Here is a 69858-nt window from a genome sequence, read left to right as displayed (position 1 = left end):
GCAGAATTCTGGGGGACTCAGACTCTCCATCACCACAGAGAGAGAAGTCCATGGGATGTCTTAGGACTTCAGCAAGTCTCCAAGCCCTTTTTCTTCAGAAATAGAGGTGGGTAGAAGCCTCCGTTCACAGGAGAGCTTCTCCACCCACCAAGCTTCTCCGGGCACTCACAAATCAGTGCAGGTTCTGCCCCTGGGAGCCTCACCAGGTTCTCCCCCTGCCTCTGCCGGAGCATCCTCTCAAGCCTTCCCACCTCCAGTCCTGAGCTCAGAACCCGACACCTGCCTTTGGGTGTCTTCTGCAGACCCCCAGGCTCAGGGGTCTGAAGGAAAGAAGCAGCCCCCTTCAGGAGCCCCTCCTGAAAACCAGGTGCCATTTATTTCCTTTGTTTCCTTTAGGCAACATGAATAAGCCATGAACAGAAAATGAAAATGAGAATTTTACCCAAATGCAATTAGAAGAAGGAACAGCGGGGCCGGAGGGGTTTCAGATGAGAAGGGGAAATGAAAATCTTCATGGAAAAAGAAAATGACTGAGAGATGAGAGATTTGGAGGGTGAACAACTCCAGAGGCGATTTAGGTACCAAACACAGTAATACAGAGGATCTTGAAAGGGGCATATTCAAAAGGATTTGGTGAAATGGCTCAGAGGCCGAAAGCACCTGCTTGCAAGCTTAAGGATGGGAGTGTGAACCCCACAACACCCACATGTTCTCCCAGAGTGGCCCAGGGACTCTGCAGTTCCTTCTGGCATCCCCAGAAGCACAACACAGTGCGTGATCTGCAGAACACAACCAGCTGTGTGTGGGCATGTGTGTGAGCACCACTGTAACCTCCAGTGAGCACAACAACCAGTGCAACTGTGAACCCCTGCATGCGCTGACACAACGGGGGAAGGTGCCACCCACCACTGCGTAGGTTAAACCTCCCTCCACCCCCCTCCATACCAGGGAAGGGGAATAAATAAATTGGAGAATTAAAGAACAAAAGAAATCATCACATTAAATTTATTGAAATTACAGCCACCAGAGTGTATATACGTCACTTATGCCTTTATGTGATGAAAACATACATGTCAGAGAGCTGGAGAGCACGGGGCAAGAGCACAGGCACTTGTCTTGCATGCAGCCAACCTCCTGTTTGATCGCTGGCAACTCCCGTGAGCTCCTGAGCCCCAGTAGGAATGACCCCTGAGCACAGAGGGAGAAATAAACCCTGAGCACTGCCAAGTGTGGCAGTGGATCACCACCATCACACCCAACCCCCCAAGAAAAACAAATAAAAAGACAATTATATATATGTGTGTGTGTGTGTGTGTGTGTGTGTGTGTGTGTGTGTGTGTGTGTGTGTGTGTAAATCACAGTGCACAGAAAAAAGTTCAGCTAGCATGCCTGAGACAGCCTGGGGTCCGCAGCTGTTCCAGCATCCTTTTCATCTAGTCTCATTATGCCCATGTCCTAATTTCAGCTCAAAAAGCAGCATTTACAATATTTCTGTCAGATTTATTATTTCGAGAAGGGGGAGTTGCACTGTGTCCGCAGTGCGTGGGGTTACTCCTGGCTCAGTGCTGAGACAGCCATGTGATACTCGGCTGGACCCAGGCTTAGCAGGCAAGCAGAAATCCCCAGAAGGAAACGCGAAGCTATGAAAACAAAGTGAGCAGACATTCTAGAGTTAAAAGAAACCAACCTTAAAAAAAAAAAAAAAAAAAAAAGGAGTCACTGAAGGCCTGGAATGTGCTTCTGTGACAGGGCGCTTGCCTTGCAATGTGTCAGCTCTGGGTTTAGTCCCCAGCAGCGAAAACACTTGAGTCACCGGGGTTAACTCGAGCACAGAATGGAGACGATCAAAGGACCAAGAAATTCAAAGATGAATAGAAATGATATAATAGTAGGTTTAAACACACACACACACACACACACACACACACACACACACAAAATGATGAGAGCCTTGGAAGCCTTTTGAACAGTATGTTAAAAGACTAACTTTGAAGCCATTGGAATCGAGAATTAAAAGAGATACTGGTGAGCTCACTTCACCAATGATCCAAAATGGGGGGAAAAAATCACAATATAATAAAAATAGCTGTAGCTTCCCACAGTGCATGAAAGACGTCAACGTGTAGATTCAAGAACTCCACAGCGGGGCTGGAGCGATAGCACAAAGGGTAGGGCGTTTGCCTTGCACGCGGCCAACCCGGGTTCGAATCCCAGCATCCCATATGGTCTCCTGAGCACTGCCAAGGGTAATTCCTGAGTGCAGAGCCAGGAATAATCCCTGTGCATTGCCGGGTGTGACCCAAAAAGCAAAAAAAAAAAAAAAAAAGAACTCCACAGGGTCCACGCCTCCCGGGGCAGTGGCCGCAAGCAGAAGGCGCTGCCCGCGCAGTGCGGGTGCGTCCGGGGCAGCGGCACGCGGGCACTGACCACCCCCCCCCCGCCCCCCCGCGTCCGGGGACGCGGCCCTGCGCTAGGCCCAGCCCCAGCCCGGCGCGCGGGAGCTCGGGCGCCCCCCGCCCCCCCGCCCCCGGGAACTCGGGGCTGGGCGTCTCCCCGGTCCGAGGGACGCGGGAAGCTCCGCCAAGAGGCTGCGGCCAGGAAAGGGGCCTGGTCCGCCGGCAGCAGCGAATAAGATGCTCGAGCGTAAATTTCAGCGGCCGTGCAAACTCACATTAAAACAAAAACAAAAAGCGTTCAGCGGGGAAGGCGCTTGGCTTGCGCGTACCCGAGCCAGGGGTTCGATCCTCCGCATCCCGTAGCACCGCCAGGAGTCATTCCTGAGTGCATTTTTTTCTAAAAAAAATTAAAAATGCACATATTTTAGGAGTAAACCCTAAAATACAGCCGGTGTGCGCCCCCCCCCAATAACATATATATATGTATTATATATATATGTTATATATATATATATATAGCTGAAGAGTCCCTAGAGTGACGCCGGGAGGAGAACAAGAGAGGAAAAGAGAATTAAACAAGAAAGGAGAGTGGCTCTAAGGATAGTGCAACGGGATAAGGTACTTGGTCTTATAAGTCAGCCAAACCAGGCTCAATTCCGGCACCCCTTGTGGTCCCCTGAGCTCCGCCAGGAGTGACCCCTGAGCTCAGAGCCAGGAGTCAGAGCTGGACAACTCAAGAGTAAGTACTGAGCACCTCCGGATGTGACTCAGTCACTACCACCACCACCCTCCTCCCCAACCCCCATCTCCCCCCCCCCCCCAAATGTAAGACACAAAAAAGGGGCTGGGAAGAGTGCTCAGTAGTTAAGAGTGCATATTTGGCGTGCAACTGGAGTTTAGAGAATAGGAAAGCATATCCTCAAACAACAAAACAAAGGTAAAGGACAACTGTTTTTACAGCCAAGAGGGAAAATAATAAATATAGTTTGGAAAAGCTACTGAGATAACTTTGATTTTGTTGTTGTTGTTGTTCATCAGAAACTAGAGTAAAACAAAATATTTTTCAAGGGCCTCAGAACTGACTAGCAATGAAGCGTTGTTTTCTGTTTAAAGAAAGCGGAGACATGGATGAGAAAATATTGACAGTAGAAAAGTTTACTCTCGGGGCTGGAGGAATAGCACAGCGGGTAGGGCGTTTGCCTTGCACGCGGCCAACCCGGATTCGAATCCCAGCATCCCATATTACCCCTGAACACCGCCAGGGGTAATTCCTGAGTGCAGAGCAGAGCCAGGAGTAACCCCTGTGCATCGCCGGGTGTGACCCAAAAAAGAAAAAAGAAAAGTTTACTCGCTGCTGAAATCGCCCCCAGTGCGAGTTCATGCCAGGGAGAAGGAAGCGGCTTGCAGCAGACTGAGCTGTTAACAGCTGCACTCTGAGTGAGGCCCCCACCCCGCTGTGAGGTAGGGACGCTCAGAGTCCCCCGGGATTGGGCAGGAGGATAGTACAGTGGGTCGGCCTTTGCCTTGCTCCATCCCCACTGTAAGTGCTGATGGACATTCTTTCAAGTGCCTGAAAAAATGCACATTAAGGTTTTTGTTTTGTTTTGTTTTGTTTTTACTGGCCATCTGTATGTCTTCTTTGATGAAGTGTCTGTTCAGATCTTTGGTTCATTTTTAATAGGGTTGTTTATTTATTTATTTTTTGCTTTTTGGGTCACACCCAGCGATGCTCAGGGGTTACTCCTGGCTTTGCACTCAGGAATTACTCCTGGCAGTGCTTGGGGGACCATATGGGATGCCGGGGATCAAACCCGGGTCGGCCGCATGCAAGGCAAATGCCCTACCCGCTGTGCTATCGCTCCGGCCCCTAGGGTTGTTTATTTTTATTGTTGAGTTTTGTGAGTTCTTTATATCTTGGATTTTAGCTCTTTGTCAGATATTTGGTGTGTTAATATTTTTCCCATTCAATAAAATGTCCATTAATATTAGTGATAGATTTATTCACTGTGCAGAAGCTATTTCGTTTAATATTATCACATTTGTTTGTTTTTTCTTTTATTTTCCTTGCCCCTGGAGTTGAATCGCCAGAGAAACCACTGAAGTCAATACCATGAAGTGGTTTTGCCTTTCTTTTCTTCAACGTAGGTTATGAATCAGGCCTAGCATCCAAGTCTAATCCATTTGAGTTCATTTTATTTTGCATGAAGACAATGATCTAATTCTATTCTTTTGCATGTGGCTATCCAGTTTTCTCCGCACCATTTGTTAAAGAGACTTTTTACATCTCCGTTGTATGCTCTTGGCTCATATAGCATCAAAGAGGACTGTGGAGAAATAACTGTCCCTATACCTCAGGGTTTATTTCTGATCTCTCAATTCCATTCCATTGGTTTGATTTTTGGGGTGTGTGTGTGTGTGTGTGTGTGTGTGTGTGTGTGTGTGTTAATTTGGGGGCCACACCCAGATGTATTAGTGCTTACTTCTAGTTCTGCACTTATTGTCACTCCGGTATGTAAGTTACTCAATAAATTTCTGCATTAATCTCATGGACAGGACATGAGATATTGTAGTGAGTAAGTAAGATGTTTCTTTGCATGTCACTGATCCCAGTTTGATCCCCAGCACACGTATGATAACTTTAACTCAGTTGTACTGGGAAAGAGGATGCCTGGGAGGAAATAAAATAATAATAATAATAATAATAATCCCACTTCATTCTCCAGCAGGGGTCTCTCACTGTGTGAAGAATCCTTTCCCGGGCCCAGTACTCAAAACCCACAGGTGGGAATGATGGGACCAAGCAGTGAGATTCTTGATGAAGCTAAGCAAAGGCCTGAGCTCACCTGGCTTAAGGAGCCAGGTGACATGGACCCCTGATGCGCCTCACTCCCAAGAAGGAACAAGCTCAGAGAACAAAGTAAGGCATGGTGAGTAGTGTCAGAAATTGTCATGCCTGGATATTCTGTGTGTGTGTGTGAAGATTGTTATACTTCACCTAGGAGCTATTAAGCACCTCTATAAGAGATTAGTAACGTGTTGTTAAAGGTTGAACCTTGTGTGCATATATATATATATACAAAAATACATATATATATATATAAAATGTGTGTGTATTTCCCCCTAAGATTGGTTGCCTTTTACTTTAAATCCCATCAATGTGGTGTGCTACTCTTGGTATATTACTGGTGTAAAGTATGAGATGTCCAGGTCCAGGAATAGATTCACTCATGGGTGAACCTCGACCTGAGCATGTGGAGAGTGGCTGTGAGGCTGGAGATGGTTGAATTCTGGACGTTTTCCGGCCCCCTCCAGGTTGCCCCGAATGAAACAGCCTGGCGCGGGGTCCGGAGGTATGGCTATGGCATATCATCCTGTGCTCTCTTCTGAGAGATTTATTGTTGAGTCTCTGGATCATGGCTGTTGATGAGATTATATGGCGCCGGAGGCGGCTTGCGCGGGTGACTGCCAAGACGCCGGGATACGCTATTCATCCATTTTCATAGACAGGGATGGTTACATAAGGGCTTACGTCATTGTTCTCAGGAAGCATGCGCCAGGGTTATGTTGCTTGTTTGCCATATCAGTTGGGGGCCAACAGTTATGACCTCATATCTCAGATACATTAAAGGCTTGAAAGCCAGAGCAGGAACACTTCCCAGAATGGAGGACAATGGCTCACTTCTTTGGAGAGTTTGCTCTCGTGAAGGAGGAACCAAGGACTTTGTCCCTAAGTGTCCCAGGCGCTGGGCCACATTCCTCCAGTCCCAGGCTCCTGATGCTCTTCCTGGCGTCCGTGAAGTTAGCCACAGTTCCCGCTCTCCTACCTGTTTCCAGCCGAGCTGGCGGGAGCCTGGCTTTGCCACCTGCCCGTCCCCGGTGGAGCAGTGTCAAATCTCTGGGAGAGTTTGGGGGAGCAGCTTTGCAGTGGGTCCCTCCTGTCTGCACCTTATTACACTGCAAGATTCAGATTGATAAAGTGGAGCATGAGGTGGCAGGTGGTGGGTTCCGTGTTGAGTAACAGACCACAAGAGAAATTTAAATAGAGGAGTTTGTTGCAAGTGCTTAAGGCAGTTATGTGGCAGTCCTCCGACAACCATAAGGGAGGTTGAGGCAGAGCAGTTAAGAGAGACATGGGCAGGTTCTAGAGCACCTGCCTTTATTAGGGTTCTTGAGGGGAGTGCTTGAGTGGACACCCTCAGTTTCCTGAACTTGAGTCAGATTAACTTGAACAGAGACAGAGAGAGAGAGAAGGAGAGAGAGAGAGAGAAAGATAGATTTATCCCACAGGAGGTATTATTTGAGAGCCATACAAAGCACACAAAAATGGCAGGGAAGATTTCATCATGGGGGCTGTCAGGCAAACCACATCAGAAACTTAAGTTGGTGTGTGACTCTGAGCTTGCCCTAGGTAGCACTTGGAACATGGGCTTTAGTGTCAGTGGAAAGTCTTTGCTGACCACTTCGCCAGCCAAGCACAGAGTACTTCAGCTCAGTTTTCTGTATTCCTGTTCCTTGATGAGAGTGAAAGGTTGCAGGTGACATGCTGCGGATCCTAGTCTCATTCAGACCATGGTGATCACTCTTTTCCTGGGTCAACCCTAAGCTGCAGCCAAGAAGCCAAGAACTTCTATACCATGCAGCACCAGCCCAGAAAAGGTGAAGCAGAAAGCCAGGGGCACAACTGAGGCTGGCAAAAATGAAGAAGAAATATTCCTTTGATTTGTTCTAGGATAAGGGAAGGCCACTTATCTCCCTTGTTTTAGAAGGAATCCAGAACATTCCACCAAGATTCAGAAAGCGATTCAGCTTTGCCCAGTTGGCCTATGTGGATATGCCTGAGTCATCAGAGTACCATGGTACCACCATTCATTCACTTGTATCACTGTATCACTGTCATCATTGCTCATCAATTTGCTTGAGCGGGCACCAAGAATGTCTCCATTGTGAGACTTGTTGTGACTGCTTTTGGCATATTGAATATAACACGGGTAGCTTGCCAGGCTCTGCCATGTGGGTGGGATACTCTCAGTAGCTTGTTGGGCTTCCGAGAGGGGCAGAGGAATTGAACCTGGGGTCAGCACAAGCAAGGCAAACGCTCTACCTGCTGTACTATCACTCCAGCCTTTTACGTGACTTTGAGTAAAATGCCTTTGAGTACCACTTAAAATTGTATCTGATTCAATGGCCGCACAGAACACTTGCAAGATTAGAACGTGGACATCAGGGAATAGCACAGCCCTCTTGGAAAGTTCTCTTACTCCTGACTCAATGGCCCTTGCTAAAAAACTCTCCCAGCCCAGGTCAAGTTCATCATTCAGAAATACCCATCTTCAATAGACTCTTGGGTTGAATCCTTTCCCGGGCAAAATAATTATTTAACAACAGAAGTCATTTTAGTGCCCAGCACATCTTAGAAATTTGTAATATGTTTAATATTAAACCAACTTTAAATTCCTTGGATCATCTGCTCTTAGCAAAAATAACACCTGTTGGTGCTGTTATCCTTTTCATAAATTGATAGATTAAATTTGCTAATATTTTGCTAATGGTTTCTGCAACTGTGTAGTATAGAGTTTTACTTGGGGATGAAGAGTGAGGATAGGGATTAAGGTGTTAAACCGGGCCAAGGTCTCCCCAGAGGAATCACATGGAGGCAAATTGCCATGCAATAAGCAAAGGGTCTTTATTGGCTAGCTCGAACTAGGGTCCAAGTCTCATCCAATGCAGTGGAGTCTTGACAAGGACCCTGACTCCAAATCATAAGCAATTTATATAGGGTTCAGAGTTAAGAGTGGTTTATTTTACACACTGGTCTATTTTTAGCATTGGCCTTATTACATCGGTGGTCAACAATTAGACAGCAGGCACTGGTAACAGTTTGGGGTTCTTACCAAGGAGGGTGCGGTGATCCCTCATAACTGGCCAGATCCATCTGCCCAGTTTCTTATGTACGTGAATTACTCAATTGGGAGTTTACCAAAAACTGCAAGTCTTACCTCGGGGAAACAGAAACTGAGGCCTAGCTGAGACTTAATGTTAGCTGCAGCTTCTCGTGGCATCAATTTTGCCTTCACAAAGGCACATGCTTGAAAAAAGAATTTCACCTTGCTTAGAGAGAAGCCTAACCTTTGCTTTGTTTCTGGAAAGCAATATTTAAGCCTATCTTTGTTTTGTTTTGCTTTTTATTGTGTGTGTAGGTGTGTGTGGGGGGGGGGACACACCCAGGTGTTCAGTGCTTCCTCTTGGCTCTGTGCTCATAATCACTCCAGGGGGGTTGTGGGACCATATATAGTGCTGGGAATCAAATGCAGGTTGACTGCAGTTGACTGCATGAAAATTACCTGCTGTCCTATACTTCTAGCCCTCTAAACATTTAATGTTATGCATGATAGGAGTTTTCTGTTTTCCTTTGTCATTAAATAGTCCAACAATATTATTTAGAATTAAAGAAATTTGGGTCACGTGGTACCAAAGATTAGGCACATACGCAGTCAATAATGTCTATGTAATTACACTCTAGTCAAGACTCTGAACACCAGGGCCTAAGTGAGCTTCTGTGACTGATGATTCTTTGTGTATGTCATCATTTATTGCCACATGGAGCAGCTCTGGGCATGACTTCTCAGGAAGAAGGCAACTAGAAATTCTTCCTGAGAAGTATTCAGAGCTCTTTTGGATTTTGTGTTATTGCTGATTTGAATTTATATTATCTTCCTGAAAACTGTATCAGTCAACTTTCAATGAGTTCTGTGCATTCCTTCTAGAAAATTAGTTGAGGAACTCGAAACTTGAAATAGGCATCAGGAGTGTGATCTAGGGGATTGTCTCTTTTTTTTTTTTGGTGGGGGGTCACACCTGGCAATGCACAGGGGTTACTCCTGGCTCAGCATTCAGAATTTACTCCTGGCCGTGCTCAGAAGATCATATGGGATGCTGGGAATCGAACCCGGGTTGGCTGCGTGCAAGGCAAATGCCCTACCCGCTATGTTATCACTCCAGCCCCAGTCTTGGGGATTCTTAAACTCTGCCATAGTCGGAAGTAAAGAAAGACTCTAGAAAATTGCTCGAAAACTTGACAGCATCTGTATTCATTGGGTATATTGTTCTAGTTTCATATCAAGGGAGTGATTTCCAAAATGAATCAGGAATTAATTCTTTCTCCTGTATTTTCTCAAAGACTTTATGTACGATTGCTCCTTCCTCCTCCTTCTCCTCTCCTCCTCCTCCTCCTCAAATATTTTATAGAATTAATTATTGAAGATATTTGGACTAGGAATTTTTCTTTGTAGGAAGTTTTAACAGGTTTAATCTTTAGTAGACTCAACACTAACAGGTTTGGAGAAGGCAGGCAAGTTTGTTGACCATGGAGTTTTCTTAAGTGTTTGGAAAAAGAAAAGTTCTCTTTCCATAAGGAATCATTTGTAAAAATATACATCCATTTAATCTAGGTTAAAGGAAGAGAGGGGTATTTCTTAAAAAGAGAAGAGGAGGTATCTTGCAGTTTCAATTCTAAAAGTACAGCAAATTCAAAAGGCAAAAGGTATGAATTTGAAAGGCACCTAGAACCAAGTTTGCTGTTCTTTCAGTTTTTTATCTTGGACTCCTTGGCTATTTATTGTGCCTTATTCTTTTCTCTGAAAACAAGCATTCTGGGATAGAATCGGTCCTCAAATTTCAGTGGCTAACAATTTTAAGCACTCATAATATTTTGAGTAAGCCTATCAGAGACCCACTTCCAAATTCTTGAAAACAGAATCTTACACAACCTTAGTTAAGTATCTCATCAGCTATGACCACGGGTGAGTATCAATGTAGATCAGCCTTTTGGAGTTGTAGAGGAGAGGGTTGCCTGTGTACAGAGATATCTCTTTACCGTCTCTGCTGTACTACCTGTTTTACTATGCTTACCAAATGGGCAGTTATTGTAGGACTCCTTGCTTGTTAGGATATGTTGTCTGGGGTTCTGATATTTATTCACTACAGAAAACTTCTGCCTTGAAGTGATAGTTCTCCGTTGTTAGACTTTAATCTTATTCCATTTGTTTAAATACTAACATATCTGTAAATTATCATTAATACTGGACTGAAGCAATAGCACAGCCAGTAGGGCGTTTGCTTTGCACGCTGCTGACCTGGGTTTGATTCTTCTGTCCTTCTCAGAGAGCCTGGAAAGCTACCGAGAATATCCCACCCACACGGCAGAGCCTGACAAGCTACCCGTGGCGTATTCGATATGCCAAAAATAGTAACAAGTCTCACAATGGAGACATTACTGGTGCCCGCTCAAGCAAATCAATGAACAACGGGATGACAGTGCTACAGTGCTATAGTGTAGGAAGGTTTAAAATGATCTAATTAAAATACTTTTTATAATTAATAACATTGCTATATCCTCTGTCTCTTCATGTGTTAGTTTTAGTAATTATTCTTCAAGGAGTTTGTTTAGGTAGTAGAAATGTGTAAATAATACTTTCTTTTGAACATCTATAAGATCTGTACTGATTGCTCTTTTTTCATTCATAGTCATAAGGTATTTATGTTTTCTCACTGGTCCTCCTCCTCCTCCTCCTCCTCCTCCTTCTTCTTCTTCTTCTTCTTCTTCTTCTTCTTCTTCTTCTTCTTCTTCTTCTTCTTCTTCTTCTTCTTCTTCTTCTTCCTCTTCTTCTCCTTGTCCTTCTCCTCGTCCTTCTCCTCCTCTCCTCTTCCCTTTTTCTCCTCCTCTTCTTCCTTCTCCTCCTTCTGCTGCTTCTTAGTCTCCTTCTTCTATCCTTCTTGTCCTCTTCTTCCTCCTCCTCCTGCCCCTCCTCCTTCTCCTCCTCTTCTTCCATCATTTTTTTGGCCATACCCTGTGGACTTCTGAACTCCACTTAGGGATTACTCCTAGTGGTGCTTGGGTGACCATGTAGGATGCTAGAGATTGAGCCCAGCTCAGCCATGTGCAAGGTAAATGTCCTACCTGCTGTACTATCTCTCTAGCCTCATGTTCTTTATTTTTTCTTTTTTCTTTTTTTTATTTGCTTTTTGCGTCACACCTGGCAATGCACAGGGGTTACTCCTGGCTCATGCACTCAGGAATTACTCCTGGGTGCTCAGGGGACCATGTGGGATGCTGGGAATTGAACCTGGGTCAGCCGCATGCAAGACAAACGCCCTACCTTCTGTGCTATTGCTCCAGCCCTCCATGTTCTTTCTTAAATAAATATTAATAGAGGTTGGATAGATAGCACAGCAGGTAAGGTGTGACCCAAAAAAGCAAATAAATAAATAAATTTGATTTCCAAATCATGGTAGATTTAAATTTAGTTTGACGAGTTCAGTTGAATTTGGATAAAATGTAAATGCATTAAACTTAATAAATTAAGTTATATTAAACACAGTATCTAACCAATAAACCAAAGTTAAATTATATATATATATGAGAACATTAAATTTATTTGGAGAAGCCTACCAAGTGATGTGTAGGCCTGTGGGCCACTTCTGGTGATTCTTGGCCAACCAGACCTGCAGCTTATTGCAAGGACCCAAGGCTGTGATACTGTTCCAACCCTGTAGTGCTGGGAAAACTGGGATGCACCGGTAATACACAGGAAACCATAAGATGCTGATGTTTGAACTGAGATATAAGGTGCATACCAAGAACGCACCTTACCCCCTCTATGATCTTTCAGCCCTATCAACATTAGTTTTAATATACTAATATTCTCTTGAATCAAATTAAAATTAAAAAATCAAAATTAAGGGGTCGGAGAGATAGGACAGTGGGTAAGGTGCTTGCCTTGCATGTACCTGACCTTGGTTCAATTCCTGGTATCCCATATGATCACTCCAGAAGTGATCTTTGAGCTCAGTGACAGGAGTAAGGCTTGAACACCACTGGGAATGGCCCCCAAACTAAAATAGTCAGAATTAAATTTAAGCCGTTAACTTTAGTGGAAACATATTCCCTTAAATCTATTTTCCACACACCAAATTGAAATGAAATGAAATTGAATTACATAGCATTTAGTAATTGATACATAACTTAGTTTAATAATATCAGTTAAGGCTAATTTAACAACATTTAATAATTTCGGTGGTTTGACCCACATCCTGCATTATTCAAAGGCTACTCCCTTGCTCCCTCAGTATGCTGATGGGGAAGGCTGCTGTAGTGGGGACCATCTAAGCCAGTGCTGGGGATCAAACTGTTCCACTCCTCCCCACAACCTGAAGCATGTGGTCAGCCTGTTGAGCGATGAACTCCTTCATCACTAACATTTAACACTCTATTTATTTATTATTTTTGGTGTTTGGGTCACACCCGGCGATGCACAGGGGTTACTCCTGGCTCTGCACTCAGGAATTACTCCTGGCCATGCTCAGGGGACCATATGGGATGCTGGGAATCGAACCCGGGTCAGCCACGTGCAAGGCAAACGCCCTACCCGCTGTGCTATCGCTCCAGCCCCCGTAACACTTAACACTCTAAAGAATAGATTTTGAGGGGGTGAGAGAGATAGTACAGCGGGTAGGGCATTTGTCTTGCACGCGGTTGACCCGGGTTCATTCCCGCCATACCATATGGTCCCCCGAGCACCGTACACTCAGGAGTAATTCCTGAGTGCAGAGCCAGGAGTAACCCCTGAGCATCGCTGGGTGTGACCCAAAAAGCAAAAAGAACATGGCTGACCTGATATGATCTCTGGGCACCACCTCAGTAATTCCTATGTGCAAAGCCAGGAATAACCTCTGAATATTGCTGGATGTGGCTCCCAAACAAAAACAAAAGAATAAATTTCAATCGGATAAGATTGAATCTACATTAATAAGGTGTAAAAACTTACATTGTAGTCTGCTTTATGGATTAAAAGTCCCATTAGGGAGGCAAAGAGGAGAGCTGACTGAGCTGCAGTTCTGCCTGACGCACAGGAGGCTGAGTTCAATGCAGAGTACTGCAGCCCCCAGACATTGCCAGCAGTAGACCCAGAGCAACCCTGCATGGTCCCCAAACCACGAATACTAATAACCCTTTTCAGCAGAAACCCACAGCAGCCACATTTCAGCCCTCGTGTCTGGGCTCTGTGAAAGTGCGGAGGAAACCATGAAGAAAACCGCTTAGGAAAGGCGGTAAGACGTGGTGCCACAAAAGGCAGGATCTTCCGAGCCAACAAGTGGCGATTATGAACCAAGAAATCCAGGCAAGGGTTAAAAATGCGGAGTCCTTTTCTCCACACCCCAGTCCTCAGCCGGAAATAGATTCTTGACTGACTTTAAATGTGGACATGTGGCCATTTCCTAGCAACTCTGGCTTCCAGTGGAGGGTGCGGCTGGGCTGGAGGCATCGAGGGCAGGAGACCCTCTAGGCCCTGACCGCTTGTGCCTCAGTTGACTGCCCCCGAGTCTCCCAGCATCTGAGGAGCTGTCTAGATCCTTGATTTTAGAGACTTTTTGTGTGGTTGGTTGCTTGTTCGGGTTTTTTTCTTCTTTTTTTTCTTTTTGGGTTATATTCGGCGATGCACAGGGGTTACTCCTGGCTCCTGCACCCAGGAATCACTCCTGGCGGTGCTCAGGGGAACCCTAAGGGATGTTGGGAATCGAACCCGGGTCGGCCGCGTGCAAGGCAGACGCCCGACCCGCTGTGCTATCGCTCCAGCCCCTGCTTGTTCGTTTTTAAATAAAATCGCCTTCGTAGGAGAGATTACCGAACACGTATGCATGCAGAGAACTCAAGCGGACTTTGCCACGAGTGGCCTGCGGGTGTGATGCAAGTCTTCAGGGAGCCCTTTGTCACCGTTTCAAAATCTACCGTGGGGGCGGGAGTGGGGGGTGGGAATCGGGGCTGCTGGGGCTAGGGAAGGACCCAGCGTCTCTCACGCGCGAGGAAGTGCCCTAACCCCCAGGGTATCTCTCAGGCTCCTAACTCTCCTTCGCGGAGGGATGGCCAAGCCACTGTCCTATAGCACTCGGGAGTAAGTGGAAGGAGTGAGGGCTGCGTGCGCAAACCGCCCAGAGGTTGGCAGTGCCCGGCCTGCCAGGTGGGGAGCGGGCAAAGTGGAGGGCGGTAACACAAAAGGGGGCTGATTTCTTCACGGGGTAAGGCACACGGCCTGCCCGCGACCCCCTTCTTAGAGAGTGGCACACCAAAGCAACTGGATGCCGGGGGATTGGCGAGGAAGGAGAGCGCGCTGATTCGGCTGGCGTCTCAGGAGCCGCCGCTTTCCCGCGAACTTTCCTGCGTGCTTAGCCGTCGCGTACGGAATAGGTCTCCAAGATGGCGACGCCCTGGTAGCAGCCACACTAGGGACGCGGCCATGATTGGCCCGTGAACGTACGGACTCAGCCATCTTACGGAATCCGATTCCAAGATGACAGCGTCTACTGGGAAGTGGCTCGATGGGCGCGGCCATATTGCCCCCGACGGCCAGTCCGTACAAGCGGGCACTGTACGGACGTGGCTTACAGGAAGGCGGCAGCGGCCTGAGGGAAAGCAGAGAGACAGGTCAAGTCTTTTTTTTTTTTTTTTTAATTTTTCTCCCTGTTTTGCGATCCTACGGACTTGGCCGCTGACGGTCTCGGCAGTCAAGATGGCGGCGCCTGACAGCCCGTCGGGGCTCGGAGCGGGCGGGCCCGGCGGGCCGCGGAGCCGCCGCACTGGGCCTGCGCAGTAGGAGGACGGTGCCCCGGGAGGCGTAGCCACAAGCGGAAGTACTTGTGGTGCTTTGCAACGGCCGTGGACGCCGCCGAGTGGCTTGTGGAGGCGCGCGGGTCGCGAGCTGCTGCGCCCGGAGCCGAGAGATGGTGAGTCCGGGTTCGGCGGCGGGGGCTCGGCCGTGGAGGTTGGCGGGCTCGGTCCTGGCGGGGCGGCGCGGTGAGCAGCTGTCCCGGGAGGCGCGTCGGCGTCGCGGGGGTCTCTGGGCAGGAGGACGCGGCTCGGACGCCCCGCGCCAGCTTCCGCGGGAGCCGGCTGCGAGTTTCGTGAGGAGAAGTGGGGGGCCGTAACTTCAGGCGGGGCGCCCTCGGGGGTCCCGTGACGGGTCCGAGCGGGGGGCTCTGCCGCCGGCGTGGGAAGGGGCAGCGCCGCGGGGCCGGGGGTGGGGGCGCCCGCCGGCCGTCGGTGTCGCGGGCTCGGGGGCACCGTGCCGGTGGGGGCGTTGTCCGTGGGGGCGGACGCGGCGTTTGGGGGGAGCCGTGGGGGCGACTTTCTCCGGGGAACCAGCTGCGTGGGGTCCGCGCGGGTCGCCGTGGGGTCTGGGGCCGGCTACGGTCGGGGTCGTGCATGCAGGGTGGGCAGGGAATGGGGGTTGGGGGGGAAGAGCAGTTTGGGGGGTGTGTCAGGAGTGGGGGAGCCGGGGGGAGGTGGTGGGAGGGGGGCGCTGAGTGATGGGGTCGGCGGGGGGGTGCTCTGCCGGGAGAGTTTGGGGGGCGCGGCGGAGCCCTCAGTGGGGTCGTTCTGCAGGAGGGGGATGGTTCGGACCTGGAGCCCCCCGACGCTGGGGAGGACAGCAAGTCGGAGAACGGGGAGAACGCGCCCATCTACTGCATCTGCCGCAAGCCCGACATCAACTGCTTCATGATGTGAGCGCCGAGGCGGGCGGGGGTCCGGCGCGGGGGTGCGGGGCGGCCCTCACTTCTCCCCCCCGTCCCCGCAGCGGCTGTGACAACTGCAACGAGTGGTTCCATGGGGACTGTATCAGGATCACGGAGAAGATGGCCAAGGCCATACGGGAGTGGTACTGTCGGGAGTGCCGAGGTGAGGGCGCCCAGGGAGCAGGAGCAGCGAAATGAGAAGGGGGGGCAGAGAAGGGGGGTAAAGGGGGGGGCTTGGGGGCATGGGGGTTGCGCTGGGGTTCCGTGTGCGCGGAGGATGTGGTCTGTCGGGAGCCACTGGAGGTGGCATCTTGGCCTGGCTGGAGGACCGGACTCTGGCCTGCCCTAGCCCCCTAAAGCCAGCGCACCCCGGCCCCCTCCTCTGCCCACAGAGAAGGACCCCAAGCTGGAGATCCGGTATCGGCACAAGAAGTCTCGGGATCGAGACAGCAGCGAGCTGCCCATGAGCAGTGAGCGAGACGGCAGTGAGCCCCGGGACGAGGGTGGAGGGCGCAAGAGGCCTGCCCCGGACCCAGACCTGCAGCGCCGGGCGGGGTCCGGGGCCGGGGTTGGGGCCATGCTTGCTCGGGGCTCCGCTTCGCCCCACAAATCTTCTCCTCAGCCGCTGATGGCCACGCCCAGCCCGGTGAGTGCTGGTGGCGGCAGGGGCCGGGCGGGTGGCCCTTGTCGCCACATGTGACCCCTGACCGGCCCCGCGCCTTCCCGCAGCATCACCAGCAGCAGCAGTCGCAGCAGCAGCAGATCAAGCGGTCGGCCCGCATGTGTGGCGAGTGCGAGGCGTGCCGGCGCACCGAGGACTGTGGCCACTGTGACTTCTGCCGGGACATGAAGAAGTTTGGGGGCCCCAATAAGATCCGGCAGAAATGTCGGCTTCGTCAGTGCCAGCTTCGAGCCCGGGTGAGCATGGACAGAGCTGGGCAGGGTCAGGGGCGGGGAGGGGGCCGTGGGGGCAAGTGTGTCCAGGAAGAGCTGACTGAGGCTAGCATGGGTGAGCTGGGTGCGATGGGGTCTGCTTGCACAAAGGCAGGAAGTAGCCTTGCCTGGCCAGAGGAATGGAGCATGGTTGTGTGTTCTGGGCGAGCAGGAGAGACTCCCCAACCTATGGGTTGGCAGAGCAGGGCCAGAGGTTTCTAGGTGGTAAGGCATGCCAGTGCAGGTGGAAGGGGTTTGAACACAACCTGGTGCTAAGCGGGAGGTGGGGCCCGGAGGGACCAGTGTTCTCAGAGGCCAGCAGAGGCCAGGTGGGTGGAGCCAGATGCTTATGGGAGGGGCTAGGGCCACCCTGCATCCACCTGGGGCTGACCTGGGCCTTCCTCCTGCCGGCACAGGAATCGTACAAGTACTTCCCTTCCTCGGTGAGTCCAGCCCCCAAGGGCGGGCGGGGCATGCGGGCAGGGCGGTCAGGGCCAGTCCTGAGATTCTGCCCCGCAGCTCTCGCCAGTGATGCCCTCAGAGTCCCTGCCAAGGCCCCGCCGGCCACTGCCCACCCAGCAGCAGCCACAGCCATCACAGAAGCTGGGGCGCATCCGGGAGGACGAGGGGACAGTGGCGTCATCAGCACTGAAGGAGGCACCAGAGGCTACAGCCACGCCAGAGCCCCTGTCAGATGAGGATCTGCCACTGGACCCTGACCTGTATCAGGACTTCTGTGCAGGGGCCTTTGACGACCATGGCCTGGTAAGCGGACAGAGTGTCCATAACGAGGAGAGGTAGGGAGCCTGGGAGGCAGATTCAGAAACTGGGCCAGGGTGTGATGGTCCTGTGTGGAGTGGATGAATTGGGGTGTGCCACATTTGCAGCCCTGGATGAGTGACACAGAGGAGTCCCCAATCTTGGACCCTGCACTGAGGAAGAGGGCAGTGAAAGTGAAGCACGTGAAGCGTCGGGAGAAGAAGTCGGAGAAGAAGGTGATGGAGAGGGCTCATGTGGTAGTGGAAAGGCAGAGGTGGGTGGTCAGATGGGCCAGGAGCCTGAATGCAGGGGGAGCGGGGGGCTTTAGTTCTTCTTTGCCCCGCAGAAGGAGGAGAGATACAAGCGGCATCGGCAGAAGCAGAAGCACAAGGACAAGTGGAAACACCCCGAACGGGCTGATGTGAAGGACCCTGCCTCGTTACCGCAGTGCCTGGGGCCGGGCTGTGTGCGCCCTGCTCAGCCTGGCTCCAAGTATTGCTCAGATGACTGTGGCATGAAGCTCGCAGCCAAGTGAGTCATACCAAATGGGCGGGGGGTGGGCTCAGCGCATCAGGGACTGACTCAAGGGCTCGAGTAGTGTCACAGCACGAGTGGCAGCGTCTGACTGTTCACCCTAGCTAGCCGAGCCCCATCCATCCGCTTCCCCGCCGTTCCCATTCAGCCTCCATTAGTTCATCCCTTGATCAGTTGCTTCTTATCCTTTCGCCAGTCAGTCATCCATTCTGCCCTCGGGTCAGGCCACTTACTCGTGTTGCTTGCCACTTCCCCTGACTGCAGCCGCATCTATGAGATCCTCCCGCAGCGGATTCAGCAGTGGCAGCAGAGCCCCTGCATTGCGGAGGAGCACGGCAAGAAGCTGCTCGAACGCATTCGCCGTGAGCAGCAGAGTGCCCGCACGCGCCTTCAGGAAATGGAGCGCCGGTTCCATGAGCTAGAGGCCATCATCGTGCGTGCCAAACAGCAAGCTGTGCGCGAAGACGAGGAGGTGAGCAGGCATGGGCAGCCTGCGCAGGGCAGAGCCGGGCCCAGTTCTTGGTCCACCCTGGCCTCATTGTTCCTTCTGCTCCATACAGAGCAATGAGGGTGACAGTGATGATACAGACCTGCAGATCTTCTGCGTCTCCTGCGGGCACCCCATCAACCCACGTGTTGCCTTGCGCCACATGGAGCGCTGTTATGCCAAGGTCAGGGTGTCAGCCTGAGGGGGCAGATGGTATGGGAGCATCATGGGGCCGTGGGTGGACAGGCGTGCTGTTGGGGCACTGTCTTGGGAGGGCAGGCAGCACACATCCACAGTGCCTTCCATTTGTGCTCCTTCCTCCAGTATGAGAGCCAGACGTCCTTTGGGTCCATGTACCCCACACGCATCGAAGGGTGAGTGTGGGCCTCGTGGTAGAGGCGGGAGGTTAAGGCTTGGATTAGCGGTGGGATGCTGGGGTAGAGTACGGGCATGCGTGAGGGTTGGTGGGCCCACCCAACTCCCCTTGATTTAAACCTCAGGGCCACGCGACTCTTCTGTGACGTCTACAATCCTCAGAGCAAGACTTACTGTAAACGGCTCCAGGTGCTGTGCCCTGAGCACTCACGAGATCCCAAAGTAAGCTTTCTCTCAGCTCCCCAATTCGTCCTCCCCTTCCCCCACTGCCCTCATGGTCATCTCTCTTTGCTTTCTGGACCGCTTCCATCCTCCTCCTTCCCCTTCCCCCATTGCTGTTCATGCCCCCCTTTTCCTGTCTCCTCATCTATTCTCCTTCTAACCCCCATTTAAAATAAAGGGGGGTTTACTTTATTTTTTTGGTTCACACTGACAGAGCTATTATTCAAAACTATTCCTGGCCTTGCACTTGGATAATCCTGGCAGGGCTTGGGGTAAAGCAGGGCAAGCGCCACCTGCCATACCGTCTCTCCAGCTCCCCTCCTCCCCTTTGCCCAGCTTCCCACCTTCCACTCCTTTCCTCTTCCCACTGAACTCTCCATTGTTTGCTCCCTCCCCTTGCCCTCCGCAGTCACTCTCCATTCCTGCATCCCTGTCTCATGCCCGCACTCCACTGCCGCCTCTGTCTCTTGCAGGTGCCAGCTGATGAGGTATGTGGATGCCCCCTTGTGCGTGATGTCTTTGAGCTCACAGGTGAATTCTGCCGCCTGCCCAAGCGTCAGTGCAACCGCCACTACTGCTGGGAGAAGTTGCGGCGTGCTGAAGTAGACCTGGAGCGTGTGCGCGTGGTAGGTTTCCATGCAGGACATGCTGGAGTAAGCTAGGGCTTCCAGGGTGCCTTCTCACGGCTCCTTCTGCTCCCCTTGCAGTGGTACAAGCTGGACGAGCTCTTTGAGCAGGAGCGCAACGTCCGTACAGCCATGACAAACCGAGCAGGTTTATTGGCCCTGATGCTGCACCAAACCATCCAGCACGACCCGCTTACTACGGACCTGCGCTCCAGTGCTGACCGCTGAGCCTCACTCAAGGCCCGGCTGTGCTCACACCCTGCATTCCAGGCTGGGACTTAACCTGAACCATTTGTCAGTTCTGCTGTTCATGTGTTTCTCCAATCGTCACTGAGTTTCTTCCTGTGCCCACCCACAATTTGACTGCCTATCTGCTCTTCTCAGAGGGTCTTAGAACTTCTGCCTGTCCTGTCTAGCCCTCTCTTTCCATTCTCTGTGCCTGGGTGGGACCCTGGAGGCCACTCACATTTGCTTCCCCTCCCCCTGGTTTTGTTAATAAAATTTTGAAGAGCTAAGGAAGGTCTTCCCTAAGGGTCTCATCTTTCTCTCCCTGGGCAAATGGGCTGAAACACCTGGTACATGAGGCGCAGCAGCCCGGGTGCAGGTTGCTAGGATACAGCTGATCTCTCCGCCCTGCTCAACCCCTCGCCCCTACTGGGCTGAATTCTTCAGGTTGTTGCTGATTTACATTTCTCAGCCTTTAACACGCTCGCTCGAGGTGTTCACACAAAAGGCCCCTCTTTGGGACATCTATATGCAGTGGCAGCCCACCCAGTAAGCGTCAGAATCCGCTCTTCGTTGTTCCAGAGGACCCCGCAGCCCAGCCGTTGGGAGAAGGGCAGACGTTGCTGGTATCAGGTGGTCTTCACGCGCGTCCTCCCTCTCCTTACCCCCCAGTTCCCGCGGAAGGAGCGGAGCCTCTCACGTTCCTGCAACGGCCCTCAACGGCTGAGCTGGGAGGTGAGGGCAGACACAATAGCCCTGGGGAAGATGATCCGAGGGACGCGGGAGCTCAAGCGCGACCGAGGCGAAGAATGGGAGAGGCGGGTGTTGAGTGGGAGGGGCGGCTGTGGGCACAGCCACAGCCCTGGCGCCCCTGGCAGCAGCGGCTGGAGGGGAGCGCCAAACCGATCCAAGGGCGCGGAGCGCGGCCACGGCCTCCACGCCCCCTTCAGCGGAGACGGCTCGCAAACAAGCCGGGAGGGCGGGGCGGAGGGACGCGCAGGTTGGCGAAGCGAGGAGCGCAGGCGCTGCGGGCCGGGGAGGGCTCGAGCCGCGGTTGGACGGCGCCGCGCAGGCGCAGTAAGGCCCAAACAAGGGGCGCGCGCCGCCCTGGGGCTTAGCACGCAGGCGCAGGAGGCCCTCCCTCTTAAGGGCAGGTGCCCGCAGGGCCCCAGCGCGCAGGCGCTCCCCCAGGGGCGGAGTCCTAGAGCGGACAGCGGATTTCCGGTTCCGGGAGCAACGAACGGCCGCGGCGGCGACAGCTACCGCTTGGGAGGAAGCGACTGCGGAGGAGGAAGAAGAGGCGCTGGGCAAGGCGGGAGTTGCCAGCGGGACCTTTACCATGGCTCCACGGCCCTAGAGCGGCGGAAGCGCCGGGCCCGGTGCCGAGCTGGTGAGACAGTGGTGGCGTTGGGCGCGGAGAGCGCTCCGGCGGAGGAGAGGGAGGCAGTGGAGCGCGGACCGCTGACGGAGAGGAATGAAGGGCCCTCAGGCCGCCGAGTGGGAGGAATGGCGGCGTCAGGAGCTTGAGGGGGAGGCACGGAGGGAGTCCGGCAGGAGACGGGGAGCCGTGGTGCTCCGGGCGCTGACAGGTGGAAGCGTCGGGACTCCGGCAGGGAGCGGGAGGGAGCGGGGCTGGGCCGAGAGCCCAACGTTGCGGAACCGCGGACCTCGCGGGCCCAGGGGCGCCGCACGGGCCCCAGAACGCGGGGGTGCGGCGAGGGGCCCGCCCGCCGGGGACGGCGGCGCGGAAGCGAGGCGGGAGGAAGCGCGGCCGGGAGGGCTGACAGTCACGGATGGCGCGCTCCGGGAGGAGCGGCCCGGCCCGGGCGCCGGCGCCCGCGGGTGGGGACGCGGCAGGAAGCGCCGAGCGGGCCGGGATCGCGGCCCCGCGCCGGGTGACAGGGGAGAGGGGCTGGTGGCGGAGGCTCTCGGCCCGAGCAGCAGCGCGGTTAGGGGGGTGTGCAGGCCACGGCGGTGGTGCAGTTGGGACCCCCTGGACACAAGACCCAGGAGAAACGGATGCCCTCGCGCTGAGAGCAGATCGGGACCTGGGGAGGGCGTGGGGGGGGGGGTTGGAAGGACTCAAACGGTGGGCATCGTCGGTGGGCATCGTCGTCAGAACTCCGACCTCGCGTCCTGGAGATGGGTCAGAGCAGGCTTCGTGCAGAGGAGGGGAGGGATGTGGCCGCGTGCAGAGAAGGGGGTCTCTGGGGCTTTCGGGGTGCCGGAGGGGAGTAGGCACAGCCGAGTCTGGTGTTTTGTTCACTCAGTCCTCTGCTGAGTATTTCCTGGGGAGGAATGAGGGAGAGGATGGACGTTTCCTAGAGGGGAGAAGAGGGCTCCCGGGATGAAAGTAGGGAAAGGCATGAGGGGTCGGGACCCTTGATGCCCCTTCACCAGGAGTGAAGACCGCGGAGGTTCTGGTCAGGGGTGGGACCATCAGGCAAAAAGGGAAAAACAGGATCTTGGGTCCAGACAAGAAAGGATGAGTGGGAATGTTTTCTTTTCCTCTCTTAAATCGCCCGTGACCACTGGCTGTTCACAGGTGTTGGATGAGTATCCGTCATCGCAGTGCTGCATGGGATCTGGGATCCAGCATGCCCCTTGTAGAACCTCAGTCTCTCCTCTTGCCCCCTCCTCGTTACAGGCCACTGCTCCTCCCTTTGGCCCCATGGCTGAGGACTGGCTGGACTGCCCAGCCTTGGGCCCTGGCTGGAAGCGCCGTGAGGTCTTTCGAAAGTCTGGTGCTACCTGTGGACGCTCAGACACCTATTACCAGAGGTACTGGGTGGGTTGTAGCAGGGTCAGGGGTGGGCTAGTTGGTTGTAGTTTAGAGGTGGGGTTACATTTGCATGTATAGCCAGTGCTCATCATTTACAGAATTTGTGCTTGCAAATTCGTGTACTATAATTTGTTTGTACTCCCAGAGTCAATACTTGTTGCATTTTATGTTTAGTTCTTGTACTCTAAAATATGTCTTTGATACTTGGTGCCATATTTTTTGCATTTTTTTTTTACTTTTCAGGGAGGTGGTGGGGTGGGTTATTTTGCTGTTTTTAGTAGTTTCCAAGTACAGTGCTGAAGTGCTGTTTATTCTGAGTAGAAGAAGTCTGATGTTCTATAAGGAAAAATAGGTGTTTTTAAGTAGTTTTTTTCAGGTGTAACTTCTGTTATGTCAACTGTGAGTTCAGTGTTAATGAATCAAAAACATGGCTCATCCAGTAAAATTAGGAAATTTGCCTTCTTATATGTGATGTATACATACATATACCCCAGGAATTACAAAAGTAGCTTCTACAATGTGTGATGAAACTGGGAAAGGTAAAAAAGTGCCGAAATTGGGGATCTTTGAAGTGAAGATTAATAAAGTCCAACGTGAAGGCATTGGTTTCAGGTTAAGCTATGGCTACTACCATCACAATTCTCAAGATTAAGAAAATATTAAACCTCTCAGTTGATACAGTATGAAAATGTTAAATATGGATATGAAGCAGATTTTACAGATCATGAGCTGGAGAAGAATTTTTTAAAATATACAGTCAAGTGTTGTCTGCACAAAGGACAGAGATGTGTAGCAGAGTTAGGTTTTCAGTACTGGTGAGCCTGGCTAGTTTTACAAGGATATTGGCTAAAGATCCTGTAGAATACTAACTGGCCTTCAGAGCTCTTCACTTTCCTCATTCAGAAATTGTGCAGTTGTTATTTTTAAAAAACAAAAGGACAGAGTTGTGGCTCATTGTAGAGAACATGCCTCCCATGTATAACTCTAGGACTCTGGGTGCAATCCCCGGCTCTGCAAATAATGAGAAAGCAAAAGGAAGTATATAGCAAGTGGGCTTTCTTTAGATGAAATGAGGTAGACTTTATATGGCTTTTTAAGACTTTATAAGACTTTTTATCTGATATGAAGTAAGGATGTCTTTATGTATCTACCAACAGTTGCACATTGATCAGCGGACAAACCCAACTTGTAGATCCTCGAGGAACAGTGGTACTTTACCCACCAGTTCAAAGTGACTTTATTGAATTCATCTACTGTGATTAACCACAATTCACTATAAATTTATGCACATGCATTCCATATTTTCTCAAAAAGGTTTTATTACCATTTACTAATAGACTGGGTTGATTAATTTTTTTAAATAGCATTTATGGGTTTGAGATAGGATGTTTTAATGATAGTCACTTTTCTGCAGTCTTCGTGAACTTTTCGTATATTATGTTGCCACTTTCATGGAGAAGTGTAGAATTTTAAATACATTTGCACCTTAGTTATACATTTACTTTACAAAAAGACTTTCCAACTCTATAAGTATTCTGTTATCAAGAATTGAAAGGATAGAAGATTTTATCTTCCTTACACCAAGACAACAAGTATGTTAGAGTTTCCTAGGTGCTTGTAGGAGATCTGAGACTCCTGGGTCAGAGATAAAAGACAGTTTATTACTCACAGCTCCATTTTTGTACTTGTTCCCTGAACGCTAATTCCCAAAGGATAACAGGAAGAGAGCTAAGCAGCGCCTATGTATGCACCAAGCTGTATTATAGGAAAAGAACCCCAGGCTTAAGAAACTCAATCTTACAGTGTTGGGTCAGTAGGCTGCCTTCCCTTTGCTTTAGATGGAGACTTTATATTTTGTCTTCCAAGGCTGTTTGCACTACAAAATCATTGGGGAAAAAAAATCATTTCTAATAAAGGACAGTCAGTACCTCTCTCACAGGAGCTATAGAAATGCAAGACTCCTGCAGACTTGTTTCCCAGTTTCACATTTCTTTTGTATATGGTTGCACTTGCCTACAAATTTGTGTGTATGCTTATTTATGGATTTTTTTGGTATGTGTACTTAGTGTATAATGGTAACGCATTTATATTATTTGCTATATTTGTGTTCTCACTGAACTTACACATATCAGTAGCATTTGTTATGTGTGCCTACAAATGTAGCCATTTGTTAATTTAATTACTCATGGATGTTATAGGCATGTAGTTATATACATGTATGTACTGGCATTAATGAACCTTTTTTATTTTTGCGACTCAGGGTTAGTTGTGGTAGAGCCTGGTTAAAATTACTCACGGGCACATCCCTGTATCCTGCCCGTCCTGCAGACCTAGTCACCAGCCCGAGGGAGGGTTGTGTGTGGGTAGAGTTGCAGTGGCTCTGACCAGGTACCAAACGATCTTGGCCTAACCCCAGCCCTACAGGAGACAGGATCCGAAGCAAAGTCGAGCTCACCCGATACCTGGGCCCTGCGTGCGACCTGACCCTCTTTGACTTCAAACAAGGCGTCCTGTGCCATCCTACCCCCAAGGTATATACATTATGGGGTACTCAGACAAGTATGTCGGACTCACCCAGCACCTACCCATTGACATACATCCTTCTGCCCTCACTCTGATCTCCAGGCTCAATCCTTGGCTGTCCCTAGCAAGAAGCAAAAGAAAGCTTCAAAGCCAGCCAAGGCTCGGAAATGGCAGGTTGTATCCCAGAAGAAAGAAGTTAGAAAGGAGACCCCAAGAGATGAGGCCAAGACTGATGCTGTCACAGCCCCAGCTTTGCTCCCTGCACCTGGGTGAGTGTGACTGGAGTGAGCCAGGTGAGTGGGGGTCGTGGTGCGGCTTGCACACAGGGCCTCATACCCTTGCTTTCTGTGCTAGGTGCTGTGAGAACTGTGGAATCAGCTTCTCAGGGGATGGTACCAGAAGGCAGAGGCTTAAAACACTGTGCAAGGACTGTCGAGGTGAGTGTTCTCCAGGGCAGTGGGAGAGAACGGCTGAGGCGAGCGCTGGATTGAGCTAGGCTAAAGAGGTGGATGGTGGGGCAGAGGCAGTGTGTGAAGGCAGGTCTGATGCTTCCTTTCTACTTTGTCCTCCCCTACCCTTTACCCCAGCACAGAGAATTGCTTTCAACCGTGAGCAGAGGATGTTCAAGGTAAGCAGCCCGACCTTCTCTTCACAGGCTTGCGATGGGAGCAAGATGTGATAGGTAGAGGCTGTTGGGGGCGGGAGGTAGTCAAGGAAATGGAGATAGGCCCGTTATTTTGTAGGAGCTTCAGGAGTTAGTGGCCTTACAGAGGATGCGGTAATAGCTTAACAGGGGCCAGTAGAGTTTGCATATCCTCAGTGATAAGGATGTGATAAATCCTTATCACTCTGATAAAGTGATAAGCGAGTGGGAATCTAGCCGACATGGTGATGGGAGCTGATGTGGGCTCAGCAGGCCAGTGAGGAACGATGGTATTGGAGCCCCTCTGCCTGTGCGTATGACCTTGCCCACCCCTTCCTGGCAGCGTGTGGGCTGCGGGGAGTGTTCGGCCTGCCAGGTAACTGAGGACTGCGGGGCCTGCTCCACCTGCCTCCTGCAGCTGCCCCATGATGTGGCCTCGGGGCTGTTCTGCAAGTGTGAGCGGAGACGCTGCCTCCGGATCGTGGAGAAGGTGAGTTGGGGGGTGGGGGTGCGGCTCACCCTAGCTTTTGCCCTCGTGGCCCTGTTCCATGCCTCTTGCCTCTGCTTCTCCACCTCCTGTGCTCCCGCCCCCCAGAGCCGAGGATGTGGAGTGTGTCGTGGCTGTCAGACCCGAGAGGACTGTGGCCGTTGCCGAATCTGCCTTCGCCCTCCACGGCCTGGTCTCAGGCGCCAGTGGAGGTGCGTCCAGCGGCGTTGTCTGCGGGTGAGTCAGGCTGAGGGGCCAGGCAGGGGCAGAGCTCATTTGACTCTTGAAGTCGCTGTGTTTCCTCCTAGCCTGGCTTTGCCCAGCTCATGTCTTTCTCTCCGCCTCTCTATGCTCATGTCCCTGCCTGTCACACTCGGCCAGCACCTCGCACACCGTCTTCGTCGACGCCATCAGAGATGTCAGCGACGTCCTCCCCTTCCTGTGGCTCCCCCAGCTGTGAGTGTACCCCCTGTCCTTTGAGATGGAGGGCCTTTAGCGGAGGCCGTCTGGTAATTGCCTCTTGTTACCAACTTCAGTCACACTTCTGACTTTTTCCCAGGGGAAGCATGGCCGCCGCAAAGGAGGCTGCGACTCCAAGATGACTACCCGGCGGCGTCCTCGAGCCCAGCCACCGCCACCTCCACCGCCACCTCCACTTCCTGCACCGCAGCCCCCAGGGTCCCCAGAGCTGGTGAGGCCCTGGTGGGCAGGGGAATGGCACAACCTTAATCTGACCCAGTACCTGCCCTGACCCCACCCCATTTGCCTCTGCAGCACCCCAGAGCCCTGGCCCCCTCGCCACCTGCCGAGTTCATCTATTACTGTGTAGACGAGGACGTGCTAGTGAGTGGTACCATCCCACCTTGCCGAGCCTAGACTCTCCCATGGCACTTGGTTAACCCCAAAGGAGCAGATGCTATAATGGACCCAGTAGGGGCGCAACAAGGCTTAGTAACGGGTGCTCGGAAGACATGAGCTGGCAATGGTGGGGGCTTATTTCCAGTTGAGCCAGCATGCTGGTGGGACCGACAGGAAAGCTGGCCAGTGATTGGGGTTCCTGTAGGATGAGAAAATGAAGTATTGGGAATGACTGGGACGGTCAGCAAATTCCTGCTTGAGGATGAGAACCAAAGCCTGTCTTAGCTGCTGGGGGGCAACTCGCTGATAGAGTGGTAATGGTGGCAATGCAGTAGACAAATCGTGGTGCCAAGGGTCAACTGGACAGTGATGCTATCTGGTGGTGGACAGAGTCACTGCAGTGTGACTAGTGGGGAGTCAGGCAAAGACGGTGCAGCCGTTTCCTTCCATGGCGCTAGTAAAGGAGCAGTAGGGACAGCACTGTACTAGTCTTAGTGACCGAACCCCCGTTCCCCTTGCCCCCCAGCAACCTTACACGAATCGCCGACAGAACCGCAAGTGTGGGGCCTGTGCAGCCTGCTTACGGCGGATGGACTGTGGCCACTGCGACTTCTGCTGCGACAAGCCCAAATTCGGGGGCAGCAACCAGAAGCGCCAGAAGTGTCGTTGGCGCCAGTGCCTGCAGTTCGCCATGGTGGGTGGGGCAGGACGGGTCAGATCCTGGGAATGGTGGGCTGGCCAAGCGGGTCCCATGGTTTCACAAGGCTTGGCAGGAAGTGGGTTTGGCTATAGGTTCCGAGGCATTCTGCTGAGGCAGATGAAGAATTGGGGTGGCATTGGCGTTGCCAGCAGACAAGGAGGCCCAGTGATGGGGAGCTCCCGTGTCGGCAGGCTCTGTGCTCGGCTAAGGGGGAAGTAAGCAGGCACAGTGATCAGTGTGGGTGGTAGTCGTGGTCATTGCACCAGGTAGCCATAGCACCCCATTTCTTCTCACAGAAGCGGCTGCTGCCGAGTGTCTGGGCAGGGCCAGAGGATGGGGTCGAGCCGCCCCCAGCTACCCCCCGTCGAAAGAGGCCTGGCTCTACGCGATGCACCCGCCCAGTTCCCGCGGTGAAAGCCCCGTTGGCCAGGTCCACAGCTCACACCAACTGCACACAGACGCCAATGAAGCAGGAGGCGGGTGGTGACTTTGTGCTGCCCCCGCCAGGCACCGACCTTGTGTTCTTGCGGGAGGGGGCGAGCAGCCCCGTGCAGGTGCCAGGCCCCGCCCCAGCTGCTGCAGGAGCTCTGTTACAGGTGAGAGCCCCTTCGATCCTGCTCATTCCAGTCCCACCCAGCCTCGAGCCAGGGAGCTGGGACCAAGTCTGCTGCCGTCCTCCTCCATACAGGAGGCACACTGTCCTGGCCTGAGCTGGGTTGTGGCCTTACCTCAGGTGAAGCAAGAGAAGGCGGATGCCCAGGAAGACTGGACACCGGGCACAACCGTCCTGACTTCTCCTGTATTGCTGCCCGGCTGCCCCAGCAAGGTGGGGTCTGATGGGTGGTCTGTGAGCAGTGATGGTGAGCCATGACAGTGGTTCTTGCGCAGAGCAATAAGCGTGCTGACCGCAGCCTCTCCCAGAATGACCTTTCCTGCCTGACAGATGCCTCACCCTCCCCAGGCAACTAACTAGCTTGGCCCACTCTGCTGCCTCGCTAACAGAAACAGATGCGTAGTGAATGGGAGTGGGGAAGCTTGCTAAGCAGACGAATGGCTTCTCTGTGCTGATTGTGACGGAAGTGCATTTGCCAGCCCCGTGGTGGGTTGGCTGAGAGACGCCTCTCCCGGACCACCACTGCCCTTCTGACTGCTCATTTCCCACCTCCCCAGGCAGTGGACCCAGGCCTGCCAGTTGTGAAGCAGGAGCCGCCTGACCCTGAGGAGGACAAGGGGAGCAAGGATGACTCGGCCTCTGACTCGGCTCCAGAGGAGGAGGCAGGAGGGGCTGGCACGCCCGTGGTCAGTGCTGGGGGACACCCCACTCTGCCCTGACCCTCCTGAGCCCCACCAGCCAACTTGAATCACGATGTTAATTTTTTCCTCAGATCACGGAGATTTTCAGCCTGGGTGGAACACGCCTCCGGGACACAGCAGTCTGGTTGCCAAGGTGTGCGCCCCCTGCAAGGAGGGGTGGAGACGGGCTGGGTGCCGGCCACATCTGGGCCCTGAGTTACAGAAGTGCGGGCAGCAGTTTGGTATGGTGCTGTGGGAGGAAAAGGTCCCGCACAGCTACCCAGTCGTGATAATCACGCACATACTGTCAGGATCCTAGAGCTTTCCCGAGGCCCCCGGTCTGCCTCTCCCTGTGGGGACGGTGAGGGCTGCGGGTGAATGAGGGGAGATGACTTGGTGCCCTGCAGTGGGGTTGGGAAGTGGAAGGTAAGGAAAGGCTGGTCCCCATCTCCCTAAGAAAATTCAGTAGGTGTCAGATTTAGTACATAAATTCTATTAAGAGAAATAACATTTAGGGTCTTGAAGGCCTTTAGGATATCCCAAAAGATAACCAGATGGACCTAGACTCTGGTCTGGGTCCACATGGCAGCCGTGTGATCTTGGGCTAGTCCAGCAATTTAGCAGCCCCTTCTTGGGAGTCCCAGTGGAAAGATAGGGGGTTCTTTGCCCTCCAGATGCTGAGGAGGTTATTAGTGGTTTCAGTTGCTGCACAGACCTATCCCTCAGGCGTGGCAGTGGGTCCAAGCCAGGGTGGAAGAGGACATGGAAATGCTGGTCCTGCACAGATTGACAGCCCTGCCCAGAGCTGCCCAGAGCTCTCCCCATCCCATTCCCGCCCCCCAGGCAGCAGAAACTGGTGGCCTAAGCGCTTGGATTCCTTTGTTCCTACAGTTCATTTCTGCAGGCCAGAAACGCTTCCTGCTCAAAGCGGGCAGTTGTCACGGTGCTGATTGGGGCCCTGCTGGGTTACACTGAGGTGTGAGGTGCAGCAGGGAGTCCAGTGGCCCGGGAAGACTTACCCTTCAGGAGACACAGGAGCCCTCTTATGATCTAACTGGGGAGACGCTTACCCTGTGCCCCCAAATCAGTGCGTACTAACAGAAGGAGATGAGGGGCTGTGCTGTTTGGGATGACTGGAGGGGAGATTCAGGGGTTTCCCCCTCAAAGGGAAAGGGACAGCAGACAAGGAATAGCAGAAAATGATTGGCGATGCTCCTTTATGCATGCAGCAGACTCATTCAGCAGAGAGCTGCTCCCTCTCCTCCAGATGACGGGACCTTGCAAAGCTGCAGGGCAGAAAGTAGTCGGTTGGAGGCTGGGGTAGGATTCCAGGTGAAAGGGACACATTGGCTTTCTGGGGACCAGCCCTGATCTTCCAGGGCTAGACTGGAGATTGATTGCCAGGACCTGTGTCTGAGCCAGTAAGAACTGGAGAAACTTTCCACCGAGCCAGAGGAGCAGGCCTGCTTAGTACTTTGAGCGTGTAGAGGAAGGAAACAAGAAAGGAAGAGGAAAGAAATTCAGTACTTGTTCAACAGATCAATCCTAAGAACCTGAATACGATAGTATGTGGGTTTTAAGAATTAGGAAACTAGGGTAGAAATGGGATACAATTAATACCAATACAAAACTACCTAAACAGTCTATCTTCATAATTTTAAATTACCCCTGGGTGAGACCTACTGGTATTTCAAATCATTTTCTCAGGGAAATAGTTGAAAATGTGGATGAGGAAAGGAAAAGAACCTCTATATGGCAATCTAATGCAGTTAATCCTTAAAACAGCTCTTTATGGGGATATTGATTTTTTTTTCCCGTTTGTGCTGTTGGAAAAACATTCAATTTGTACAGGTTTCAGAGAGCTAGTATTGGCCCAGTGAGATCGCCCAACAGTCTAGTTTTGCATGCTTTGTGTGCAGGAGGCCTGGGTTCTGTTTCTGGTACCAAGTCCCCCAAGTACTGCTGAGAGCCTCCTCCAAGCGAAGAGTTGGAGACAACCCTGAGTGTGGCCCAGAGCATGAGAACAGCTAATATCGATAGATCCTTGCTAGGGTGAAAGATCTTGTTCTTTAAGCAGCAACCCGTAAACTGCATATTGGAATAACAGAAGTTTCCAGATATCGGAAAACATTCTAAGCATTTTAACTGTCCCTTGCTTGGGGTATGCCAGGGCTGCGAGGATGGGCTTTCCTTGTCAGGGCAGTGTGCACTTTGAGACTGACTTCCTAAGCCTTGAATGTTAAGTAGGATTTTGCAGACCCTATAGGGCTTTTTTTCCACCCTGGCTGCTTGTGCATTTGTTTCCCCTCCTCCCTGCCCCAACCAAATCATCCTTTGGAGGCTGCCACTCATGCTGACAACTTGGCTTTTGTGCCCCCTAATGGTCTTTGTGCTTAGTTTCTGCTCAGTCCCCATTACTAGATTGTGTTACTGCTTCAAGAGCCAGTTTTGACTTAGCCTGCTCTTTATAAAATGCCAAAGATTAGACCTGTGATTCCTTGGCCAGTTTTACAGAATCAGGATGGTGTGCCTCTTTAAATTTTGTTTCCTTTGTTTCCCTTGTTTTATTCTAATCCCAGCCTTGTGGGGCTTTAGATGAATCAAGTGTAGGTTAGCCACTTCTCCTGCTTTAACTCATGATTAGCCACCCACCTCTTCCTCTTCTCCCAGCACCCTTCCCCACCCCACTCCCACACACCCCCACCTTTATCCTCTCTGCTTCAGCCAGTCAAGACTGGATACGTTTCTATGTTCTGCTCCCCACAGAGACCAGCCGCCCAACTTTAGTATTCTAGCAATCTTGTTGGTGACTACCAGAATGCTCTTGGTAACATGTATTAGATTGGCATTCTCGCTTACCAAACAAGAGATTGGTTATCATGTATATAAGGGTACAATAAAAAAAAGCACCACTAATACAAAGATTCCATATACGTGCACACAAACATACAAACACACTTATTTCAAGGGATTTACTGGAATTCAACCCTGTGTAGTTGTGGGAACTGGCTAAACAGTCTCTATAAGGCTGCTGTCTTTGCATCTAATGCTGGAGCTTGAAGTCTGCAGGGCAGGCATTCGAGGAAGAAAGGTGCGCGTAAAGTATGGGAGACCACGGACAAATTGGTGCCCACAAGCAGGAATTGGAGCCCACAAGGATGGCCTGGAACCCATGTCCGCCTCTCATCACCTCCAGCTTCGATGATGTGGGTGTCCTGCAGGAGAAGCTGGTGCCCTTCATCACAGATTTAAATGCGCTTCTGGCCCAGGACTTAGAGAAGCTGAAGGAAGATCCCAGGGGAAGGTGGAGCAGCTGCAGGCCTGGCTGCAGGCCTGACTGCTGCCCCACACCGAGGTGAGCCAGCAGATAAATGACAACATGTGTGAACTGCAACAGTGCCTGGTGCCGCTGCACCTGCCTTCTGAGTGTAAAAACAGTATGCAGCTGCTTCTCTTCTGTCCTCCAATTATCACGCAAACGTGACCCATCCTAACCGGAAGCTTTGGGGAAGGGAGTCCTGGGAAATGTAGCCTAGTCAAGGTGACAGTACAAAGCCACCCTGCCATGAATCAACTCCCAAGGGTCTCACTACTCACCCGAGGATATCTTGGTAAAGCTATGTTGCTGAAAATGCAAAGCTGAAGACCATGGATTTCATGGTGACCCCAGCAAGTGCGGGAGTTCTGTCAAGGCCACCCAGAAAAAACTTGCTGGTCTCGGCTATTTTTGTGTCATGCATCAAGTATTGGGAATTTGGCCCATGGTAGGCACTGTAAATACTGGGATACAGGAACAAAAAGATATAGTCCATGCAAATTTATTAAATGCATCATTATGTATTACAAATGGTGAATGGATTTCCAACTTTGTCATGGAATTTAATGGTGAAAAATATAGAATTCGGTAAACTGGAGGACAGCCCTTGTGTGAACCTTGTTGGGGGCACTATAGGTATTGGAAATGACATAGTTTCTTGCTCTAAGCTGTTATATTTTAAAACTATTTTTAAATGATTTTTATTGTCCCATTTACTGATTCATATACTTGGGGAGCGTATCATGATGGTAACAGTGTTCGCTGCCTCCGAGAAAGGGGGATGCCGGGTGGTAAGGAGGGTGGGCAGGTTCTGCGTAGGAACCTCCTCTCACCACGGTAGGCTCCGTGCAGGGTTGGCTGACGGCCAGGCTCGCGGGCCTGTCGCGGCCCCAGTCCCTGCACCTCCCGGCAGGCCAGCCAGGCGGCGCCCTCCCACCGGGGCTCGCGAGCCGCTGCCCCTATTCCTGGGGCTGGGCGTCCGTGGGGCGTGGCCTCCGCGCTGCCAGCTGGGGAAGCCGACCCCCCTCCTCCGGGAGTCGAAAATAGGGGGGGAGGGCACAGTCCCGGCCAGCGCTCGGGACCGACGTGGGGGCTGCTGGGCGGTTTCTCCAGGGTTCTCTCTCCCCGTCGCTGAGCCCGTCTCCTTTAGGGGCGGGGGGGGGAGGGCATTCCCTCGGCTTCCCGACCTGGTGGGGGCGCAGACGCGCGACTGAACCTCGGCCCGTGCTCTTCACCGACGGCGTTTCCTGGCCTCCCCGCGCCCCTGCAGGGCGTGGCGCGAGGGGACGCTGCACGCAGACCCGGTCACTTGCCAGGTGTCCGGCGCCGAGTCAGAAATTGCCCCTCAGCAGCCCGCCTGGGGACGAGGCGACCCTCTAATTTCTTTCTTCTGTTTGTTTGTTTCAGGCTCTGTAAACTCTTAGCAGTAAATGAACATGAGTATTTTACCGAACTGCAGTTGAAAGAAGAAGCATTATAGGAGAGAGAGAGAGAGAGAGACAAAACGAGAGAATTATTAAAAAGAGATTATTAAAGACATTATTTTGTGGCTGAAAAGCTGAAACCAGCAATTCAGGAAATGGAATCCAAATCTAGAAACGTACCATACACAAAATCCAAAGTGGGTGGATTACAAATGATTAAGGAAACCCAATTCACAGTATATTGTGGCCTTATGATGGGATACACAGTAGTTGTACGTTGGTTATTAACACATGCGAGTGACTGAGTAGGGGCTGAATTCTTTTTTATCATTTGCTCTAGCGGTCTGTTTGGGCCCCCACTGTAGAACGGAGTTATCAGAGCATCTTCTGTCATGAATTTTCCGGTTTAGCTTGCAATGGCTTAGAATACAGCTGTGGTCTCCAGCTGTGCTGAGGGCCCCTCCTAGGTAAGGCTTCCTGCCCCGCACGGGCCTGATTACCTGCACTTAACACCCCACACCCTCACTCGGGCGCACTGGCACTGGGACCCTTAATTCTGTGTCCGTTGTATCTGGCAACATTGTGACACTGCCCCTCCCCGCATCCCAGGGGACACGGAGTCTGCGCCACGGTTCCTGCCCAGAGCCGTAGGAGTGTTTTATTGAGAGGCTATTTGTACTGACAAGGTAGCTGGACGTTCAGCCTTGTCTTAGCTGTAAAATAGGAGTTATAATACCTGCTGTTCAATCAACTGTTTTCGTGAGGCTTAAGCGCTATGTGTGACTATACTTCACAAATTATTTGTAAAGATCATGCAAATGCGAGGCAGCCCTGTTACGATTTTACCGTGTCACCGTCATCAAGATTAAGAAGATGACCACAAAAATTAACCTTTGCCACTAACTTTTAGGCAAGCTTTTAGGCTATCTGGTTACAAGAGAATAGCCGACAGTCGGACTGCAATTAGATCTTCACTTTCACTTCGGGTTAGAGAGGACCCCCTCCCCCAACCCTATGAGGATGAACCTAGAGGAAGGGAGAAAGGTCGGTGGGAGGCTGGGCCTCTGGCCGGGTCAGGACCGCGCAGACGCTCCACCTCTGGCTGGAGGAAGTCACGAGCGCCAACTCTGGTCACCAGGGTAACGGGGCCAACTTCCGCCCACCCTTCTGCCCCTCACCCCGCGCGTTGCACCATGGCAACCAAAACTTTGCGTCGCGGAAGCCGGTCATTGCAGTTGGGAAGCCTCGGCGAATGCCGCCCCCTGTCCCGAGGAGACTCCGAAAATGTACAGCCAGCGGTTTGGCATCGTACCGCGGGAGATTAAGGGCCCTACTCCCAAAGTGGTCATCTTGGTAAGCACGGGGGTGTGTGTGCTGGAACCTATTGCTTTCTGCATCTCCCCGCACTCCAGGCCCCCAGTGGAGCCCCCTCTGCTCCCCAGACCAGGGCCTCAAGAGCAAGTGCCTGATGCAATGGGTTGAAACTTGAATGAAAAGATAAGTTCTTTTACCTAACTCTTTAATCCCCTCTACTCTTCCCCACTCCTGCAGCTTTCACCCCAAATCAGTTATAATGTTTATGTGTTTGGATTTTCACCACCGATACCTTTCAAAAGATGACAGGAGTTAAATTGCTTGGATGTGAAGTGTGCATCATTCAATGGGCGGTGGGATAGATGGCAGAAATCTGGCTGTGGTGATTCAACTTGGGTGGGTCTTATACCCCTAGGAAAATTATGTGTAGAGGGATCGGACTGTGCGCGATTGAGTGGTTCTATAGCCCTACTTGTTCCGATTCAGCTGTAGCATCAATGTCCCTGCGGGCCTGGTAACAGAAGGGTTTGGTTGCCTCTAAACTGGGGTGGGAGACCAGGGAAATTATAGCAGTTGCAGAACCTTGCTTAATCCACGTACTTGGATTTCTTTGCTCCTAGTTTCTTTTGGTTAGAAAACCCTCCAGGTGTAATAAGGCAACTTTCAGAGAAAATATTTTGGGCTCCTGAGTGTGTACAAGCACTATGGAATATTCTAGGTGGGTATAATGATCCCGGAAGGTTTATTCATCATTAGAAATCTGATCCCTGATTTCTAGTTGCTAATCATCCAGTGTCAGAAATTGGATAACAAAGGATACCATTTTATCATGCTCTCAGTGCACACAGCAATTCTTTGGCAACTTAGCGACTCTCTCCCTCTTCTGTTCTGGTTCTGTAGACTGTTTGGAAAGCTAGAGACTAGAGACTTACAGACTGTAGGGTTCAAGGTTCAATTTCTGGCAGATTTCTTGAAGGACAGAGACTGATCTACTTTGGGTTCTGCATTTGAATGGGTCCCAGCTTATGGACTGGGCCATTCACTGCTCTGATGCCATTACTTGTGCTGGGAACCAGGAAGGAACAGGAATTTTTTTTTTTTTTTAAGCCACTAAATAGAGAAGCAGACTTGTTGAATACTTAAAGGAAAAAGGTTCAGAGAGGCTGGGGATGTAGCTCAGCTTTAGAGCACTTACCTTGTATGTATGAGTTCTGGGTTCTATCCTTGCCTGCACTATTAAAAAAAAAAAAAAGAAAAAAAAGGTTAGAGTTGGTGCATCTCAGATGTGAGATTGTGATACGTGTGAATGTTAGAAGTTGCAGAGTTGGGGAAGAATTGAAGCCATTAGAGACGAGGCTTGGATGGTAAACAACTTCCAGGAGGAAGCAATAAAAGATGTAATGTCAGAAGTAATGGAAAAGTAAAAGGAACAGTCTTGTGAGTGCCATCTAGGGACCCAATTACTTAATTTTCAAAATAGTTTTTTTTAAGAGAACGTTGTTCTGTTCATTTTGACAGATGTGAAAAAAGACTCAAAGAGATGAACTAATTTCCTCAAGAGCACATAAAGTGTAATGTTTAGAAGCCAGAATCACGTCTAGGCTGTAAGCCATTTTTCTTTAAGACATTAAACTGTAGCACTAGAAACTATAATTTGAGACGTTAGAGTAACAAAAAGCTTTGATTACCTTGAGAGCAGAAGGCAGTTATTAAATCCTGTGTCCTCCAGCTTTTAGCTGGTTAGAATTGGAATTGCAATTGAGAATTGTCCAGTATGGTCACCCCTACCAGACTTGGCTTTTGATCACTTGAGATGTGCTTAGATCATCAAGTGTTAAAATGATAGTATTTTGAAAATAATAAACTGTTATTAAAATTAATTTTCCTTTTTAATTTTTAAATGCAGCTACTATAAATGCTTGATTACAGATGACTCACATTATATTTCTCTTAATAGAAGTTTTGAGTAATGCCCAAACAACTGGTTTGGCATTACCTTGTTAAAGAGTATTCTTTGGAATCTGGCTTTGGGATTAGAGTTCTGCACAGGATCCCAAACTTTCTCAGCTCGTTTGCCTTAGCAGTTTCTCACCACCGTCTACCCCACCCCTTTCCTCTCCAATCAAAGCATACCTCAGAGCTTGGTTTCTGAAAACTAGAAACTCAAGTTTTCTTTCCTTTCCCTTTTTTTTTTTTTTTTTTGGTCTTGTTTTTGGGTCGTGCCCAAGCAGTGCTCAGGAATTGGTGGTTCTGTGCTCAGGGATCACTCCTGACCAGGCTCAGGGGTCCATATGGGATGCCGAGTATTGAACCCAGGTTGGCTGCATGCAAGGCTAGTTACCCTGGACTATTGCTGTAGCCCAAAGAAAATAGACCCATCAGTGTGAAAGGGCTTATCTCAGGGTGTTCAGGGAACTCAAGGCCACCAGAGTTACAACAAACAGTGCTGGCATGGGGCATATGACAGTCCTGTGCTCTACCACTTTGAGTCATAGCCCCTGCTCCAATAAAATGGATTAAAATGTGTGTGTGTGTGTGTGTGTGTGTGTGAGAGAGAGAGAGAGAGAGAGAGAGAGAAGCAAAATAGCGGAAAGGAATTTTTAAAATTAAAGACAAGTGAAATTAAAAAAATAAAGTATTGTGTGGTTTTTAAGAACAGCACTAGGCAGTGCTCTGCCTGCACATTGGGCAGTTTGGGGATCACACACCAGGTCTACAACGGGTGGGAGACATAGAGGTGGGGGGTCATACAGTGAGGGATCATATTCAGGACCTCATATATGCCGGGCATGGATTCAACCAACTGTTAGCGGTATCTCCCCAGCCCCAAGAAAGTGGATTCTTCATGACCTTGGTACTTGGCAGGACCACTGGAGTCTGAGTTTCTATGTGTGTTATGTGTATTTTGACTGAGATGCATCATGACTCTGGTTTTGTCACTGAATCTGTGTTCACAAAGTGCCACACAGGGTCGAGGAGATGGCTCTAAGGGCTATAGTGTATACTTTGCAGAAGCCACACATTCGATTCCTGGTACCCAGTGGCCCCTCAGTACCATATCAGAAATAACTCCCAACCACCAAACAACACATAAAATGTCCTCTATATTAGAAAAAGTGTTACCTGGTTCCAGGCTCTAAATGATTCCAATACAGATTAATTACAGCATCATTGGTCTCCAACCCACCTCATCTTTGCCTTACCTGTACAACTAATTCTAGGTGCCTATATGTGTACCCTGAACCCTGAATTTTTCAGAACACATCCTTCTAATGTTCTCCTTTACCTAAACCATAGTATCCTGGCAGTCCTGGCGGTGATGTTCTAGGTGCAAATGATCAGATGGGCTCTACTCTGAGACTTAAGAGTTTTGTGATTGTGAATTAGCATGCCAGAGTGACCTAAAAGTGACTTGATGAGCCTAGCTGAAAATCAAAATTTCAGGAAGAGGAGATATCAGGTCAAACCCATTCTGAAACATTGTTTCTGAAATGTTTCAGAAATAGTTTCAGAAACATTGTTTCATTATTTCATTTACCTAGTTCACTGGGAACCTGACAGAGGTGGCATACTACATGTCCTAGAAATACAGAGAAGAAAAGATACAGTTCATATGGTTTTATTAAATGCCTAACATTAAATCTGTTTATGCAATACCAAATTTTCAGTATAAATTTGTAGAAAGTGTATGTGTGTGTGTGTGTTTTGAAGCCACCGCTGTGCTCAGGGGTTATCCGTCACTTTGCACTCAGAGATCACTTCTGGTGGTGCTCAGGGAACCGTAAGAGCTGCGAAGGATTGAACCCAGGTCAGCTGCGTACAGGATAAGCACCCTACCTGCTGTATTATTGTTCCAGCCCTAAAGTGTATATATTCTTTTCTTTGTGGGTCACACCAGTGATGCACAGGGGTTACTCCTGGCTCCACACTCAGGAATTACCCCTGGCAATACTCAGGGGACTATATGGGATGCTGAGAATTGAACCCGGGTCGGCCGCATGCAAGGCAAACACCCTACCCGCTGTACCATTGCTCCAGCCCCCAAAAGTGTATATTTTAACAAATTCAAATTACCAAAATGTAGGAACAGAGCCCTGTATTAAACTTCTCAGAAAACATAAAGATTTATTTACTTATGGTTTTGGGGTCACACCTGGCAGTGCTTAGGGATTACTCTTGGCTTTGCACTCAGGAATTACCGCAGTGCTCAGGGGACTATAAGGGATGCTGGGGATTGAACCCAGGTTGGCTACATGTAAGACAAGTGCTTTAACCCCTGTACTTTGGCTCCAGCCTTGGGTTTTTTTTTTTTTTTTTTTTTTTTTTTTGCTTTTTGGGTCACACCCAGCAATGCACAGGGGTTACTCCTGGCTCTGCACTCAGGAATTACCTCTGGCAGTGCTCAGGGGACCATATGGGATGCTGGGAATCGAACCGGGTCGGCCGTGTGCAAGGCAAACGCCCTACCCGCTGTGCTATTGCTCCGGCCCCCAGCCTTGTATTTTTTTGTTGTTATTACTTATTATATATGTGTGCCTATAGTAGTCTTTGGTTTTGTTTTATTTTTTGGTTTGGGGGCTACACCAAGCCATGCTTAGGGACTATTCCCAGTTTAGCGCTCAGGAGTCATTCCTGGCAGCCCTCTGAAGACCACACAGAGCTGGGGATTAAACTCAGGCCTTATGTATGTAACACATGCACTCAGCACTGAGTATCTTTCTGGCCAGGTGATTGTCTATTTAAAATTGAGAATTTTTTTTTTTATGACAGTAACAGTGTCAACTGAACCTGATATTAGAAGGTCAGAAAGTAATGAGAAGAACCCTAATTCTTGTCCTACGCAGATCTGCCCCAAATACTTGAAACACCTTAAGAAAATTATTTAATGCCTATTGGTTTGAATTGATAATCTCTATACTCCCATCCAAATATTTGTTGTTGTTGTTTTAGGGCTGAAAAATTGGCTTATTTTTAGTAAGCAAATGTGTAAATTAGAAGATGTATCTTTTCTAAAATGTTCTTTATTCTTGGTGCTTGTTTCATTTTGTATCTCCTACTTATACAGCTGTGTTACTGTAACAATGAGTCTCTCAATGAGAGATGTTACTGGTGCCCGCTGGAACAAATCGATGAGCAACGGAGTGACAGTGACTTATACAGCACTCCCCCCCTCTCCCCGCCTCGGGGCTGGAGCAATAGCACAGTGGGTAGGACATTTGCCTAGCACATGGCCGACTCGGGTTTGATTCCTCAATCCCTCTCAGAGAGCCCGTAAAGCTACCAAGAGTATCCTACCCGCATGGCAAAGCCTGGCAAGCTCCCCGTGGCATACTGGCCAAAAACAGTAACAACAAGTCTCACATTGGAGACGTTACTGGTGCCCACTCGAGCAAATCGATGAACAATGGGATGACAGTGCTTGTTTTAGGGCTACTGGTGTTGGCTGGCGGGAGGAGGAACAGGCCATACAGTATCAGGAAATTGAATCTGGGCTCCTTAATGCAAACCATGCGCCCCAGCTCTTTGATCCATTCTCCCAGCTTGTAGACACCTGTTTAAACTTTTAGCTTTAGAGTCCTATGAACTTGACTCAAGTAGCACTTAAAATGCATTTATGACTGAGTTGGTTCCATCTTACCTATTTAGTTATAGAATCAATGAATCCAAAGAAGTTACACTTTAGGTACTTAATGCTGATGTAGTTGTAGTAGAATATCTTAGTTTTTTTAAAAAAAAAATATCAATTGTGTTAGCATGAGTACTGGTGGAAGTTATGACTAATTGAAAATAAGCAATCAATTTGGGGGTCTATCGTAAGTGATAGCTATTTGTTTCTAGAGAGCCAAGCCTCCCAAAGATCAGCGGAGAGACCGTCTGAAAGACATTGTGAGGAGCCAGCAGAAGTACCATGGTGTCTTGGCCGCTGTTAAGGAGAGGGAGCGGGAACGCTCTAAAGTCGAGTGGGAGCAGCACATGGATAAAATAAGTGTGAATCGGCTTGTGCGATCAAGAGTCAAGGATGCCATGCAAGGCTTTATCCTCAACACGGAAGAAAGGCGAAATAAGTAAGGCCCGCAAACAAGCGACCCTGACCATGAGTATCCTCCCCCCTCAAAGAACCCAACCTATTGTGATACTTATTATTTTAATTAAAATCTGCTCTCTGTGTCTGATCAGATGAAACAACACAGATGAGTCTGTTGCTTTGTCAACTAGGCTAATTGAGCATATCTTTTCGCCTAACAATATTTGTGATTACATGTGTACTGAGATAAAATATTGCAAAGGAAAGATTAGCAAAATATTGCACATGGGGGGCTGGAGTGATAGCAAAGCGGGTAGGGCATCTGCCTTGCACGAGGCTGACCCGGGTTCGATTCTCAGCATCCCATATGGTCCCCCGAGCACTGCCAGGAGTGCACTACCTGAGTGCATGAGCCAGGAGTAACCCCTGTGCATCACCGGGTGTGACCCCCCCAAAAAAAATTACACATGGTGTGAAAGTTAATTTTTGGGCATTTTGTTTCAGGCTACGCAAACTTTTAGCAGCAGAAGAAAATGAATATTTTGAGGAAATGCAATTGAAAGAAGATAAAATTGAGGAGAGAAAGAATAAAATGAAAGAGAAAATCAGCTTACTAAGAGCGGAGAAAGAAAAAGAGAGACAGAATTTTGTGGCTGAAAAGCTAGACCAGCAATTCAGGTAACAATTCAGGAAAGCACACAGAATTTGAAGTTGGTGCATTATAAGAGACAAACAGATTAATTTATTGCAATTTATTGCCATGTTGCTTGCTGTAATGGTCTATGAAATTAGTTTTACTATTAAATCTTAGTAATTATCATTATATGATAATTCAGGTCCTAAGAATTTTTGATATTTTATGGTGCAAGTTTAGCAAACATCAACATTACAGTATTTTCACTGGTACTCACCAGTTGTATAGAGGTCACAACTTTTTGTTGTTGTAGTTGTTTTTTATTTTTTAAGTCATAATTGGTGGTACTCAAGTATAATATTTCTTAGTTTGTTCATTCTCCCCTTCTCACTGTAATGATCACATGATCTGACTCATGGAATATATTTTATCAGTTTTGTAACTTTAGAGTAACTGATTTAGCTTTTTTTTTTTTTTTTTTGCTTTTTTATGGGGGTCACACCCAGCGATGCACAGGGGTTACTCCTGGCTCTGCACTCAGGAGTTACTCTTGGCGGTGCTCAGGGGACCATATGGGATTCTGGGAATCGAGCCCGGGTTGGCCATGTGCAAGACAAATATCCTACCCACTGTGCTATCCAGCCCCCTGATTAAGATTTTATCTTCAGAGAATATTTTATTTTATTTGCTTTTTGGGTCACACCCGGCAATGCACAGGGGTTACTCCTCTCTATGCACTCAGGAATTACTCCTGGCAGTGCTCAGGGGACCATTTGGGATGTTGGGAATCAAACCCGGGTCGGCCGTGTGCAAGGGCAAACACCCTACCCGCTGTGCTATTGCTCCATCCCCTTCAGAGAACATTTTTTAAAAATTCAAATACTACCCAGATATATTTAAAACAATTATTAGCCTTCTGTCAATCAATATTTTTGAGCTCCTACTTTGTGCCTGGCACTAATCTGCTAAAACCACTGAGTGATAGATTGATTGGTTTAACCTAAAGAGTCTCACCTAGAGGTTCTTAGGGGCAGATTGTGGTATGCTCAAGATTCAGGAAAAAATGTTCCAAGATAAATGTAAACCCTGAATTAAAGTCTGGTAGTATGCAGAAAGAATAAAAATGTTCATTTTTCACAGGGCTTGAAGTTTGAATAGGTGAAAACCCAAAGATAGGGGCCGGAGTGATAGGACAGTAGGTAGGTTTTTACCTTCACAGGGTTCCCAGGTTCTATTCCCGGCATTCCAAATGGTCCCCCAAGCCTGCAAGGAGTAATCCCTGAGTGCAGAGCCAGGGACTAAGCCCTGAGCAGCACTTGGTGGGACCAGAAAACAAACAAGCCCCCATTCAGAATAAAAGCAAGCAACCCCCACATCTCACCCCCACCCCCTACCCACCGCCAAAGATACCAGTATGAGAAGGCTGCAAAGTCAGGCACGTAGAGGAATTAGGACGTGGTTCGGGGGCAAAGCTTTGACCATCTCCTCTTTGCTGTGAAATTGCTATTAATTATACAGACGTCCCCAAAGCCTCCTAGCAGAGGGCCAAAGAGCAATAAGCTGTTGCTGTCAGTGGTACAAATGATAGATGTACCTGCTAACAGTAAACAGGATTACTAAAATGGAAGGAAATGGAACATTTTGGGATTTGGGTTGCTGCTGGAGGGCAGTGAAGGCGACCAGAGTAGGGATGGATATTGGAGCCGGAAGCGAGATTTGTAACCCGAATTCCTCAGATCTTAATTTGCCTAAGGCTTCAAGCTTAGTGACCAAGAGCAGGATTAGGCTTGGGTGAGATTTAGTGGCTGAGAGCGATTCCCTAGCCTGTATAAAATACCATCTTACCCTCTGCCAGGGGATTGTCTACAACAGCTGGAGGAGAAGATGTGGGGTAGCACAAAAGGGAGCACCAGCAAGTGGATTTCGTTCCCAAGGGATTGTTTTTCAATAAGAATGAAATTTTAACTGTTTTTATACTCTTAAAATACTTATTATATTGTATAAGTAGGCAAAAATTCCATTGAGAAGTTGTGTAACTTGTTAGGAAAATCGTCAGCTTTTTTTTCGGCGGGGACAGACGGGGTGGGGCGGGGCTGAGGGGTGGATGAGCTATACATCCTGACTGTGCTCAGGGTTTACTCCTGGCTTTGTGCTGAGGGGTCGCTCCTCGTGGGGCTTGGGGAGCCATTTGTGAGATCAGAGCCAAGTTGGCTGTGGACTAAGGCAAGTGCATTAACCCCTGCACTACTAACTCTCTGTTCCTATTTAAAAAAAAAAAGTTGCCGGGGTGACTCCTAAGCAGTGCTCTGGGGCCCCACAGCTCCTCCCAGCAATTCCGGCCGACTGGTGTGCAGTTCGATGTGACGACGGTGCTGCTGGGGGAGCCTTGCAGTGCTGGGCGTACACAGGCCACCGCATTGCTGCATGGGAGCCTTCAGGGCCACATGCAGGAGTGCCCAAGGGCCCCCAGTGCTGTACCACCAAACCTGGGGCAGGGGGCGCAGCAGGGAGAAGGGGGAGAGCGCGTGGTGCTGGGGATCAAACTGAACCAGGTAAGCCACGTGCAAGGCAGGAGCCTTCACCCCTACACCATCTCTTGGATACTGTAATAGAAATTTTGAAGAAATTCAAATTTCAGATTGCTGTTGTAATCTGAAAACAAATCATTTTAAGTGTTTATGATGCCAATAGTGCCAATTCTTTAATAGGGAGCAGCAAACAGTTTTAATTATGAATGAAGGGCTAGGGTTAAATTTGCCCAAGGTTGTGAAACCAGGCCCCATCACTGAAAATATCACGGAAGGTTTTCTTTCAGAAAGCAAGGTGGGCTGACTACTCCTCTGTCCCCTTCTGTTTTTCCTTACGTGTTTCACTCTCCAGTGGATAGGCCTTTAGCGTTTTTCCACTTGGGGACTTTAATGAATAAAGCTGGTGCGAACACTCTTATGTGTGTCTTTTGATGGGCATATGCATTCATACAGGTATACTCAGTGACATGTCTAGAATATTTGGTACCTGGAATGGGCCACTTTTTGTGCTTCCATTCTTTAAACAAAATTATTTTCAGCAGTATAATTTTAACAAAATGAACAACAATGATAGGATAGTCAGTGATTTTAGTTTAGTAAAAAATTTTACTTGTCTGAGGGGGTGGGTGTGTGTTGGGAATACCACTGGCTGTGCTCAGGGAAAAATGCTTAACCCTTTGTGGTGTTCACGGGATTATATCCAGTGCTGGAGAGCAAACCAGGCTCAGCTAAGTGGCTACATATAAGGCAAGTACCTTACCTCCTAGGTTTTGATCTCTCTAGCCCTAATTTTAATTAATTAATGTTAACTTTTTTTAATCGATTGAGGTTCAGTGATTTACAAAACTATTAATGACGGTTTACCTTGTACATAATTCCAGTACCACACCCATTACCAGTTACTCCCGTCTCTCCCCCCAAGGACCTCAATGTCCCCCAACCCCACAAAAACTCAGTTTTGTGGATCATTTCTCTCATTGTGTTGCCTTTGGCCCTTTGTTGCAACCTTGCTCCGTATCTTCAAGTCCCACATATGGGAGAGATCATCCTGCCTCTATCCCTTTCCCTCTGACTAACTTTTGTCAGCATGACATCCTGTAGTTCCATCCAGGTTGTAGCAGATTGCATGCTCTTTTTTCTTTCTTAGAGCTGCATATGCTTCCATTTTGTATACATATCACAACTTCTTGATCCATTTACCCATGGTTCTTTCCATATTGGCAATTGTATTAAGCATTATGGTGAGTATAGGGGTACACATATCCTTTCAAATTAATGTTATTATATTTTGGGGATCAATAGCACAGTGGTTGGGCTTTCGCCTTTCACGCGGCCAACCCGTGTTCGATTCCTCTGCCCCTCTTGGAGAGCCTGGCAAGCTACTGAGAGTATGGAGCCCGCATGGCAGAGCATGGCAAGCTATCCGTGTGTATTGCATATGCCAAAAACAGTAACAATAGGTCTCTCAATGAGAGATGTTACTGGTGCCCGCTCAAACAAATCGATGAGCAACGGGATATTTTGGGGATAGATGCCAAGACGTGGTATTGCTGGGTCATATCATAGTTCTGTTCCATTTCTTGGAGAGAACCAACCCTAATTAATGTAATTACAGAAATAGCAGGGCACTTGCCTGGCATGTGACCGACCTGGGTTGTATTCCTAGCATGGATTTTATTCTTGGCATCCCATATGGTCCTCCAGGAATGACCTCTGAGCACAGAGCAAGGAGTAAGCCCTGAATACTGCTGGGTGTAGCGCCAAAGCAATAAACAAAAAGATACCATGCGTGCAGTTGTCCTTATCTAACTTCCCTTAGTTTCACAGTTTGCCCCAGTGATTCAATCTTACATAATTTTAGTGCAATCTTTTTTTGGGGGAGTTGGGGGATGCCCACCAGGCAGTGCTCCGGACTTCTGTTCTGAGCTCAGGGATCACTCTTGGTGGTTCTTGGGTACCATAATGGGTGCTATGGATGGAACCTAGATTGGTCCAATGCAAGGCAAGTGCCCTGCTCACTGTACTATGCCCCCAGCTTTAGTACAGTCTTAGGCAAATTCACAACCATACAATGTTATAGTTCAGTGCCATTATAATACACTCATAGATTCATCTAACCCACTACTATAATCTAGATAAAAAAAAACTGTTCTGTTAGCATAAAGGTATCCCTTGTACCGCCCCTTTTTAGTCATACACATCACTCTTATCCCATCATCTGTGACTATTCTCTTCCTCTCCTGTATTTTCATCATCTCAAGAATGTGATTTAGACTGGGGATATAGCTTGGGACTGGGGGTGATCCTTATAATGGAAAAATAAAAGATAAAAAATATAAATATTAAAAGAAATTTTAAAAGATTTTTTAAAATGTTATGTAAATGGAATAATAAAATATGTGATCTTTTGAGATTGGCTTTTTTCACTCCAGCAATGCATCTGGGGGCCTAAGTTGAAGCATATAGCAATAATTTGCCTTTTTTAATGTTTAAAGGTATTCTATTACGTAAGTTAAAGATATTCTATACTTAAATTTATATACACAACTTGGGGCTGGAGCAATAGCACAGCGGGTAGGGCGTTTGCCTTGCATGCGGCCAACCCGGGTTTGATTCCCAGCATCCCATGTGGTCCCCTGAGCACCACCAGGAGTAATTTCTGAGTACAGAGCCAGGAGTGACCCCTATGTATCGCCAGATGTGACCCAAAAAGAAAAAAAATGTTATATACATCACTCACTTATTGAAGGACATTTTATTCTATGTTTTCAGCTATTCTAAGTATATCTTGTAGGAACATTTATTACAGGTTTTTGTGGCAACATAAGTTTTCATTTCTCTAGGATAAATGGCTTCTGCTGTTGTTGGGTCTTAAAAATAAAAGTATAGCTTTTAAATAAGTCACCAAATTACAGCTATTTCATTTAATGTTCTTATTTATTATGTATAGGAGATGGAGTTCTTTCACATGTTTGCCAGCTTTGGTTTATTGCCACTATTAGAACAATGAGCAGGGACCAGAGCTTCTCAGAAAAGTAAGAGTAAAGCTTCTAGATGACCCAGCCATTCAATTACTTGGCATCCATTCCCAAAACACAAAATTTAATTTGAAATGGTGTTTATAGCTATAGTCATTGCATCACAGAGTACAATAGTCAGGATATGGAAACAACCAAAATGTCAATTGACAGATGAATGGATAAAGACGTTTTGGTATATCCGCACAATGGAATACTATGCAATCATAAGAAAAGATGAAAGCATATAGTTAGGATTCATTCTCTGGCCTCACATGGCAAAACATGTAGCTATACTACGTGAGTCCTCTCTCTGACCCAAGGAAGAGTGTTTTTTTTTGGAGGGTGTGCGGGGGCACAATTGATGATGCTCAGGGGTTACTTCTGACTCAGCATGGACTTACTCCTGATGGTGCTTGAGGGACCATATGGGATTCTGGGGATCAGACAGGTCTGCTGCATGCAAGGCAAATGTCCTGCCCACTGTAGTCTCACTTGCCCCAGAAAGGTGTTTTTTTTTTTTTTTTTTTTGCTTTTTGGGTCACACCCAGCAATGCTCAGGGGTTACTCCAGGCTTTGCACTCAGGAATTACTCCTGGCAGTGCTTGGGGGACCATATGGGATGCCGGGGATCGAACCCGGGTCGGCCGCATGCAAGGCAAACACCCTCCCCGCTGTGCTATCGCTCCGGCCCCAGAAAGTTTGTTTTTTAAGGAAAAAAATCTTTTTTTTTTTTAAGAAAAAAATCTTCAACTTTAGATTTTCATTAATTGAATACTATTGTTGGGGTATGAATCTAGGCTTATGAGGATTTTAATAAATTATTGTGGCCAGTTTTGATAATTTCACTGATGATTTGGGGGTGGGGGTGATGGTGCAGCGAATGGGCCACACCCAGAGGTGCTCAGGAATGACCCCTAGGGGTGACAGGGACCTTCTCTAGTATCAAGGCTCCAACTGGGATCAGCCAACGCCTTACTGTCTCTCCAGTTCAGAATTTGTTTCTCACTGTCATATTGTTTGTTTGGTTTTGCTTGGGTCTCTCAGGAATTTTAGGTTCTATTATCTTTTTTCAGCCCTTCACAGAATCTGGATAACTCTGGCTGATTATTCATGTTGTTCATCAGCATGATTATATATCAGTTAAACCAATAAATAATCATAAAGTATATGATTATATATAACCAATATATAATCATTGAGCATCTTGGGTAGGTAGCCTGGAACATGTATGTAATTTCCCAGCAAAGAAATCTCTCTTTTTCTTTTTTTAGGGAAATGAGACAAATCCTTATCAAATGGTGAAGAGTACTCAACAATATTTAATAAATGTTAATTTGTGAGGTAATGAAAACTCTTATATCAAGAAGTTAGACCTCTGGCCAGAGAGTTAGAACAGGGTGTAAGGCACGTGCTTATATTCCATGACACTGGTTTGAATCTTCGGCACTGCCTACGGTTCCCTGACAATGTCAGGGATCATTTCTGAGCACTGAGTAGAAATATTTTCTGAGCACTGAAAAATGTGGGCCCTCTTACCTCCCCCAAACAAAGAAGGTAAACCCCCATCTTTTCTTTCCTTCTTAGAAATTCAAGTTTCTTTAAAAGCCTATTGATTGAAACTGGCACACATCAGAAAGAACAAGAACAACCAGTGCTGGCGCGGATGCTGGGAGAAAGGGACTCTCCTTCATTGTTGGTGGGAATGCTGACTGGTCCAGTCTCTTTGAGCATTCTTCAAAATACTAGAAATTGTGCTTCCATGTGACCCAGCAATACCACTTCTGGGAATACACCCTGGGGGCCCAAAACTCAAGCAGAAACACCACCTGCACACTGATGTTCATTGCAGCACTCTTCACCATAGCCAGAATCTGGAAACAACCCGAGTGCCCGAGAACAGATGACTGAATAAGGAATCTATGGTTCATGTACACAATGGAATACTCCACAGGTGTTAGGAAAAATGAGGTCATGAAATTTGCTTATAAATAGATGGACACGGAGAATATCATGTTACGTGAAATAACTCAGAAGGAGAGGGACAGACATAGAATGATTGCACTCATTTGTGGGACATAAAAAAAAAAAGCAGTATGAGACATTCTCGAGGATAGTAGAAATACGGGTAGAGTGGATTGACTCACAGTTAGAAGCCTGCCTCAGGTGCTGGGGGAGAAGCAGGTGGGCTAGAGAGGGAGCCAATATGGCAATGAGAGTTGGAAATGATCGCTGGATAAGAACTGCGCGCTGAGAGTAGGGAAAGGAGCAAACATGGCACCCTCTCAGGGTCTGTATTGTGAACCATAATGCCCCAAAGGAGAGAGAGAGAAGGAAGAAACGTGCCTGCCATAGAGGCAGGCTGGGGGTGGGGTGGAGGATGGTGGGAGGGAAAGTGGGGTCACTGGTGGTGGGAAATGTGCACTGGTGGAGGAATGGCTGTAGAAACACTATCACTGTATCATGAAGCCTGGTCATGAACAAGTTCGTAACTACAGTTACTCAATAAAAAATAATTGAGTGGCTCATTAAAAAATAAATAATGTTTTTAAAAAACGTCCTTTGATTGAGTCCGTGCTCTCAGTGCTGAATGGGGTTGACAAGACAGGAAGACTCAGTGTTGTTGAGCATCACCTTCCATCACAGACTTCCTGCCACTGTGAAAATTTTGCCAGGGCCACTGTGAAAAATTACAAATGCTTACATAGATCTTGTCCTCAGCTATTAACACATTTGATCTAGGAGGAAAGGAAGGAGGAAGAGAAATAGATTTTTTTGGTTTGTTTAATTCTTTCTCAGCAATTGTAAAGTGTTGTGTTGCTACCAAAGCCCTTAAGTTAAATACGAATTCAATTAGAAACTTCTGGAAAAAGTGTGAACACTAAGAGTAATAGGGTAGCATCGAACACTTATTGAGAGCATTTCTCACGCATGGTGACGAGAGTCTGGGGCGGAAAGGCAACAGAGGGCTGCACTTTCCTTCATTGTGTGACTTCCTGAACGGAGAGAGGACACGGAGGGGCTTCACCGGGATACTCAGACTCTGCCGGCTTTCCTCAGAAGTGCACTGGTCTCCTCCTACCTTAACCCCCTGCAGAGTTTTCAGAGATCCTTCCCTTTGCGCCACCCCCAGCCATGCTCAGGGCTCACTCCTGGCTCTGTCCCCGGCATCACTCCTGGCGGGGCCTCGGGGAGGGGGGCCTAGGAGTGACAGAGATCCAATCCAGCAAGTCCCTTACACATGCCTTACAAGTGTGGCACTATGTCTCGGACCCAGGCAACTTCCTCTTCTGTTTCCCTGATAGTACTGCCAATAGCTACCAGTACTCAACTCCTAGGGGCGAGTGGGTATTTATACCCGTTATCTCTGATCCTTACCAGAACCTTGGAAGACATTTGTTTAGTTTACAGATAAAGAAACAAGCTCGGATGGGTTGTGATGGTTTTGGGTTTTGGATTTCAGGGCCGCCTCTGACGCTATTGAGGACTTACTTTTGACTCTGTGTACGGGAAGGACTCTTGGTAGTGCTCAGGAAACCACGTGTGTGTGGTGCTGGGGATTGAACCTGGGTCAGCTGTGTGCCAAGAGAGCACCTTAAGCCCTGTGCTCTCTCTGGCCCTGTTAGGTTGAGTTAAGGTTATCCAGGAAGTCCCACAGCCAAGACTCAAAGGGCCCACCCAGCCTGACTGTGGAGCTTGAATGTTTGTGCCACCATGGTACTTGCCTTCCTCCCGTCCCTTCCTCGAGTCCCCATTCTGCTCATGTGGCCTACTTCTGGTCTTTTCTCTTTCTCCAAAAAATAACCCTGGAGATCTGCTGTGCGGGCTCCTAAAAAGCGCTGACCTCTGCCTTTTCAAAATTCTCTTTGCAGGGGCTGGAGTGATAGCACAGTGGGTAGGGCGTTTGCCTTGCACGCAGCCGACCCGGGTTCAAATCCTAGCATCCCATATGGTCCCCTGAGCACCACCAGAAGTGATTCCTGAGTGCAGAGCCAGGAGTGACCCCTGTACATTGCTGGGTGTGACCCAAAAAGCAAAAGAAAAAAAAACCCAAAAAAGCATCAAAATTCTCTTTGCAGGGACAACTCTGAGGCGCTCCGCAATGCGGTGACGTTTACCCGTCAGCAGAAGGTGGCCGAGGAGCGGAAAGCCCAGGTCGCCTTCAACGAGGAGCTGAGAAGGCGGAAGCTGGAGGAGGAGCAGATATTCTCCAGGCTCTGGGAGGAAGACCGGCTCGCCAAGGAAATGCGAAACAACGAGGAGATGCTGCGACAGCGACAGCTGGTGGAGAACACCCGCCTGGGGCTGGATGCCCAGGTGACGGGCATGCGGGCGCAGAGGATGGCGGCGCGGCGGCTGAAGGAGGAGGAGGCGCTCCTCGTGGTGCGGCTTTTATTTTATTTTATTTTTTTATTTAATTTTTTATTTTATTGAATCACCATGTGGAAGGTTACATAGTTCTCAGGGTTATGTCAGTTATATAATACTCAAACACCCTTCCCTTCACCCGTGCCCATATTCCATCACTGACCACCCCAGTATACCTCCCGCCCCCCCAGTCCCCGCCCTTGTAAGTGGTAAGTTTCACTTTGTTTACGCTTTATCTTGATTACATTCCATGTTTCAACACATAACTCACTATTGTTGCTGGAGTTTCCCCCAAAAAGAAAAAGACAGTCCTACTGCCAAGGAAGCATTTGATAGTTAGTTTTCCATTGCTGAGAATGTAGAGATATTAAGTCCCGCTGTTTGTTACATAACTTATTTTCCCCCCCTCGTCCTGCGCCACTGAGTTCATGCCTGCTTAGTAATCGCCACACTGCCTGACAAAGGGAAAAAAACCGAGAAAGATGGTTATTTCCCATCATCAGCCGGCATGGGGCTATAGCTTAGTTGATAGTCTAGTAGAATGTCTGCAAGCAGTTTCTGGAACCTCAAGTAGTGCGCTGGTATCGGCCCTGGCTCGAGATTCCACCAGCGTCCCGCTGTTCCATGTACATAATAATTTTTTTCCCTTATATCCCATTCCCACGACACCAGGTCCGTGTCAGCTTAATGGACATCATACTGTGGTTAACGCCACGCCGCGTTTCTTCCCGAGAAAGAAGAATATTTCTTCTCCTCAGCCAGCGTGGGGATATGGCTTAGTTCAGTCTAGAGAGACGGCTACCACTTTGATTGCCTTCAATATTTCAACAAAAGACTTACTATTCTTGTTAGGATTTCCCCCCAAAGTCCGGCCCGTTAAAGAGGAACCATTTCATATTGCTGATGATTAAATGACATTAGGTAGCGCAGCCGCTGCCGCAGCCACGCGGTTTTGGGTTTCTGTATAAAGTCCAGGGAAAGTACAGCCAGAAATTACATCACTGCAAACTTTTACCCTTTTATGGTGCTCATAAGATGAAAAAACCTAGAGAGAGCTGGCTCGGCGTCTCCATTTTGTGCTCAAAAAGCGGTGGAAGCTGTGCTGTGCTCAGGAGGAAGGGGTTGAGAGAGAGAGGCCAAGAAAATAGAGAAACACCCGGCTCCCACTGTCGCAGCCCGGCGCAAGCTCTCAGCCCGCATTCTGGACGCATTTCAGTGGGCTGCTGGTGTCCAAAGGAGCTCCTTTGGGCTCCTCGATCATGCTCGAGCGGCAGCCGCGCCAAAAGGGGCGCGCACGTGGGTCCACTGGGTCCAAGTACTGGCGGTGGGCTGAGGCCAGTACCCCCCTCCCCCGCTCCCTGGGGTCTCCCTCGCGTCCCGCTTCAGCTGGCTCGGCTTCTCCATCTTGTGCTCAAAAAGCGGTGGAAGCTGTGCTGTGCTCAGGAGGAAGGGGTTGAGAGAGAGAGGCCAAAAAAAAAAAAAAACAGAGAAATACCCGACTCCCACTGTCGCAGCTTGGCGCAAGCTCCCAGTTCGCACTCTGGAAGCACCTCAGTGGGCTGCTGGTGTCCAAAGGAGCTCCCCTGGGCTCTTCGACCATGCTCGAGCGGCAGCCGCGCCAAAAGGAGTGGTGCGGCTTTTAAAACGCTTCCCATGCGGTGATGGGCTTGGTGGGCAGAGTCCCGGGGGCAGGCCTGTCCTGGGCGTGCTCACACGGGCCTCGCTCACAGAGCCCTGGGATGATCCCGAAGCTCTGCTGTCCCTCTCGGGAGGGCAAGTCACTGCACTGTTAAGGGCTGGAGAGACAGCACCGCAAGTAGGGTGTTTGCCTTGCACGCAGCCAACCCGGGTTCGATTCCCCGGCTTCCCACTGGTTCCCCAGGCACTACCCAGAGCAGGGAGTAACCCTGAGCACTGCTGGGTGTGACCCCAAACTTTCCCCCAAATAACAGCAACAACGACACCAAAAGCTAAACAAAAAGTCATTTCACTGTGTGGTTTCTTCATCTAGAAAGGAGGCAGAAAACACAGTGAGGGGATGAAGTGGGGTCATCGTTGGCCATGATGCTGAAAGCTAGTGGCATTGAGTTCCGATTCTTTGATCGTGGACAGCACCAGGATCAGTGTGAAGGGCCATCCAACAGCTTTAGTGACCCTGACCACCAGCTCGCTGCCCTGACCATGCGGGAAGCCGTGCTGTCGTTGGACATGTGCGGAAGCTCTAGGATAAGTGGCAGTTTTATGTGATTATAAAGCTTTGAGCAACTGATACTATAATGTCATTAAATTTAGGGGAAAGGCATCATTGTCCTGGGAAATTCCAAACATTGAAAACAGACCATAAAAGAAAAAAATGCCACTGATACATGATCTGAAGCCTTCTCTGGGTTGCAGACTTTATTCTGAAGAGTTTGTAGTAGGCCAAATATTTTAGCTTCACTAAGAAAATCAAAGTAGTGAGTCCCAAACTGTTGTGTGCATATAAGTATACACACACACACACACACACACACACACATACCCCTATTCGCATATGTGACGTACCTTGTGGTTCATTTGGACGAAATGTTTCTTTTTTTTCTTTTGACTTTTTTTTTGCGGGGGCGGGGTTCACACCTGGCGATGCTCCAGGGTTACTCCTGGCTTTGCATTCAGGAATTACTCCTGGTGGTGCTCGGAGGATCATATGAGAAGTTAGGGATTACACCCTGGTTACCCAGCTGCAAGGCAAATGCACTTGCACTGTACTATTATTGTTCCAGCCCTGAGTCAATACGTCTTGACTCCAAATAGGTGAGATTTTTTTCTCTCTCTTTTTATTATTGTTTCAGGACTATGTTTTTTGTGTCAGTGCTAAGGGGCTATTCCTGCACAGGGCTTGGGGGCCTACATAGTGCCAGGGATCCAACCTAGGGTTCCTGCATGCAAAGCACGTGCTCCAGCCCAGTGAGCTCTTGGCCCAGCTCCAAATATGTGAGGTTTTCTTAAACCAATTCTCTGAATTTCTGCGGAGAAAAACTTAGGTGTCCTATGATGTTATCCAGTTCTGACACTACTTATAGAGCCAGATTTAAGGGCCCAGTCCCTCAAGACTGCCCTCACTTTCGGGCTGAGTGCATGCAAAATGTGCTTTGCATGTAGGTGGTCTGGGGTCCCTGGCACTGCTGGAGCCCCCAAGCACTGCCTGGAGAGACCCCCAAGTATGTGATGTGGCCCCCCAAAAAACAAAACTATCCTATCCCATAGGCTGGAGCGATAGCACAGTGAGTAGGGCATTTGCCTTGCACGTGGCTGACCTAGGTTCGATTCCTCCACCCCTCTCAGAGAGCCCGGCAAACTACCGAGAGTATCTTGCCTGCACGGCAGAACCTGGCAAGCTCCCCATGGCGTACTCGATATGCCAAAAACAGTTACAATAAGTCTCACAATGGAGACATTACTGGTCCCGCTCGAGCAAATCGATGAGCAACGGGATAACAGTGATACAGTGATACAGTGATACAGTGATCCTATCCCACTTCCTATGTCAAACTTAGATTATTGTACTCCAGTTTCCATATACTTTTGTCTAATTTAACTAAAAAGTTAAAGGTTCTCATGACTCCATCTTAGGTTGGATAGTTCACTAGAATATGCTGATCTCAGGACATTGCTTAGAATAAACTAGACACAGTTCATCGTAAAGGATGCAACTCAGAAAGAGAAGCATGGGGCACGAGGGAGGAAGGGGGCAGAGCTTCCTGTCCCCTCAGGGGACTCCATTTTCACAGCACCTCAGTGTGTTCTCGGCTTGAAGCTCTCCGCACCTCTTCCTCTGATGCTTCTGCAGAGGTTTCACTGCTAGGCATGTTTGGTTGAGTCACATTTCATTACCTTAGTCTGGTGACTGAATCCAGAGTCCAGCCACCTGCCCTTGTCTGGAAGCAGAGGGGGCGGAGCTTGAAGCCTGCAGTATGGGTTTTTCTGGTGACTGGCAAGATCCTGAGTCCATCTGGGGTCCCAGCCAGCAGTTATCTCAGTAGGGTAGCGTAGGACTGTCTTACCACTTTGGACATTTCATCAGAGGCATGTACCAGGAACTGGCAAAGACCACATATTTATTTTTTATTATGCTGCACCCTGCTCTTTATTTCTTCCTCCCTTTTCAAAATATTTTTCCATTTTGGGTGAATTATGGGGTGGGGGGGATAATTTTAGCTAGAAAATTAGTTGTTTTAATAGTTTAGAGTTCTCCTTTGGTCAACTAAAATATTTTTTGGGTCAGTCAGTTTTCATATTTACTTTTCTAGGGAAAGGATATATTTCTATGAAACTTTAACACATAGATATAATCACTGTCAAAATCAAGATTTAGAGCTCTCCCATCACCCAAAGAATCTCTTTCCACGTATTTCTCTATATTGATATCCTCCCTCAATCCTAAAACTGTTAGCCAGTGATATGAGCATTATCACTATCATCTTGTCATTTCAGAAATATTATCTAAGTTTGATCTCTAATGTTTTATGATCAACATTTTTAAATGCACAGAAATGAGTCTGGTAGGCCCTGGACCCATACCCAGCAGTTATTGCATTCTGAGGTGCTGGTTTCCTCTCTCTCACCTCCCCCAAACTCAGTTTATGTATACTTTTTTTCATTTTTCATGGAGGTGCCATTATTTGTAGTACTGTTCGTATCAGTAGCTCAGGGATACAGCATGGCTGCACCACACTCTCAGAGTGTTAGCCTCCCTCCGCCATTGTCTTTAGGTTCCTTCTCATCCCCACAACCTCCACTGGCAAACTCGGCTCTGAAGGTCAGTTCCCAGGGCTTGTTATTGTTGGCCTCAAAGTGTGAATAGCCAGAAGTTTGTTTATCCCCTTATTCTATATCTTTATGCTTCATAGATGCGTGAGATTATTGAATATTTGTCTTCCCTTTGACTTACTTTGCTCACCATGATAGCCTCAAATTCCATCCAAATTGCACTGCACGGCAAGTTTTCATATTCTCTTATAGCTGAATAGTACTCCACTGAGTATGTATACGATTTCTCTATTCATTTATTTGTCCTTGGACACTTGTTTTGTTCCTAGATTTTGGCTATTGTGAATGGTGCTATAGTGAACACAGGAGTGTAAATATATTGTTAAATTAGTGCTTTTGTGCTCTTGGGGTAGATGCCAAGAAGTAGAATCACTGGGTCATATGATAACTTAATTCTTAATTTTTTGATAAATCTTCACACTTTTTCACAAAGGAAAAACCAGACAACATTTCTAGCAAAAGTTGATATGAGGGTCCTTTCTCCCACATCCCTTCCTGCACTGGTTATTTTCTTTCTTTCTTTTTAAAAAATGTGTGAACCATTTCCCTGTCCTACCTCTACCTGTCTAAGTCTGGATTTTCTGATTCCCTCATTCTGGTATAGTCTTTAAAATTTGAGATTTGGGCTAAAGAGAGGGTCCATCTGGTAAGGAACTTACTTAACACTGCTGGGTGTGACACCCCTCCCCCATCACCTCCACATCTAGATGAAGAGTATAGTCTAGAAGACAATGCAGTAGTTCCCTCTTATCTTCGGGTCTGTTCACCACATCCAGTGGACGTCTGGAACCACAAATACTGTCAGTCCCCTTTTCTACTCCCTTTTCCCATATAAACATACCTAGAAAAAAGACAAATTTATAATTAGACAGAAAAACTAATATTTTTTAAAAAATTTGTTGGTGAATCACTGTGAGGTACTGTTACAGACTTAAAAACTTTTGTGCTTGTATTTCAGTCATACAATGATCGAGTACCCATCCCTCCACCAGTGCCCATTTTCCACCGCCAATGGTCTCAGCATCCCTCCCACCACCCCCACCCCGTCCCCTCCACCCCACCCCGCCTCTGGCAGGGCATTCCCTTTTGCTCTCTCTCTCTCTCTGTTTGGGTGTTGTGGTTTGCAATAGAGGTATTAAGTGGCCATCATAGAAAAACATATTTTAAAAAGATATTAACCATTTTGATAGCTAAAATAGAAAAGCTTAAGAGTTATGTGAATGTGGTCTGTGTCTGCATGTCTCAAAATATCTTTGTATGTATATATCATAGATGTATATAACATTTTTAGACCATGGTTGAATACTGTAGATGATTGAAAACCTTGGCAAAATGAAACAATGGATAAGGGGTTGACTAATTGTATCGCCAAATATTAAGAGTGGTGGTGTGGTATAAGTACTAGAATTTAATGGTAACTTATTTTTAGGTTTCTGTTTTTATTTACTGTTTTGGGGTCACAATCAGGGGTGTTCAGGAGTTACTCCTGGCTCTGTGCTCAGGAATCACACCTGGTGGGTTCCAGGGACCATATGGGATGCTGGGAATCAAACCCAGGTTACTGGGTGCATGGAAGGAAAGCACCCTACCCACTGTACTATCTCTCGAGCCCCTGTTTCTGCATCTCTGATTTTATCATCTCATATATGCACACAACTGTTTTACAAAGACTTATTGTTGCACCTCGCACTGGCCAAGGTCGGTTTTATTTCTTATAGCGACTGAATCCAGGTGTATGTGTGTTTCCAAGAAATCGTTCGTCCTCGTCTCTAAAATGCATTGACTTGGGCTGGAGCAATAGCACACCGGGTAGGGCAATTACCTTGCATGCGGCCGACCCGGGTTCGATTCCCAGCATCCCATATGGTCCTCTGAGCACCGCCAGGCGTGATTCCTGAGTGCAGAGCCAGGAGTAACCCCTGTGCATCGCCAGGTGTGACCCAAAAAGCAAAAAATAAAAAATAAAAAAAAATAAAATGCATTGATTTGTTTCATCTAGCTGCACTGATGCCTTACGTCATTATTCTACTTTAGGAAAACGAGATTGCTCAGGTCAAGCACGAGAACGAAGTGGAAAGGCTCGAGAAGCTGAAGGCAAAGCAGGACACCAGGGCCAGCCTGAACAAGGCCCTCCGAGAGAAGATGGCGCGCGTGCAGCAGGAGTTCAGGGAGCAGCAGGACTTGGACTTGAAGCTCGTGCACAGCGCCCTCCAGGACATAGAGGAGGAGACTCACCAAAAGAAGCAAAGAAAAGTAAGATCCTTAAGTGCCCGTCACGTGGTGGGCCACATGGAACCAGAACTCAACTGTCCTGCTCCAGGTGTGGCTTGGAGCCGACAGTGGTCAGGGAGCAAGGGAGCAAACTAGAAATCCCTGCACTCCAGAATCCAGACCTCCGAAGCTAAAGCTTGGCAGGGTCAAGAAGGTTATGTTTTGTTGTTGTTGTTTTGCTTTTTGGGTCACACCCGGTGATGCACAGGAATTACTCCTGGCTCTGCACTCAGGAATTACTCCTGGCAGTGCTCAGGGGATCATATGGGATGCTGGGATTTGAACCTGGGTCTGCCGCGTGCAAGGCAAACATCCTACCCGCTGTGCTGTCACTCTAGCCCCAAGGTTATGTTTTAACAAGCTTCCCCGGTGGTTCGCTGAAGCTTTAAGAACTCCTATTGTATAATGTAGCCATAGCATGTAACTGAGGCATGGGATCGTGGGAAGTGGGGCAATTTGGTTCCCCCTTAGAAGTTGGGAGGGAGGGGCTGGAGCCATGCATCATACAGCGGGTAGGGCACCTGCCGAGCTTGCAGCTGACCAGGTTTGATCCCCAGCACCCAAACATTCCCTCTGAGCGCTGAGCCAGGAGTAACCCCTGAACATTACCTGTATGCCTCCAACAAAACCAAAAATACCATTATGGTGAAATATTTGAAACGGGGGCCAGGGATGTGGCTCATTGGTAGAACTATGTGCCTTACCTATGCAAGGTTCACTTCAGTCCTCATCACCAGATGACACTTTCAGAAAGATGAAAGGACAGTGCAGTGAGCTGATCACCAGTTCATTGATCACTACCACCCGCATCTGTGTGTGCCTGTCAATTCTCCACTGCCACCCCTGAGTATTTTGAAGAAAGCTCTAGATATACCTGTAAATGTTTCAGAATGTGGACCTACGAGCTTAGGATTGTAGCTCCAAAAGTGTGAAGTGAATGTTCAACAGCTGGTTTGCGAAACTAGTGCCAGTTGGTAGAAATTTCCTACTTGGCCCACCTGCTGTCACTGGTCCACAGAGTTAAAAAGTTGTCTAACTTTTAACGACTGCTCTGAAAAGTTGTTTTGGGGGCCAGGGTGGATAAGGCATTTGACTTACACGTGGCCAACCTGAGTTTGATTCCCAGCATTCCATATGATCCCCTGAGCATTGCCAGGAGTAATTCTTGAGTGCAATGACAGGAATAAGACCTGAGCATTGCCACGTGTGGCCACCAAACCAAAAAAAAAAGTTTTTTTTTAACTCACCCTCAATATTATTATCACAACTTTTGATAATACAAAGTGATTATTTTTTAATATCATATAGGAAGAGCTGAAAAGAGAACAGAAGCTATATAATCAGTATCTGGCAGAACGGCGTGAGGAAGAAAGAGCTCATGAGAAAGAACTGGACAGAATATTAGAAGAAGAGAAGAAAAAGAAGATGGCTGAGCAGGAGTCGGAGCTGAGACTTGAGAAGGAAGCAAGGAAACAACTTATAGACGAGGTCATGTGTACAAGAAAACTTCAAGTTCAAGAGAAGTGTAAGGAAATGAATAATTTTACTGTGGTTGAACCTAATTCAATATAAGTGGCTGCTCAGATAATTGATTTAAGTGGGCTTTCTGTGTGACATACTGTGAGGGCTGTGGAAAGGATGAAGGCAGGTTCCTTGCTCTGCAGGACTTACCTAATTGAACACACAAAGCACCAGCATGGCAGTTTTACTTCCCAGCAGATTCTTAGCATTCCCGGTAAAGTCTTCAAGGTTGAGAGCAGAGTGTCCTTTGAACATTCTGTGTGCCTTAGTGAGTGGAGCCTGGGCACACCTGCACTTCTCCTCCTCCCTTTAATCTTTCCCTCTGTCCTTTCCTCAGGGATCGCCACACCGTCGTCCCTTTGCCTGGATAGTTTCTTTGCCTTGCATGATTTTAATCTCGACAAATCCTGGACATCCTTATGGAGGGAGGGTTTAGGTGTTTCATTTTCTCTTTTTTTTTGGGGGGGTCACATCTGTTGGGAATCGAACCCAGGTCGGCTGCGTGCAAGGCAAACGCCCTCCCTGCTGTGCTATCCCTCCAGCCCCTTCATTTTCTCTTTTCTTTTCCTTTTTTGCTCTTTGGGTCACACCCAGTGCTGCTCAGGATGTACTCCTGGCTCTGCACTAGAGGACCATACCTGGCAGGGCTTGGGGGACCAGACGGATGCTGGGAATGGAACCCGGGTTGAGCACGTGGGCGGCGACTGTACTGCCTGTCGTACTCTCAGTCTAACTCCAGATGTCTTTTTTCCCAAATGGTCTTTAGTGTGCCTTCACTCAAAATAATGCCCCTTTCTGGGGCCGTCACTGTTATTTGCTTATGTTTATTTTTTAATTTTTAAAATTTTTATTGAATATCCATGAAATAGACCATTGAAAAGCTGTTCATAATTAGATTTCAGTCATACAATGATCATACACCCATCCCTCCACCAGTGTATGTTTCCCACCACCAATGTCCCCAGTTCCCCTCCCACAACCCCCCAGCCCTCCCCCTCCCTTCCCCACCAGCCTGCCTCTATGGCAGGCACTCTTCTTTTTTTCTGTCTCCTTTGTGCATTGTGGTTTGCAGTACAAGTGCTAAGAGGTCATCATGTTTGTTCAGAGCATTCAGTATTTTTGGGGGGAAGGTAAAGATGAGTAGCTATTTTTAACTGGGTGGCAGCTTTGGCATGTGGACGTGACTATAGAGGTTTCTGGAAGTACAAGGAGGTGGGCGGGGGGGAGTAGCCCATCCTAATGCCAAGAAAACTTGGAGGTTTCAGTCACAAAACCCGCATACCCAAATTTTCATCAGTTTATATCTCAATGAGATCTGTCCTTGGGAATTGCTCACATTTCGGTTTTAGCACATTATTGCATTCTCTCCACTTCAAACAGTGCCTGGGTAGAAAGGGAAATCTTTGTTGAGTAGATGAACTGCCACCTCAAGAGGCAGTAGATGGACAGATTTACTATAGAATGTCACTTGTCTTTGCAAGATAAAGCTTATCTTGGTTCCATCAACTCACTCTCCACTGCAGGGCTGGAGAGATAGCTCAATGGACTGAGCTCATGCTTACATGTTGGAGACCCAGGTTCAATCCCTACCACCACATGGTCCCTGAACACCTCTGTGAGCAATCCCCAAGCACAAAGCTGGGAGGAGCCCCTGAGCATTGCCAAGTGAGGAGAAATAAGTAATAGTAGTCTTCCACTTCAAGGATTATAATAGCAGTTACACATTGTTAAGCCAGGGCCAGAGAGATAGTACAGGGGGGGACGGCACTTGTCTTGCGATCGATGCAGCTGCCCTGGGCTCAATCCTCAGAACCACATGATTCTCTGAGCACTGCTAGGAGTCATCCCTGAGCACTGCCAGGAATAGGCCCTGAGTACCACCGGAATGTGGCCCCCAAACAAACAAAAAATTTTTAAGTCAGTTTTAGGTGGTTTTAAGAAAGTAAGAAGAAAGCTGATAAATAAAAAATATTTCTGTACTGTAAAGTAAAATCTATTTTAGAACATAGTGAGAAAACATGGAAATTTTAAGTAATTGGGACCATTTATAAACAAGGAAACAGTCAGCCACCTCCCAGGAATAGCTACCACTCATTGTAGTTCCTTCCAATAATTTCCCTCATAAATTTAGGATTTAGAGTCTCTTGCCCGCACGCCTGGCTGTCTTCCCCGGGGCCCCTTGGAGGGGATGGGCTCCAGCTTCCGTCCCCGCCCCAAGCAGAGCTCCCGGCGGCCAAAGACCACTGGAATCTAGCCACAGCCATGCTCAAGGCCCCTCACCACACGTTCGGACAAGCCTCACACATGAAGGTACAGGCAGAGGAACCCAGGTGTGTGTAATCCCATCAACGGCCAACATCCAGAGACTTAAAAGCAAGCTCCCAGAAGATATCTTGTAGCCTACTTCTCCCTCTGGGAGAAACCAGGAAGTTACTGAGAATTTCCTGCCCACATGGGAGAGCCTGGCAAGCTTCCCAGGGTGTATTCATATGCTAAAGCCAGTAACAAACATTCCCCTGATCCTCAAAGAGCCTCCAATCCTAGAGAGAGGCTTCTAAAATCTCAGGGATAGGATGAATGGAGAGGTTACTGAGACTGCTCAAGAAATCGATGATCAACGGGATTAAGTGATTCATGATTCGAGATGAATTTAGGATCCTGTGGTATACGTTGTTTTGTAGCCTGTATTTTACGCAGGTGATAAGCATTCTTTCAGGCCATTCTTTTAATTATCAGATACTTTAATGACTTTCTCTAAATCTCTTCTAAAAGTAAACTTAATTTTAGTGAAGCATAAAGTACTGGACCTTTATATTGCTTTTATTTATTTATTTATTTATTTATCTAAAGATTTACATTTATTGATGATAGTCTAAAATAAAACTCAGCTTTTGTATATAACATTTATTATTATTTTCACTGAACGACATGTTACCGAGAGTATCTCACCCACACGGCAGAGCCTGGCAAGCTACCCGTGGCGTATTGGATAGGCCAAAAACAGTAACAATAAGTCTCTCAATGAGAGATGTTACTGGTGCCCGCTCGAACAAATCCATGAGCAACGGGATGACAGTGATTCTTTCTTCATTGTAAAGAATGGACTTCTATCTTTTAATATTTTGTATAAATTTCATTAGCTTATTTATTGAGGTGTTGGGGGTTGGACCCAGGGCTTCACACCTACAAGGCAAGTGCTCCCTGCCGAGCTCTGCCCCCAGCCCCAGACATCCACCTTTATGATCTAAAATTTAACTCAGAGGCCGGAGAGATAGTATCGCAGGTAGGTCTCTTGCCTTTCATGGCGGCCAACTCGGTCCGATCCCTGGCACCCATATGGTCTCCAAGCACAGCCAGGAATGATCCCCGAGTGCAGGGTCCAGAGTAATCCCTGAGTAGCATAGCCAGGTGTGCCCCAACGACCAAAAAATGAAACAAAAAACCCCAGCCCTAACAAAATCTAGCCCAGTGATTCTAAGCTCTGCCTAGTGAGAAAGTGGTAGTGGTATCCAGAGAGATGCTAACGAGTATTCAGGTATTCTCTGGAAAAAAAAATTACTCAGCCCAAATTCCCTTTGTCTTCCTTAGTGCAACGAAAAGCAAGAGAACAGGAAGAACTTGCTTTGGAGCAGGAACGCATAAACGAAGGTCTTAAAGTACTCAACCGTGAAGAGAGGGAGACCTTTGCAAGGTATGATTTTCTTTCTTTCCTTTTGTGGTGGCAGAGGAGGGGCACACTTGGAGGTGCTCAGGGATAACTCTTGGGCTCAGGGGACCAGGTGGGATGCCAGGGATGGAACCCAGGTCAGCTGCATGCAAAGCAAGCACCCTGCCTGCTGTACTATCTCTCTAGCCCCTGATTTTATTTCTTCACTATTAATGCCAACCTGGGTTCGATTCCTCCGTCCCTCTTGGAAAACCCGGCAAGCTACCGAGAGTATCCCGCCCACACGCAGAGCCTGGCAAGCTACCCATGGCGTATTTGATATGCCAAAAACAGTAACAACAAGTCTCACAATGGAGACATTACTGGTGCCCACTCGAGCAAATTGATGAACAACGAGACGACAGTGCTACTATTAATTCTTACCTTAAAAGGGGCAGACTTTGACATAAATAGAGTACAGTTTAGTGTGACATAGTTTATGCATAATTTACATTATTTTGTAGCATTATTATAATTGTCTTAGGACTTCAAGGCAGTTTGCAGAATTTCTTGTAAAATAAGTACAACCATGTTAGTAAAATGGAATTCTACTGTTGCTGGAGAAGGAGCTCAGTGGACCGAGTGAAGGTTTTGCAAGAAGACACCCAGGTTTGCTGCATGTGGTTCCTTGAACACACCGAGGAGTGACCCCCGAGCACAGAGCTGGGAGTAGTCTGTGAACATCACCAGCTGTGGTCCCAGTTCAAATAGAACACAGATTTTTACTGCCTGGAGTTCGGGACTTAACTGTTCAATCACCAGGCAGAACCTGGTGGCCCACAGCCCCTCAGACAAGAGCAGAGCAGAAACTACACAGAACAGCCTGTTTCCCATTTCCAGTAGATGGGGTCATGCCTTCCACAGGAGGAAATCAAGAGAAGCCAAAGAATTCTTCCCATTTGGCAGTGAATAGTAATTAGTAGGGGAGAAGCACAGTCTCATTAAAATCAATATTTGTTCTAAAATGATCTTAATTGCTATTGTGTAACAAAGACATCGTTGAAACGTTCATGTGTCTCTTCCCCCACTCACCCGGATTTTAATGGGAATTTTAATTTGACTCCACAAACTAAATTTTAATTGTCATGCCCTAAATAAACCCAAACTGCGCTTTGACAATGTTGTGCTTTGTCACTTCCCATGTTTCAGACGTTGCCGTCTAATGCAAGAGTATAGGAAGCAACTGCAGATGCAAATAAGCTACCAGCAGCAAGCCCAGGAAGCCAAGAAGGAGGAGGAACGCAGGGAGTTTGAAGCAGGGTTGGCAGAACAGAAGATCTTCACGGACAAGCTGACGGCGCTGCTGAGTATGGAACAGTTGCCCAAATCCGTTCATCCCATGAGGAGGGAGCACCTTAAGGACCACCCGTACTAGCTTTATAAACAGCAGAGTGTTTCTGTTATTTTTTTAATAACGACTGCTTGTGTGTTTGCATTTTTCTCTGCGCACGGGCTGGGGGCAAACCATCGGTGCCCAGGGGCTATCTCTGGCTCTGTGATCATGAGTGGCCCTGGCAGTGCTCAGGGGACCATGCACAATGCCAGGGATCAAACCAGGGTCAGCGCAAGTGACTGCATGCAAGGTGGGTACCTGAACCATTTCTCCAGGTACCCAGGTACCTCTGCTTAAATGTTCTTTTGTTTTAGGGTTTTTTGGGGTTTTTTTGGGCCACTTCTGGTGGTGCTCAGGGTTTATTCCTGGAATGTGTACTCAGGAGAGACCCCTGGTCGTGCTTGGAGGAACAAATATGGTGCCGAGGATGCGATCCAGGGTTGGGAGGATGTAAGGCAAGATTGCTTTACTTTCTCTCCAGACTTCCTTTTCATTTACTTGCCCTCTTCTTTTTTAGGGCAGAGTCACGCTTTATTCCCCCGAAGCCTTTCACCCACCACTCTGTCTTTCCCGTGATATTGAATGCTCTCCATTTGCAGCGTAACACTTGAAAGAGATGTGATTTGGGTATGTTTGGTTTTTAACTGACTGAAACAAAACAGATCGAAACCCTCAGCTCCTAGAAGAACCATTTCGACCTGCTCCTTGGCTGGACCTGGGCCTCTCCCAGCCTTGCCTTCAGCAGCGGGGTCTCTGGAGACATGCGTGTCAGCGATGGTTTTGTCTTTGCGAGGATGGCAGTGGGTCCCAGCCAGTGGGCCACAGCTGTAAGGGTGGTCTGAAATGCCGCCTCGGTGTCCTTTACAATGACTGCCTCGTGCCCGAGTAGTGTCTGGCCAGCACCAGTGCCCCTTCATGAACTTGCCTGCTTTGACGGTAGCTGGTGGGTCCTACAGTTGGCATGGTTTGTTTTGTTTTTTCTTTTTGAGGTGGGGAGGTGGGTTTGGGTCACACCCAGTGATCCTCGGGGGTTACTCCTGACTCTGCACTCAGGAATCACTCCCGGTCAAGGATCAAACCCAGGTTGGCTGCCTGCAAGTACCCTATCTTCTGTACTATCTCTTCAGCCCTTCTTTAAAAAAATGTAAGTAAGTAAATAAACCTGTTGGATAAACTTGTCTATCTTTCCTGAGTTTGTAAAATCATGCATAAATTTTGGGGGTGAGGGGGGTGTCATACAAGCTATGCAAGCTGTGCTCAGGGCTTACTGGTGGCTCTGTGCTCAGGGCTTACTCCCTGTGGGCTCCAGGGACCATTTACGGTGCTGGGGATAGAACCCAGTTTGGGTGCATGTAAGGGTATCATCTTGCTTGTCAAATTATCTCTGGGGCCCCATGCATAATATTTCCCCTTCATCTTCAACTTTGTTCCTTTTTTTACAATAAAGACAAAGATGAGCTGTTGCCTATCACAGCTGTTTTCTTGATTTACTCCCTTCCTTTTCTTCTTTGTTTATAACTGCTATTTCATTATCTACCCATTGCCATGTTCTCTTGTGTCCTTTTTCCCCTCCTCAAGAGTTTTGTTCTCTCAAATCTGTCAGTCCTACAAATCACACTAGCAACATTCATTTGAATCATTTCCTTAGGGTCATTTACTGCCCAGAGGCTGGAGAGAGAGCAGAGTGTGCAGGGCACTTGCCTTGCGTATGGCCCATTTGATCCCCTGTGCCTGCCAGGAGTCAGGAGCAAGCCAGCCCTGAGCATCACAGGGCATGGCCCCCAAAATGAAAAAACACTGCAACACTGTCATCCCATTGTTCATCAATTTGCTCGAGCGGGTACCAGTAACGTCTCCATCGTGAGACTTCTTGTTACTGTTTTTGGCATATCGAATTCCCCACGGGTAGATTGCCAGGCTCTGCCGTGCTGAGCAGGATATTCTCAGTAGTTTGCCGGCCTCTCTGAGAGGGAGGGAGGAATCGAACCCGGGTTCATTGCGGTCAAGGCAAATGCCCTACCTGCTGTGCTATCACTCCAGTCCAATAGTGTGGAAACAGAAGTAAATTAATTTTTGTTTTGGGGTCACAACCAGCAATGACAATGTGTTTATTCCTGGATCAGGGCTGAGGAAATATTCATGGTGGAGCTCAGGGGCATGTTGAATGCCAGGAATCGAACCCGGGCCAGTTTGTGCAGGGGCTATACCATACAAACGATACTACTGCACTGGCCCAAAGCAAATTTATTTAGTAAATGAAGGAACTACTTAGAAGAACATGAGTGGTAGTACAGCGCGTAGGGTACTTGTCATGCAAGTGGCTGACCTGGGTTTGATACTGACCTGGGTTTGATACTGGGCATCCAGTATGGTCCCCTATGCTCACCAAGAGTGGTTCCTGAGTGGAGAGTCAAGAGGACCCCTGAGCATCAGCGGTGTTTGTCTCCGAGATGACTGTATGCCACGCCGGCCCCTCCAGGAGCCTTCTAGTGTAGTGTCCTCTTTCCACTGTCGCAGACCTGCCTTCCTCCAGGTGATCACTGGGCCCATCGGCACAAAGTGTGAGTGGAGGCTGGTTCCAAAAAAAAAAAAAAAAAACAGGGCGGGGGAGGTTGAGAAAAGGCTGTTCTCATGGCTGTCAATCTTCCTGACCCATCAGACTCATGCCCCCTGTTGAACTCAAGCCCGTCCAGCCCCTGGAAGCCCATGCAGGTCCATCTGGGCATGGCCAGCAGCTCCGAATGAAAAGAAAAACGAGTTCACGTCTCTGTGGGATATTTGGGTCAAAGTGGGTGAACATTTTCATACTTTGGGGATTTAATATTAATACTTGCAAAAAACAGTTTTTATTGGGGCTGGAAAGATAGTAACAGGATTATCTTGCACATGGCTGACCCTGGTTTGAGCCCTGTCACCCCATACCATGTGATCCCTGTCACCCTGGTCACTGCCAGGAGTAAACCCTAAGCAAACCACACACAAAATTTTTATTTCGAGTTGTAGACTTTTTTTTTTATGGGAATCTTTTAAGGACAACTGGAAATTTGCCCTAAAAGTTTAAAATTTAAGCATATTTTTCTGAAATCTTGAGAGGTTTTATTGTATCCTTTCTATTCATTCATCTACTGCTATTTTGATTTTTTGAGCTACCATTAACATAACCATATTAGTTTTAGGGAATCAACAACATATTTGTTTGTTATGTGTATATATGGATCATTAGCACAATGATCTTTTAAAATCTTTTTGTTAACCAAGAGTTTTCAGGTTTATTCTCTTAGGACCAGGAGAGATAGTCCAATGGGTTGATTGTTTATTCTCTTAGGGCCAGAAAGATAGTCCAGTGGGTTGAGTGTTTATTCTCCTAGGGACAGAGAGATAGTCCAGTGGTTAGTGTATATTCTCTTAGGGCCGGAGAGACAGTCCAATGGGTTGCGTGTGTGTTTCACATATGGGAAGTCTGGATTCAATTCCAGGCACTGTGAGGCCTCTCAAGTGGAGAGCACTGTGCAGTTCAAAAAATATATTAAAAATATTTTCTCAGTGATTTTCATAATTTACTCTTACCCCAGTTCTGTAACTACCACTTCCTCTGTACTTTGTGGACAATATTAACTTTAATCCACTAGTGAAAATCTTGACAAGAAGAAACAAAAGAAATATGTGTATTGTGTGTGGCCAGGATCACTGAAAGGGCTGGAGTGCACGCTTCGTAGCACGTGGACCCCTGCACTATTGCTCCGGCCCCCATTGTAGTTCTAATCTTGTGAGTGAAGAAAGGGAAGCCCCAAGAAATCGCTGTTAGTTCAGCACTTTCCCCATCACAGAACATTATGATTTCTTACCAAAACCCATTTTGTTTTCGAAGCACTCTTAATCAACCAGCATGCCCTTGAAGGCTTGCTGTTCAGGCAATTCATAACACAAGGCTGCTTTCACTCCGTTTTTATCACTTGGTGGGTCTCTATCCAAGCCTTTACAGCATTTTGGTGCAAATTCATCAAGTGCGTTTAAGGGTGCACATTCCGAAAATTACACATGGGCATGAATCTTTTTCTTTCTATAAACCATACTTCTGATATGTTGATTACCTCATAGAAACTGGGTAAATGGCTTCTTCTAATATAGATGGAACTTTCATCGAATAAAAAAAATCACTTCCTGTTCAGAGACGTCCTGGGTG

At 48.4% G+C, this 69858-nt stretch overlaps 3 protein-coding genes across 17 annotated transcripts; all 3 read left to right on the top strand.

Annotated features, from left to right (window-relative positions):
- Positions 1-15038: 15038 nt before the first annotated feature.
- On the top strand, positions 15039-20413 carry CXXC1 (CXXC finger protein 1). The gene is made up of 15 exons (XM_004616132.2): positions 15039-15173; positions 15832-15950; positions 16025-16125; positions 16355-16608; positions 16692-16880; positions 17312-17338; positions 17415-17660; positions 17783-17890; positions 18001-18185; positions 18453-18660; positions 18749-18859; positions 19000-19049; positions 19176-19272; positions 19746-19898; positions 19980-20413. Exons 1-15 carry the CDS (start codon positions 15171-15173, stop codon positions 20124-20126), a joined length of 1998 nt encoding a protein of 665 aa, XP_004616189.1. The 5' UTR covers positions 15039-15170; the 3' UTR covers positions 20127-20413.
- A 929-nt stretch (positions 20414-21342) lies between these two features.
- Positions 21343-33424, top strand: MBD1 (methyl-CpG binding domain protein 1). Of its 14 annotated transcripts, none has more exons than XM_055125932.1 (17): positions 21343-21513; positions 22771-22904; positions 25322-25436; positions 25531-25697; positions 25783-25865; positions 26016-26056; positions 26415-26561; positions 26667-26795; positions 26940-27014; positions 27118-27249; positions 27333-27401; positions 27943-28110; positions 28413-28712; positions 28850-28942; positions 29287-29415; positions 29502-29563; positions 32479-33424. In XM_055125932.1, the coding sequence occupies exons 2-17, from the start codon at positions 22795-22797 to the stop codon at positions 32612-32614; spliced, it is 1956 nt and encodes a 651-aa protein (XP_054981907.1). In that variant the 5' UTR covers positions 21343-21513; positions 22771-22794; the 3' UTR covers positions 32615-33424. The 14 variants fall into 14 exon arrangements, with proteins under 14 accessions (XP_054981907.1, XP_054981910.1, XP_054981913.1 ...); XM_055125929.1 differs by having other exon boundaries at positions 21344-21513; positions 32472-33424; XM_055125930.1 differs by having other exon boundaries at positions 21344-21513; positions 28805-28942.
- A 471-nt stretch (positions 33425-33895) lies between these two features.
- On the top strand, positions 33896-66836 carry CFAP53 (cilia and flagella associated protein 53). 2 transcript variants are annotated; one of them, XM_055129491.1, is made up of 9 exons: positions 33896-35502; positions 41302-41528; positions 41993-42166; positions 51747-52050; positions 58879-59097; positions 60424-60640; positions 64225-64327; positions 65492-65649; positions 66193-66836. In XM_055129491.1, exons 1-9 carry the CDS (start codon positions 35434-35436, stop codon positions 66249-66251), a joined length of 1530 nt encoding a protein of 509 aa, XP_054985466.1. In that variant the 5' UTR covers positions 33896-35433; the 3' UTR covers positions 66252-66836. The 2 variants fall into 2 exon arrangements, with proteins under 2 accessions (XP_054985466.1, XP_004616216.2); XM_004616159.2 differs by having other exon boundaries at positions 65492-66836.
- The last annotated feature ends 3022 nt before the right edge of the window (positions 66837-69858 follow it).

The sequence above is a fragment of the Sorex araneus genome, chromosome 2 (genome assembly GCF_027595985.1).
Source record: "Sorex araneus isolate mSorAra2 chromosome 2, mSorAra2.pri, whole genome shotgun sequence".
Classification (NCBI taxonomy): domain Eukaryota; kingdom Metazoa; phylum Chordata; class Mammalia; order Eulipotyphla; family Soricidae; genus Sorex; species Sorex araneus.
The sequence above is the reverse complement of the archived record's forward strand: the minus strand, read 5'-3'. Positions and strand labels throughout refer to the sequence as shown.

Coding starts and splice junctions, on each gene's coding strand:
- CXXC1 (XM_004616132.2), top strand. Junction 18,661..18,748: donor CTGTGCGCGAAGACGAGGAG/GTGAGCAGGCAT, acceptor TGCTCCATACAG/AGCAATGAGGGTGACAGTGA. Junction 18,860..18,999: donor TGGAGCGCTGTTATGCCAAG/GTCAGGGTGTCA, acceptor TCCTTCCTCCAG/TATGAGAGCCAGACGTCCTT.
- MBD1 (XM_055125928.1), top strand. CDS start 22,795: ATGGCTGAGGACTGGCTGGACTGCCCAGCCTTGGGCCCTGGCTGGAAG. Junction 26,796..26,939: donor TCCAGCGGCGTTGTCTGCGG/GTGAGTCAGGCT, acceptor ACACTCGGCCAG/CACCTCGCACACCGTCTTCG. Junction 27,250..27,332: donor CCCCAGGGTCCCCAGAGCTG/GTGAGGCCCTGG, acceptor TTGCCTCTGCAG/CACCCCAGAGCCCTGGCCCC.
- CFAP53 (XM_004616159.2), top strand. CDS start 35,434: ATGTACAGCCAGCGGTTTGGCATCGTACCGCGGGAGATTAAGGGCCCT. Junction 41,529..41,992: donor ACGGAAGAAAGGCGAAATAA/GTAAGGCCCGCA, acceptor ATTTTGTTTCAG/GCTACGCAAACTTTTAGCAG. Junction 64,328..65,491: donor GAGAGGGAGACCTTTGCAAG/GTATGATTTTCT, acceptor CCCATGTTTCAG/ACGTTGCCGTCTAATGCAAG.